Below are 72089 nucleotides of genomic sequence, written 5' to 3'. Positions count from 1 at the left end.
GTGTACAACATAAGCACATAATCTACATAAAAATATAAACACATTATTCATACAAGGTATTAAATATACAATATGCATAATATAGAACCACATATAATATGTTGTTATATCATCACATTATTAATATTATTTATGAACATTTTAATACAAACTAATACATGTTAAATATTATTGATATTATATTAATATATAATAATATAAAATTTAGGACAACTATTTCTTCTACACAAAAGAAATGCTTAATACACACAAAAGGCTCACAAGTGTGTTGCCACAACACTTAAACAAGCAGTACCAATACTTTAACTATTTTTATACTGTCCAAGGAGGTTGATATTTAAAACAGCAAGACCTGATACATAATGTGAGATAACTGAATAGACATTTTATATATTTCACCTTAACTCTTCTCTGTCCAAACTATTCCCTCTGGGGCCATGTCTTCTGGAAAGTAAGGTCATTGTTTAGACTTATCTTTCCATCATAGGTCAAGAAGTGTTTTGATAACTCTAATCATGTGTATTTGATATTATCATTATGCTGAGATGGGGTCCATTGACTTTTCTAGATGGTTAAAGGGGTCCATGATGCAAAAAAGGTTGAGAACTTCCTGTTCAATGGCCCCTAAAGAGCCCTCCCCACAAAGAGGCTATAGGCTTCAACTTCTGCTACATCACCATCACCATCACCATCACCATCACCATCACCATCACCATCACCATCACCATCACCATCACCATCACCATCACCATCACCACCACCACCACCATCACCATCACCACCACCATCACCATCACCATCACCATCACCATCACCATCACCATCACCACCACCACCACCACCACCACCACCACCACCACCACCACCACCACCACCACCACCACCACCATCCCCACCACCATCATCCCCACCACCATCATCCCCACCACCACCATCCCCACCACCACCATCCCCACCACCACCACCACCACCACCACCACCATCCCCACCACCACCATCCCCACCACCACCATCCCCACCACCACCATCCCCACCACCACCATCCCCACCACCACCATCCCCACCACCACCATCCCCACCACCACCACCACCACCACCATCCCCACCACCACCATCCCCACCACCACCATCCCCACCACCACCATCCCCACCATCACCATCATCACCATCATCATCCAGTAGAGGCTAGCACTGGAAATGATGGTGAAACTATGATAAAAATGAGGATAGGTGCTGTATCCTTTCTCTTTGGGGAATCAATTCATTCATACTTTGTAAAATATCTTTTCAATTTTGATTTGTTTTATCCAGATGCTTGTTGTAAGTTGTCTGTTGTGTGGATCCTCGAGGGTACCTATAACATCTGAGCATTTTTTAATTTGGTTGAGGGCACAGTGTGAAATCTTGAGGGATTGCTAAGCTAAAACTTTTATTTTTTCCCCAGAGATCTATAAGCCCCATGTAGGAAACATTTATATTGGAAAGATGTTCTGTGACAGCTGGTGAGCAGAAGTAGCCCCTATAGAGCAAGTTGAAATGGAATGACTTTCAACAGAAATACCTAAAGACACTGAAGCTCAGTTGCAGAACAATTTTGAAGGTCTGTGGACAGCTGGGAAACAACAGAAGCAGCCAGTCCAATTTGGCACTCAGCAGAGCAAAGCTGACCTTCTCATTTTGATTTTTTTGAGGGGAATAGGAAAAAAAATTCTTAAGGAACTAAGGCAAAAAAACTACCCCCAATACCATGAATAAGAGCAGCTCTGAAAAATAGACTTCATAAAAGAATAGCCTTTCACAGATTTCAGTGTAAAAGGGGTAGCTAATTGGTCATACTTTAATATTTCAATCACAACCATGGATCACACCATTGGGAGAATGTTTTTTTAGGCAGGGCAATGAGGATTAAGTGACTTGCCCAAGGTCACACAGCTAGTAAGTGTCAAGTGTCAGATGCCATATTTGAACTCAGATCCTCCTGAATTCAGGGCTGATGCTTTATCCACTGCACCACTTAGCTGCCCCCTAAACATTTATTCTTTCTATTTTTTTTCAGAGCAATGAGGGTTAAGTGACTTGCCCAGGGTCACACAGCTAGTAAATGTCAAGTGTCTGAGGTTGGATTTGAACTCAGGTCCTCCTGAATCCAAGGCCAGTACTTTATCCACTGTGCCACCTAGCTGCCCCTAAACATTTATTCTTAAATAACTTTCTCAACAACTTAGATTTTTATAAAACCAACATTTCTAAATAGTGCTCTCTTCTCAGCAAACCCTTTCTTGGAGCCAATTCTTAGTTTGATTATTTGTGACTATAAATCATTTAACCTCTCTATTCCTTAGCATCATCAGAGGAAATGAGTTTAGATGTATTCTTTTTATTTTAAATCTAAGTTCTATTGTTTCTTTCTGTTTTTTACATCACAGTCATTTCCAGATATCTCCCTACCCATTCAATGAGTAACAAAGAGTAACAGTTAAGGAGATCCTAACATGGTGCTGTGTGCGATGGTATGTTCAGCATTCTACATCATGCTCTTTCCCTTCTCCAAAGAATTGAAAGGGGGGGGGACAACATTGGAAATCTATTTTTTACTTTTGTAAATGAAGGTTGAAATAATTCTAATTGTTTTTCTCTATGTGTCATTAAAAATGGAGTTATTCTATACTATACCCATCAATAAGACAGACATCTACAGAGAGGTACCACCTGTCTACTGGGTATGTAGTTCCTGTGTCCTTTCTATCAGTATTTTCCATCTTTCATTTAGTGTTAGGTTCTAGATCTCAGGGCTTCAGTCATAACACTCTAATAAGTCTTATCCTTATAGCTTTTTTGTTTGACAGGAAACACAATAAAGTATTTATCACCATTAATCTTTGGATCCTTCTTCTAACAGCCCACTTCAAAGCCTCCTCATAACATAGAGGTGATCCTGGCTTCTTAAAGGCTGTTCCAATGGAGGAACAGATCTGATAGGTCCTACAAAGGTGTCAAGGACAAGCTGGAAAATGAGTGATACATTTTTAAAATCTCCAGGTCAGGCCATTAAATTCAGAGACTGATCACCAAGAGACTATCTGTGAGGTGATTAGTTTTTCAGCTACAACAATTCTTGAAGTCAATCTAATATGCTAGAGGGACTATAAAATGGACATGGGGAAAGGGTACCTACTTTGATGAAATCAGTCATCTTTGACATATTGAAGTAAGTCATCCTTGGATTAAATGAAGAGTAGAACACAACAGTTTATACATAAAACATCAACATGTAAAACTCAAAGTTGAAGAAAAACGGAAATTTTTGCCAATAATAAGAAAGGCAGCATGGCACAGTTGGTATAAGTTTAGTCATTTTGTATAAGAATACTTGAATAAAAGAAAAGGAAGAAAGAAAGCAAAAAATACATGTTTCAATATCTATTCATTCAATATCAGTTCTTTCTCTGGAGGCAGAGAGTGTTTCATCATAAGTCCTTTGGGATTGTCTTGGATCATTGTACTGCTGAGAATTGCTAACTCATTTATAGTTCTTCATCAAACATTATTGCCATTACCATGCACAAAATTCTCCTGGTTCTGTTCACTTCACTCAGCATCAGTTCATCTAAGTTTTTCTGAAATCATCCTGCTTACCATTTCTTATAGCACAATAATATTTCATTCTAATCAGATACTATAGCTTGTTTAGCCATTCCCCAATTGATGAACATCCCTTTAATTTTCAATTTTTAGCTACCACAAAAGAGCTGTTATATGCATTTTTATACAAATAGGTATTTTTCCCTTTTTTTGTATGTCTTTGGGATATAGGTCTATCAGTGGTATTGCTAGATCAAAGGATATACACAATTTTATAGTCCTTTGGGCAGAGTTAGGACATTATCATTAAATCTCCTTTTATCATTGTATTTCTTGCTTGTGTTTCTTCTATTACTTACTCTTTTCACTATGTAAAGGATGTATAGTATTCATACTCTTTTACATTTTACATTTGTTTATAATTTCTTGGTGCCCAGACAACTTTCTAAGATTAAATTTCAGATGTGTTGTGGATTTGTGGAGGAAGTTCCTGTATGTCAGTAGTATTATTCTGAGGAAATCACAGATATGGACACCACTCCACTTCCTCCCAGCAAAACAAACACAAAGATTTTTGTGAGTTCTGGACTGAGCTTGTCAAGAAGCCATTCTTCGTTTCTTCCAATAATTCCCCTTATTAAAATAATGTATTCCTTACAAAAACCCCAAACCCAGTCATATTCTTGATAGTGATATAGAAAGAACGCTGGACTTCAAAGTTAGAAAGAGATGTCTCTGGGTTGGGATCCCATCTCTGACTATTAGTGACTTTGGGTAACTCATTTTTGCCTCTCTGAATCTCAATCACCTCCTCTGGAAAACAGGAATGATAATATCTGTAGCACCTAAATCACAGGGTAGTTGTGAGACACAAATAAGATAATCTGCTTTGTAAACTTGAAAGCTCAATATCTAAGGCTTCTGGGCACCCTGTATAAGTATCAGCTGTTGCTATTATTGCTGTCCTACCTTTCAAGACTCTTCTTTTCAGCAATACTATTTGATCCCACTGTACTTAAGTCATTATGTTTTCAAAGGAGCAATATAACCATTCTTCATTACCACCTAAACCAATTAGTGTGAAGCCAAGCTCGATTATTGTTTGAAACATTCCTTTAGACATATCACAAATTACTGTTTAACAGCCCCCAACCAATCCACAAGTTAAGCTTATATTGAGCTCAACAGATGCCTCAGAACAGTAATTGCAAAATCACTAAGGCTAGATTTCGAACTCTGCCAGATGTGCATTCCAAGACCTTTTACCTCTTCTTTAAGAGAGACACTAAAACAATGATACGTTTATCTAACCACTTCCCCTGATTATTACCTAACAGAGACAAGGGCACAATGATAAGACTTCAGAAGGTCTCTTACTAACTTATCTTAATGGGGGGGGGGAGGGAAACCCCAAACCATCCCCCCAAACCTCAAATCTTCCATTCTTGGTTAGTCTGGAAGAAGGAAAGAACACACCTTTTTCTTTATGTTCATACACACACCTGTCTCCCAGGGCTCTTTGTTAATTGTAGGCTATGCCTCTTCAAATATACTCCCAATTGAAGAGGTCACATATTGTTAACTCTGTTTCCTAATTAGGGCCAATTTATCCATGGAAAGAGAGGACAGGGGGAGACACACACACACACACACACGGAGACATAGAGAGATGGAGAGTTGGAGGGAGACAGAGACACAGAGAGACATGCAGACAAAAAGACAAAAGCATACACACACACATACACACAGGTAAATGACAGAGATTTTTGGAAAAGATTAGTCTCAGATAAGTCTGAAAAAAGTTGACTTGGCTCCATTATCCCCATTTTTTGAATTCAGGAAATTGAGTTGTTTAGACTTCTTCCCTGGGGGTTTCACTTTGTCAGCACTTCCAATTCTGAGTAGCATTAAAAAAAATGCAAGGTTTTTGCAGGTATATAACAGGATGGAAAAACTGGCCCTAGGTTCCCATTTTAATTTTGTCTCAAGAGGTCTTTTCTGCCTCTAAGGACAGAAGCAATATGATTGCTTTGGCTCTAGCAGTTATTTCACATCTGCTTTCTATAGAATACTATCAGAAATAGTATATGGTTACTAGTAATTTCAGCACTGAATTCAGTATATCTTGGGGCTGATATTCAAGCAGGTTCTGGGCTATTGACCAATATAGTTGTTGACAGGTCAATTACCTCCAGTCTGAGTGATGGTGGTGATGCCCTGCTGACTGTTGTAATAGATTCTCTCTCCAATCTTAAGTATTCAGGAGCCTGGAATCAAGTCTCCTTCTCCCCTGCCCCCTCCCCTTTTCACTTTTTTGCATTGATTCTCCTTAAACAGAAATTGTTCCAAACTGAGACCATTTAGTCTATAAGACAATCATACTTTTGTTATGCATTCAGAGAAAAACTAGCTCTTGGTTTACCTGGGAAGGCAGCATGATATCGTAGAAAAACCATTATCTCTGCTGTCAGAGGACCTGGGTTCAAATCTCACCTTTGACCTTCCCTTTTCATTCCCTCAGTCAGATTATGTAACTTCTCTGGGCCTCAATGTTATCATCTGTGAGATGGACTAGATGTCCTCTAAGGGCTCTCCCTTCTCTAGATCTAGAATTGTATGACCTTATTTATCACCTAACCTGGTCTGTATTGGGTTGACATTTTCCCAAATGTGGAAACTCTTCACACTTGTGATAGACTACTTCAGTCACCCAAAGTTACATAGATAAAACAGGAGAGGTGGAATTTGAATCTAGGTCCTAGTTTGAATCCAGTACTAGTATTCTTTCCTCTACAGCATGCTGCTTATAACATGAGAATAAGGCTAGGGATCAGACCTTCGATTTCATTGCTTTAAGGAAAAACCTCGAGAGCCAACTTCTAACCATGCAGGTTAGCACCTTCTTGGTGTCATACTCAAGTGGGGCCATTAAACTAACTAAGGATATCTGCAGCAAACATATTGACTTAGTTTTAAAATGTAATTATCTATGTTTTATTGTATTTTTATTTATTTTGTTAATTATTTCCCATTTATATTTTTATCCGCTGGATTTGGGAGGTTGTGGGCCGATAGTGTTTGATACCTTCTGGCCTAAAGGCCTGGGAATTAAGTGAATTTCTAAGGGTCACACAGCTACATGTGTAAGAAGTGGAACTTGAATCCAAATATTCCTGCTTCCAGGGCCATCTCTCCATCGACCATGCCAGGAATGGCCTTTTTCAAATAGAAAGGAGGATCACTACCCCATATCTAAGGATACCTGCTGGCTACATATAGACTTAGTTTTTTTTTTTTTAGTGAGGCAATTGGGGTTAAGTGACTTGCCCAGAATCACACAGCTAGTAAGTGTTAAGTGTCTGAGGCCGGATTTGAACCCAGGTACTCCTGACTCCAGGGCCGGTGCTCTATCCACTGCACCACCTAGCTGCCCCCTTGACTTAGTTTTAAAATGAAATGTTATCTATGTTTTATTGTAAATGTATTAATTTTGTTAAATATTTCTCAGTTACACTTAAATCTGGTTTGGCTAATGCATTGGGAGTTCTTTGGGCTGACTTGCAGAGTTGGAAGCTATACATGTATGTGTGTGTGCATGTGTGTACTGGCCTCTCATTGTGATTTTAACAAGCAATAGCAAATTTAAAACAAAACAAAATAGAGAATCAAATGTTGCAACTAGAAAATAGTTTTAAAAAAATATATATTGAGTTGTCATTAAACACTTAAAATGTTAATCTTGGGTACTAGACTAAAAATGTTAAAGACAATATTGAAGAATCAAAATTCAGTTTTGTAAAATAAAGATGTTTAAAAAGGGAGGAAGGAAGGGAAGGAATGGTTTAATTATGTGTTTCCTTTCATGAGCTAGCATGTACTCACTGTGGATATATTATGAGCTCAAATATCCAAAATAGAGAATATTGTTTTGCACACCCAGAAGATAGACTATATATGATTTTTAAAAAAAGGATGAGACAAAAGGAACATTTTCTTAACACTTGATTATTTGGGTCATAAACATTATTTAGGTGGTAGAAGACCTTATTTTCATTATGGGCTACAAATAAAGATAAAAGGGACACAAATGAGGTTTTCATTCATTGTATTAGGGTAGAAAGAACACTAATTTCCAGTTGGAAAGCATTGGTTTCCCATTCTACTTCTGCCACTAACTTCCTGAATGCTCTTTGCAAGCCATTTTAACTTTTCTGGTCTAGTTTTTTCCTTGAACTCTTCCTTCCTCCTCTCTCTCTCTCTCTCTCTCTCTCTCTCTCTCTCTCTCTCTCTCTCTCCTTCTTTTATTATTTTTTTTGGTGGGGCAATGAGGGTTAAGTGACTTACCCAGGGTCACACAGCTGCTGTCAAGTATCTGAGGTCGGATTTGAACTCATGTCTTCCAGAATCCAGGGCTGGTACTTTATCCACTGCCCCACTTCTGTCTTTAGTTTTCTCAACATGCACTCCTGGGGTTCCCCAAGACCCTTTCCTGGGGTCTGTAAAGTCAGAATTATTTTCCTACTAATACCAAGATGCTACTTAACTATTAAATAATCCTTCCCTTTCCAACTACATATCTGTTTGAGGCCAGATTTTCTTTTTTATACTTTAACCAAAACAACATATCACAAGAGATTAAATGAAGAGGCAGATAGGAGAAACCAGATGTTTTCTATTAAGCCAGACATTAAAGAAATTTGCAAAAATATGTAAAGCAATGCTATTCTCACTAAATTTTTTTTGTTTAAAAAACTATAGTTATTTTTCATAAAGACATTATTTATGTTAACAAAAGTTTATTATGCTATTTTCAAATGAATTAATAAATATTTAAAATTTTTAGTTTTAATTTCTAATGTGGTAAATATCAATAGATACACCCCCACATAAACAAAAGCTCTTTGGGAGGTCCTCAATAATTTTTTAGCATGTAAAGGGGTCCTGAGACCAAAAAGTTTGAGAACTGCTTGACTAGATGACCTTGAAGGAGCTGGAATTCTAAGTCAGAATGACCCGGATCTAATAATCATTTTGTACATGCTAGCTAGCTATTTGACCCTTGGTGCTTTATTTCTCTGAGCCTCTGTTTACTCATCTGTTAAAAGAGGTTAATAGGGACAGCTAGGTGGCATAGTGGATAAAGCACCGACCCTGGAGTCAGGCGTACCAGAGTTCAAATCCAGCCTCAGACACTTAACACTTACTAGCAGTGTGACCCTAGGCAAGTCATTTAACCCCAATTGCCTCACCCCCCCCCCCCCCAAAAAAAAGGGGTTAATAATAACCACCTATCTCCCAGGTCATTAGGATCAAATGAGATAGCATTGAAATACCTTTACAAACCTTAGAGCTATATAATCCTATTGTTGTTGTTGTTGTTATTATTATTATCAGTCCTTTCTAGAAATCTAGGACTGTGTTCCTAAGCTCTTTTGTTGTGTGGGCCCCTCTTGCTGAATCCTTTGGAAGCCTCATTTAAAAGCTGAGATCAGCCATCATGTCTTTACATACGGTTCCTAGACTGATCTTTCTGGGAAGGTAAGTACTCTAAAACATTTTCTCTGGCACATTTGTGTGTGATGTGAATATAAACTGGCCATGAGCCCTGGGAGATTGTCCGATAGTATAGCTGTTGTTCCTTTGCATTGGTATGTTAGGAAGCTCATTAATGTTGATCTTAACTATTTTGTAGGAAGTCTTGGTAGTGCTCAGGTGCTTCCCTGACATCACTAGGCTATAACCCATGCTAGATTAAATGGTTTAAAATTTTGAGTTTAAGTGTGGGTGCAGCCATTTAAAATTTTTTGAATGAATTTTAAAAACATCAGTTAAACCACTATAAGCAGTAAACTGACTTTTGACAATGGGTACTTAAGCAGATATCTATTTTTTCATTCATTTAATTCATACAGTTTACAGTTCTCCCTTCCACATCTGGAGGGTGGGGGTTAGGGACTTGGCGCCCCTGATCTGGGTAATGCACATAAAATTTTTTGGCCCTCCTTTCCTAGCAGAAAAGTTTGATTTTTTTCCTTTTCTTACAGTATCTTATTGTAAAAAGGATTCGGTCATAGGCTCTGTGTCATCTGCAGGCCTTGGTGTGGCTTCTGCAAAGCTCCCCTAAAATTCCCATTCAATTTCTTATGCCTCCTCATGATATAACAAAACCACAAAGGGGAAAGTTACATAGGATGTGTAAGGGATAACTGTAATTTATTTAATTAATACAAAGTTTCAGGGTGATTTCAGTTCAACAAACTTTTTATGCAGATGTAAGGCAGTTCTAGGTGGGTGGGTGATATAAAAATATCTAAGACACTCCTTGCCCTCAAGTAGTTGTTAGAGTTACTATTTATGGAAGAGACTTAATCCTTTAATTGAGCTGAGCCATCAGGGAAAATAATGCCAATCTATCCACTGTTCCAGGCTTCCTCATAAAAATAGAAACAAATAAATACAAAGATACTTGGGTTAATGCATTAATCTTTCTGATCAATCCAAGAGTGTTCCTCATGACCCCAAATAAGGAATAGCACCTCCTGCAGGAGACAGTGAAAACAGAAGATAGATTTGGATCTGTGATTTCCTAGGGGTAGGGAAGCTCTCATTAGGAAATCCATTGCAATGTAGCAAATGGCCAAATGCTTTGCAATTTCTAGTTTGAGATAGTTATCTGAGACACCAGGAGGGTTGGACCAGTCTGTGGTCACACAGGCAGTGTGTGTTTGAGGCTAGGCTGGAACTTAGTCTTCCTGACTCTAAGACATGTCATCCATCTACTAGGTCTCAAAACATGCTCAAGCAGAGAGAGATGAAGGGTTGGAGGTGGGTAGGGGAGGGAGGTAGGGTGATGGTTGAAGAATATTGAGTATGTAACTATTCTTTAACCTATATATTTTTTGTTTTACCATTTATACCATTTTCTATATTCAACCATCAGGCATTACTACTATTACCAAGTGACCTGACTCTTTTTTATTGATGAGAGTTCAGGTCTGGTAGACCTATGCTTGCTCCAGAGATGATGTGAGTCAACTGTGATAGAGAGAGAATGCCACGGTCTCTTCGGTTCTCGGAGAGGTGGCTTTTCCCATATTAATATTTTTTTAAATTCCACCCTCTTCTAAATGGTATCCCAAAAGGCTTAGTGCAGTTTAAGGCTATTTGCCAAATAGCCTTAAATAGAAACTTAAATAGTAGTGCTCCTCATTTTAGCTGAGTGGAATGGGCTGTGAAAACTTATCAGATCAAATTCTTGGCTTATCTCCTATCAACTGAACACTCAGTCTTCTTCTCTTTCTACTTCATTAGTATTCATTCTAATCAGGATGTATTGGAGTCCAAGATAGAAACTTGGTTTAAATGAATATTTAACCTTTTTTTCATGACCTGGAAGCAAAAGGCATAAACCACATATTTTGGAGCAACTACTACCTGAAATTCATGTCTGTAGATCCTTTCATACCCAAGTAGTCCCAAACTAGTTTAAAGGCCTGTGTGGTCGCAGATACAGTTCATGCTTCCATGTCAGCTCCTCCCATCAGGAGCTAGCAAGAATCTCCCATCTACTTTTCTCTCATGGCTTAAGCATCCTCCTCCTCCTCCTCCTCTTCTTCTTCCTCCTCCTCTTCCTCCATTTATTGATACTCTTCTTTTTTTTAAAACATCTTTTTCACTTTATTTAATTTCTCCTCCTAAATGTAACAAATACTGAAAATGGGAATATTTCCATATACAAGCTAAAACAGAAAATAGGATTATATGTGATATTATGTATCTTTCTATATAGTTTGCTTTTTAAAAAGTATATAATAAATTCGGTATGTTATTCTCAAAGCTGTCCCATTTGTGTTTTCTTCTGAACTTCCTTATGTTTTATTTTGTTCATTAAAACGTTGCTTCAGTGATTTTTTTTCCTTTTTGCAGTATTATCAGCTCTGCTTTGTCTCATCCATCCAATAATAATAATAATAAAAAACCTTGTAACAATAAACAGTCAAGTAAAACAAATCTGTATATTTTCCATATAATTGCTACTTTCTAATGAACTAATCCCTTCTGCCTTTGAACTGGCCCTTGTTACATGTAAATATGGTCAAAAAAGAAAATTCAATGTATTGATTATAATTGAAAATAGATGACTTATTCTGTACTTGACATATAAGGCCCTGGGGGCAGCTAGGTGGCACAGTGGATAAAGTACTGGTTCTGGATTCAGGAGGACCTGAGTTCAAATCTGACCTCAGACATTTGACACTTACAAGCTGTGTGACCCTGGGCAAGTCACTTAACCCTCATTGCTCCTCCCCCCTCCAAAAAAAAAGAAAAGAAATATAAGGTCCCTTAGAGGCAGGAAGTATGCTTTTTTTTTTTTTTGGTGGGGCAGTGAGGGTTAAGTGACTTGCCCAGGGTCACACAGCTGCTGTCAAGTGTCTGAGGTCGGATTTGAACTCGGGTCTTCCTGAATCCAGAGCTAGTGCTTTATCTACTGCACCACCTAGCTGTCCCAGGAAATATGCTTTTTAATCAGTTTTCTGAAATTATGATTGGATACTTCATGAATCAATTTTAAAAAATCTTCTGATATAATTTTCCTTTACATGATTTTGGTCATCATGCAAATAGTTCCCCTGGTTCTGCTTATTCCATTTTGCATCAGTTTATATGTCTTATTCAGTTTCTCTGAATTTGTCTTAGTCTATTTCTTAAGACAGAGATGTCAAGTTCCCCTTCTATGGCATCAAGCCCCTTGCAAAACTCCTGAGAGCAACCTGAACCAGATTTAAATGTAATTGGGAAATGTTTTTCAAAATAAATAAATATAACATAGATAATGTTAATTCGTGGTTTTCTAGGCTAGTAGGGCTATAGGGATCTGTTTCTATTTGAGTTTGACACCACTGTCTTAAGGCACCATAGTATTTTATTATATTCACATATCACAATTTACCCCACCCATTGCTCAACCCATGAGCACTTTGTTTCCAGTTCCATGTTACCACAAAATGTATGCTTTAAATATTTTTGAACATAAGGGAACTCTATCTTTGTCTTTGACTGTCCTGGCCTAGTAGTGGCATCAGCAAGGTCTAGGAAATGTACAGTCGAGTGACTTTTCCTGTATAAATTCTACATGTCTTCTTGGAAAGGTTGAAATCATTCATAGTTCTACCAACAGTGTAGGAGTGTCCTTGTGTTCCAGTAGCCCCTACAATATTTGCAATTTTCATATTTATTTTTTTCCTAATAGGAAAAAACGGTAAAACCTCAGAGTTGTTTTGAGTTACTTTTCTTTTAAGAGTAGTGTTTTGCAACATTCTTTCATATGGCTCTTGATAACTTGCCTTTCATCTTTTGAAAACTTCCCGTTCATCCTTTTCTATATAACTTAAAACTTACCTATGGGGGCCTGTCAGATTTTTCACTCAGAGCCTCCCATAGGGTCCAAGTCTAATGTGTTGGAGAACTTGAGAGCATGGGTCAGATTTCCATGCTCCTGTTTTTGTCATGGCTATTCTATCACTGACTGCGACTGTCCATTTTGCCCCCATAGCTTCTCAGTGTAGCTACTCATGGGGGAGCTTGGTGAAATGGAATCAGGATCAGATATAGAAGACAGACTTCCCTAGCAGATGTTTCTCTTAGGCCCAACACTTGAATGTTCACCTGGCCTCATCGCATGTAATTTCTGTGTAGACACAGTATTCTCCTTGCATATTGACTGTGCTCTGTGGGTAGGGCTGATCTAAAACCCAGGGTCTACATAGCTCATAAATTCACAAGGAAGCCCTTTTTTTTCCTGATTGGTGACTCTTTCCCTGGGACCACCATTTTAGGAAGGACCCCAACCATATTTTATGGTACTCATTCCTGGACTCACTCTTAGTATTCCATCATTTCCTTCTCTTCACCTTCCTTACTTCTAGGGGTACCTTTCCCCTCCCAATCTGGCCCAATTCCCACCTCATTTCTAGCTCCCTTTCATGTCTTCCCCTATTAAAATATAAACTCCTTGAGGATAGGGACAGTTTTGTTGCTTGTATTTGGATCCTTTGTGTCTGGTGCATAGTAAGTATTTGATAAATGTCTTGCTTATTATATGTAACTGGGCCATAGATATGATCTCTGTAACTTGTCTATTGTAAAGAAAACAAGGGCTCTAGAATAGCTTCAAAGAAGAACACTTCTTTCTGTTAGGCTTCCCGGAACAAGAGTCTCTCATTTGCTCCACAGCTTTCAACAGTCTTTTGTTTTATTCCCTATGAACAATGCTGATAGTAAATTAGCCCTGTGGAAGCAGGTCAAATAGGAACCTTTAATGGAAATACCTTCTTTAATCACTCAGCATTTAAATGCATACTTTGGATGCATTTACTTAATATAGAATTGGCATTTTTAAAAGCCTTAGCAACTCCATTATCCCTTGCCAATGTGGGCTGTACACTTGATTTTCTGTGAGCTTTGTGAAATGTCAGTTGTTAACTGGTAAATGTGTATGTGGTTTTGTCATCTCTGGGGAAAAATGCATTATTCAACTCAAAAACGAAGTTTAGTTTGTAGGAAAGCAAAGAGGTGTGGAAGAGCCACAGATCAGGAAAGACTACAATTTCAACTCTGAAACATGAATGAATTGACAAGTCAGGGAGACTGAAGATTGTGCTCTTCTTCCAGTAGTGGCCCCTGTGGGAAGGATGGAAACACAAGGAGAAGGTATCCAGGGGCCAGCCAGTTTACTGACCTGATTATTCTTGTTCACAGTTGAAATCCTACCCAAAGTTTTCTGTCCTTTTCTTCTGCATTGTTCCTCTAGTTTTGAAGGAAGCAGAAATTGCTCAGCTAATATTGTGTCATTCATTTGGGGTGCTGGAACAGTAATAATACCTGATGTTCCTTTACCCTTCTCCTTCCTTTAGGCTATCATTGCTCCTATCAAATTTTAGTTGTGGGAACATCACTTAATGGATGGCTTTAGTACTGGGGAAACCTACATTCAAGTGCCTACCTGTGATGTCTGTCGGTGTGACCCTGTGCAAGGTAACTTCTTGGCACCCCAGGCAATTCCCTAAGATGATAAATTACAGATGAATTGCTGATCTTTATTGAGAGAGGGAGTTTCTGCTCCTGGTAGTTCCTCACACCTATGAAAACATGTCTAGACCTGAGGTTCATAACTTGGGGTCCACAGCCCCTCAAAGGATCATGAATAGGTTTCAGGTCTGTGAACCTGGATGGGAAAAAGATTACATCTTTATTTTCACTAACCTCAAACTGAAATTGAGCATTTCCTTCAATTATTCTAAAACATTCTGAGACGGGGTTCATTGGCTTGATCAGACTGACAAAGGGGTCCACATGATGCAAAAAAGATTGAGAAGTTGCTGAGGCTTTTTGGTTCAGACCATAAAGAAAAAAAAAATTTACAGATGAGGAAACAGGCCCAGAGAGGGTAAGTGATTTGCCTGAGAACACACAGATGACAGCATACTAATACATACATAGCTGATCTTACAGGATGGTTGTGAAGATCAAATGAGGATCAGATATGAAGGAAGATAATTTGTATATGCAATCATTAGGCATGTGAAGAGGATATCATTTTTTTTTCTATTTTTATTAAGCTTTCTATGTGGGTAAAGTGATCAAAAGCAGACCTAGAATGACTTTGCAAGTCAAACAGAAAATAGAACTAGGGAAATCAGAATTAGAGGAAAATGTCATTAAACAGGAAGGAAATAGTAGAAGGGCTGTACTAATGTATGATAAAGGTCTATAAAAGAAGGATAGAGAAGATTTTTGCAGCATTTTATAATATCTTAGTTACCTTTTCCCCCTCCCTTAAATAAATGAAAAAACAAACTTACTTGTGTTAGTCTCCTTGAGAGACTACCTCTTGGACATAATTACACATTTTACATTTTGAGGAGGTCCATAAGACCTTGGTTTTTGGTTTATTCAACACACATTTATTAGGTACTTAATACTCTATGCAAAGCATCTATGGGTGAAGCCATATTATAATTGGTCCCCCTGTTCACCTCCCTGGGAACCGCATCAGCTTCTTTGGCTTCAGAAGAAAAGAATCTTTTCCTTCTTTTGTTGTATCTTTAACAGTGGAGGACATTGGTGAAAGAAGGGGAAACTCAAAGTAGATAATTAGGCTACTTATTAGTTCTGATGAAAAAAGCTAGGCTGGGGGGAGAAGGTCAAAACAACTGTATAAAAGGAAGGTTTGAAATAGTGAATTTCAATTATTCCTTCTTATTTCCAGGTTCAGGCCCTCAAAAAGGTTATTGCTGTTTTTTTGTTTTTTTTTTTGTGGGGCAATGAGGGTTAAGTGCCCAGGGTCACATAGCTAGTAAGTGTCAGGTGTTTGTGACCAGATTTGGACTCAGGTCCTCCTGAATCCAGGGCCAGTGCTTTATCCACTGTGCCACCTAGCTTCCCCCCTCATTAAGGCTATGATATCATAAATTTTGAACTGGAAAGGGTCTCAGAGGCCATCAAGTTCACTCCCCCCCCTTTCATATTACAGACGAGGAAACTGAGGCATACAGCAGTTACATAGGGATTAAGTATCTGAGAGAGAATTTAAATTTGGGTCTTCCCGACTCTGGGTGGTGCAGTGGATAGACCCTTGGCCTGAAGTCAAGAGGACCTGAATTCAAATGTGGGCCTCAGATACTTACTAGTTATGTGACCCTGGGAAAGTCACTTAAGCCTGTTTGCCTCGGTTTCTTTATATGTAAAATGAGCTGGAGAAGGAAATGGCAAACTGCTCCAGTATCTTTGCCAAGTAAACCCCAAATGTGGTTACAGAGAGATGAACATGACTGAAACAACTCAACAACAACTTCCTGACTGTAAGTCTAGTGTCCCATCCATAGTTTTAAGCTGTTGCCTAGTGTTGGCCTGGAGGAGAACCTGGAAGATTATGTTAGCAGAAGGAAGACAAGCTTTGGTAGGTCTGATGGAGCTGGAAAGGCTTCTAATACTGTCCCTGTAAATTACTGTATTTCTATTGTCTGACTACCAGCCTGGCTAGGTTTGGAGGAGCTCATTCCCAGAGTGTAAGTCAAGAAGAGATTAATTTCTTCAGACAGAGGAACTCATGAATTAACAGGAACATATCTGAACATATACATCTAAACATATGTAAAATGAATCTCAGGGACTTTGAAAGGCATGCTATTAGCAGCTGGAGGGATCAAGAAAGGCTTAATATTGAACTCTGTCTGGAAGGAAACCAGAGATTCCAAGAGCAGAGGTGAGGGAATGTTCAGACAGCCAAGGAGTGAAGAAATGAATAGGGGAAAAATATTAGTTGGGTATATGGAATGATTAGTAAGTAGTCCAGTACAGTGGGATTAAAAGAGTGTGTGTAGGGGAGGAATAGGAAAGAAGGCTGGAAAGGTAGGAGGAGGATAGGTTGTGAAGAGATTTTGTAAGGCAAAGACAGTTTTGCATCCTGTGTTGGTGGACAGTATATTCACACCAACTAATCCATGGATCTTTGGCATGGAATTGAGGCAGCTGAGTGTATTGTCAGGAACTCTGGATTGGAATAAGGGGAATTGGGTTTGAATGGTGGCTCTGCTTCCTATTCCCAATGTAACCTCTTGGTCATTTCAGCTTTTGGGGTCTTAAATTCTTTATGTGTAAAATGAGGAGATTATAGTAGATCAGGGTTTCTTTCTTTTAAAACATTTTTAAAAAATTAAAAATTTTAATTTTAATTTTTTGGGGTGGGGCAATGACAGCTAAGTGACTTGCCCAAGGTCCCACAGCTAGTAAGTGTCAGGTATCTGAGGCCAAATTTGGACTCAGGTCCTCCTGAATTTAGGGCCAGTGCTTTATCCACTGTGCCACCTAGCTGCCCCCTAGATCAGGGTTTCTCAACCTTTTCAATGTCATGGGTTGCTTTGGAGGTCTGGTGGTACCTATTGACTCCCTGGATTAATGCCTTTATTTGTATACAACAAAATGCATAGGTTTACAAAAGAAACCCATTATTTTGAAATAGTCATTAAAGTAAGAAAAAAAAATTCATGGACCCCAGGTAGGTAATTTCTATAATTCCTGTTAGATCACGAACCAACAAGTATTCCCAGGCAATATAGATAATGATTTTTGCTCTTTATTTTCCCCAACCATTTGATTTATTCTTCCTTTCAGTCCTTTAGGCAAGAATCATCCCACTTGGGTGGATGAATTGTAGAGTAGCATCTTGAACCCAGCTGCTCACCTCATCTCCAGCCATAACCCTTCTAAGCAGAAAGGTTTTTATTAGGAAGAGTGACCTCAGATTCCTCTCTTTGGCCTTTCTTCCTAGTCAGACCAAAAGGAAAATAACGTACTTCAGACTTTAATCAGTGAGCTGATAGTTGGAAAAATAACAAACAGTGAATTCCTTCCTTGCCCATTGTGAAGCAAAGGAAGATGTTTACCTGTTGGGAATACTATACCTTTGAGACTCTCCCCCTTCTCTTCTATCTTCCCTTCTTATTTTCCTTGATGGAATCCTTGTCTTATCTGAGCAAACATTGTTCTTTGTTTGAATCCCATCCTCTGAGTGGACATAAAGGGAGCCCCTTAACCTCATCATGAGCACTGACAGCTAGAGGAGAAATTCTCATCCATTGTATGTTTCCAGGTCCCATCTCTCCTCTTTTTTGTCTTTCCTAAATGGAAGACCTGTTTCAACTCAAGAGGAAAAAGAGGACGATATTTAATGCATTGAAAACAGAAAGCCTAAAAGGAATGGCAGCCATCCCTCTTTAAAAAAATAGAGATGTGGCTATCACATTATCGTCAGCTCTGATCAGTGCTCAAAGAAAATGTCCCATTTCTAACACTCCTGTAAGGGCAAATGCACAAAGTACATATATATTTAGCAACTCTCAGAATACAAACATGTGTTTAAACCTGTATTAATTATACACATCAAAGACAGACAGGATGTATTAGTGATGGGTGAACTTCAAAAGGTCTAGTGGTTGGAACAGACTCTCTAAACTTCAGATACTTATCCAAACATCCTTGATCAAGAAATTTGGATGGGAATCTCATGAGAACAGGGTTTCTTGGGCAGCTTCCAATACCTCCCAGTCTCAGGCTACAGAGAAAACCCTCTCATTTCTCTCATGCTTATATGGGTTCAAATCAGAAATGACAGAAGCCACTAGGAAAGATGAGTTATGATAAAGTTCCTTGGAATATTGAAAAACAATTTCATGCTTGATGTTGACAAGGAGTCAGACCTGACATTTGTCTGAGCATGTTTTTCTATTCCAAATTTGTACCTATGATTTCATTGCTATAGAGAACCTCCCAGTGAAAAACTCCCTCTCCCATTTCAGGTTTGCTCTTTCTCTGCATCTTTTAGTCTTAGTGAGTTCCTTGGGGGAATTGAAGGGTTAAGTGATTTGCCAAAGGTCAAAGAGGCAGAGCAGCCATTGAACCCAGGTCTTCCTGACTCGAAAGCCAACTCCCAATCTACTACCTCTTATTTCTGATCTCATAGATAAGAAATTGAGATCAATAGTCCATATTATGTTAATTTGGTATAAGACAGGAAACTCCAGTGACATAGACATTTGAAAGGACCTCTTGATAATCCAGTAGCCTGATAGCTGACTACTTCATGAGTACATTAGAGGCAGGCGTGGTGTGGTAGATAAAGAACTGAAATAGCTAAAACATATATATATAGGAATTTAGGGTTTTCAGAGGCTTTATAGATCTCATATCTCTTTTTCTCAATAACCCTGTGATGTACAGGTACTTTCATACCCATTTCTAGATAAGGAGACTCAGTCTGAGAGAAGTAAAGTGACTTGCCTGGGGTCACTCAGCTAGGAAGAGTCCAAGGAGGATTCAAACTCAGGTCTTCATGACTCCAAGTCCAGCACCCTTGACTATGCCTCTGAACTTCCTCCTTGAAAGGAAGTCTGTTTTCACAAGTTCTGAATCTGTTACTTGCTAAAATATTGAAAAATAATTTTTTTTTGATGAAGAGTAAGGCTCGATATCTGTCTATATGACACAAGTAAGTCACCAAACATCTTAGGACTGGTAGTTCTTGCCTCCTTTACCTTCCCATAAAGATGTTTGGAGGTTCAAATGAGGTAACTGATGCAAAACACTTTGTAATGCTAAAGTTCTGTACTAAAAATCCAAGTTATTATTGTTAGATGTCTATTCTATTTTTATTCTATTCTGTTCTAAAGTAAGGATTCTTAACCTGGAAGAGGCTTCAGGGAATCTCTGAACCTGTAAGGTGAAAATTTGTATTCTCATATTATATTATATTCTTTAATTTTGTTTTTATTTATAATTTCCTGGGTTTATTTTATGCATTTAAAATATTATTTTCAGAAGAGGACCATAGGCTTCATTCACCTGACCACCATAGGGGTCCACGACTTACAAAGGGTTAAGTCGAAAATCTCTGCTGCTTTGAGGAGATTCCTTTTCTTGAGGATTTATGGGAGGATACACATGAGAATCACTCTGGATAAGAAAGTGTAGATGGTGATATCCAAGAGGAAATGGAGCAGATGCTCATCAATTGGAAGGTGGCTAAACAAACTGTGGTACATAAATGTAATGGAATATTATCGAAATGATGTGTGTATGTGATGAATATAGGATGGAAGGATCTACATGAACTGATACAGAGTGAAGTAAGCAGAGCCAAGAAAATAATATATGCAATGACTACAACAATGTCAATGGAAAGCACAATACACCAAAAATAAAAATAAACATCACAATTTATAAACATTAATCAGCTTGAATGAAGATATGAGAAGACACCCCCAACTTACTTTACTTACTTTACTGGAGTTCAATGGTCTACAGGTGTTACACATCACACATGTTTTTGGACTTTTTCAAAGTATCAACTAGTTGTGCTGGCTTTTTTTTCCTCTTTAAAAATAATACTCTAGGGGGCAGCTAGGTGGCACAGTGGATAGAACACCGGCCCTGGAGTCAGGAGGACCTGAGTTCAAATCCGGCCTCAGACACTTAACACTTACTGGCTGTGTGACCCTCGGCAAGTCACTTAACCTCAATTGCCTCACTAAAAAAAAAAATGCCACATGGATGACTTTCTGCGGGGAGAAGATGGTTGAATGGGATAACTATTGTGATGTAAGGAACAGAAAATATCAATTAAAAAGATTTAAAAAGTGAAAAATAGAAGGCATAGATAGGTTGTGATACTTATATATGGATCTATGATCTTACTGATGTCAATTCAAGTAGTGAAATATTTTCTTCTTCCTTCTAGGCTGGTAATACCTTTAATCCATTTCAGAATGTCTCCCAGTCATGAAGGGAGACCAATGGAGTGGTTGGTCTGGGGAACATACTAATGATTTAGCATTGGTTTCTCTCCTTACCTCAAGAGCATTTTATGAATCTAAAAATCTGGAAGCCAATTCAATTCAACCAGCATTTACCAAGACCCTACTGTGTACTTTACCAAGCAAGCATCCTTTCTAGATTTTAAAGATTCCTAGCTGGAACCTGAGGTACCTCATAATGTCTTTTCAAACAATTTAAACAGTCTTTTGATACTTTGTAAGGTTAAGGGAATGGGTAATGTGACTATAACTGATTTGTATTTTTTGATAAAAGGATGACCAGGAGTAGGCTGGGTCAATTTAATAAGGCCAAAGGATGAGACCATCATTCAATCATTCAATTCTTGGAGTATACCTTCTTGATAGGTATGACTATTACCATTACCATTATTAAGTTAGGTTGTTATAGAACTGAATTGCATATTGGAACTTGGGTCTGTAAAAGGAGGCAAGCAGACTTGACAGAGAATGAGAGAGAGAGAGAGAGAATGTGTGTGTGTGTGTGTGTGTGTGTGTGTGTGTGTGTGTGTGTGTGAGAGAGAGAGAGAGAGAGAGAGAGAGAGAGAGAGAGAGAGAGAGAGAGAGAGAGGAGAGAAGAGAGAGATGAGCAGAAACCAGTGATTCTGGTTTCAGAGGGTGATTGTTACACATCAGCATAGCCTTAAAAGGACTTTTCTTTGAGCCCCAGAGGTAGCAGTCATGGAGAGGAAGTGGAAGAAACTTTTGGCATGAAAGATGGCAGGAGCTACAGTTTATGGTCAAGGGGTGAGAACTGCTTGATCCAGTGTTGTGGGGAACATTTGGCCCTAGAGTTGGAGTCCATGGTTAAGTGGTAAGACATGCTTGATCTAACCTTCTGGAGAGAAAAGGAACAAACATGATCCCAGGGCTGGAGGAGCACCAAAGGACTGAGCCACTATGAGGGACAGCCAACTTCGCCCTCCTACTAGTATGAATTATTTGGATGGTATAGGTCCACTGGGGAAGTGTAGACTAACACAGGCTCAAGTGCAAGCACAAAAGTTTTAGGATATCCCATACACCTGGGGATAACCATAGAGGAGATCGACATGGTGCTCCCAAGAAGTTGAAGAATTGACTCTCTAGTAAGTCCAAGTTTGCTTCCCTTTTGTTGGAAATCCAAACCACAGAGTGGCACTGTGAGTGTAGGTTACTAGAGAGGTCCTTGGGCAGGAAGGTGATACATCTTGGATAGGGAAGAATGAATAATTTGATTGTTGGTGAGCCTCTGTGAATCCTTTGTGTTTGTTTCATTTCTTTTTGTGAAGTGAAATAAAGACTATTCTCTATCTAATATTGTTAGCTCTAATGCTTGCAGGGGAATTGAAACTACTTTGCCCCTCTGTTATCTGTGTTACCCTATTCATCAGTTGTACCTTAGGCATGAGCTATCTTCTGATACTCCCAAAGGAAACAGATGGAATATGAGTTACAGAGGAATTTTTGATGAAGTCCCACTTGAAGTTCAAGGCTAAACAATGGAAAGGGGCATGCTTGAGTGTAAAGAACCCTGGATTCTAAGTTGAAGGACCTGGGTTTGAATTCTAGCTCTGCTACTTAGTACTTTTGTGACCTCAGGCCCTGAACTTCTGTGCCTCACTTTTCTTATCTATAAAATGAGTGCTAGGTAACATGTAAGGTCTAAATCTATCATTCTATGATTAATGGTTGATCCCTTCAGAGTGACATGATGTTGGGAGTATTTACACCCCTCAGTGAAACAAAATCAAGGAAGCACAATCATTGTCTAAAGTAATGTTCTTTTTCTTTGTATTTTAAATTGCTCAAGCTTTTACTTGGTCGCCTCTTTACACAAATATGTTTATACACATATGTCTGTAGGTAAAGGGGTTTGATTGGGAAATCCCAAATAAGTTTTGTTAGTTTCTCTAATAAAACTGTTGGAGCATGGTCTCTAGGAAACATCTGAAGGACATTTTGCTGTGGTATGAGGGTGCTTTCTGAGAAGACACAGGTTCCTTGGTTGGTTAGTTGACTGAGATTCCAGGTATATAGTCTTTTGTCAGAGACCCCCTCTTTGGGATTTATAAAAATGAGTTGATAAACCATCATGCTTTCTCTTAGACATTGAGAAGAGCACACAGAATAGAGTACTTGCATTTGGTGGAGAGAGGACAGGTGGGAAACCTTTGTCTCTGTGCATTTTTCTCCACCAGTCAGCTGGAATGGCTTTAGGGGTTGGAGTAGATGGAAGTTAGATTTATTCCTCAGAGTTTCTGATTTCAGGTCAAAAGCCAGAATCCCTGAAAGTGTCATTTCCTAGCTTTTGAGGCAACAGCCTCCCAGTTCAAGAGATGGTAGCAACCAAGACATTGAGAAATTTCCTATAGAAGTCCATAGCAAAGATTGATTTCTATGTGTCCATTTTCCTTGGAAGGGAAGGCACTAATAGTTGTGAGGTGGGAAAAAACTTTCTTCAGAAAATAGCATATGAACTGAGTCTGAGAGAAAGCCTGACATTTTAAGGAGCAGAGGTGAGGTGGGAGTCCATCCCAGGCAAGGGTGACAGTCAGTGCAAAGATGTGATAAGAGAGACAGAGATGTAAGAGAAACAAGTAGGTCAGTACTTCTGGATGGTAGAATGCTTGGAAAGGGAGTGAGGAGGGGGAAAGGAATAAACATTTATATAGCACCATATATTTATATATGCCAGGCACTATACTCTCATTTGATCCTCAGGGACATTTGATCCTTTCAACAACCCTGTGAGGTTTTGTTATTCAGTCATTTCAGTTGTGTCTAGCTCTTCACACCTCCCTTGGGGGGTTTCTTGGCAAAGATACTGGAGTGGTTTGCCACTTCCTCCTCTAGCTCATTTTACAAACGAGAAAGCTGAGGCAAAGAGGCTTAAGTGACTTGTCCAGGGTCACACTGCTAGTAAGTGGCAGAGACTGAATTTGAAGTTGGGAAGATGAGGCTTTCTGGGTCCAGGCTGGGCACTCTATCCATTGAGTTACTTCCTCTTCTGGGTAAAGTGTAAGAAGAATTAAAAGGGTCAGGTAAAGAAGAAATCTATTATTTATTTATTTATACTATGTTGATCAGTGTATTTCAACACAATTTGTTTCCTCTTTGATCCTTTGCATTTTAATTTATGGTTTTTTTTTTTGGGGCAATGAGGGTTAAGTGACTTGCCCAGGGTCACACAGATAGTAAGTGTCAGGTGTCTGAGGCTGGATTTGAACTCAGGTCCTCTTGAACCCAGGGTTGGTGCTTTATCCACTGTGCCACCTAGATACCCCCAGAAATTTATTATTTTTTTTGTTCGAATAATATGACTTATTTTGCATAGAATAAAGTGAAAAGTAAAATAGGCCAAATCTTCTTGCATGGAAACAGTCATGTCTATCTCCTCTTGGTATGCCTCTCTCTTTTCAGTCCTTTCCCAAATCGCCAGAAAGGGAAATCCTTAAACTCTCAGACTCATGAAAGAATGGAATGGGGGGTGGAGTGGGCTATTCACACTCCTGTCTCAAGCTTGTGAATAAAGGAATGGAGTGAGATGAGGTGTATCCTTAGTTCATCATTTGTTCCTGAGGGAGGATTGAAAGTAGATCAGGGTCCCCATTAGATTCTTTAAGGCCCTGATTATGGCCTACTATTTATCTTTAAAAAATGAAATGTGAATCAATATATATCCACCTTCTCTTCCTTCTACTCCCTTGAGAAAGACAGAAATGCAAAATTCCTGTTACAAACATGTATTGTCAGGCAAACAAACACCCACATTGGATGTGTTCCAAAAAAGTGTCTCATTCTGTACTCCACGTCCACCAACTCTCTATCAGAAGGGAAGTAACATGTTTTATCATGAGTCTTTTGGAATCATGTATGGTCATTACATTTACCAGAATTCCTACATCTTTCAAAGTTGTCTGTCTTCAAAGCATTTTTGTCATTGCATAGATTGTCTTCCTGGTTCTGCATCAGTTCATACAACTTTTGCAAGTTTCTCTGAAACCATCCCCTTCATCATTTCTTACTGCACAATGGTATTCCAACACATTAATATTCATAGCTTATTTAGCCATTTCTAAATGATAAGCATACCCTTAGTTTCAATTTCTTTACCCCTATAAAAAGATACTATAATAATTTTTTACATCATTAGAGTTTGTTTTGCTTAGAATTAATTCCTACTTCATTCCACCTCTCATTCCTATCTCCCTCTCTCCCTTTTGTTCCCTAATTATTGAAGTATTTGTTGATACCTAACTTTGTGTTAGGTATAGCACTTTAAATGCCATATAGATTACTTAATTTTTTGATCCTGGAGGCAATAGGGAGCCACTAGAATTTATTGAGTAGGGGAATGACACAGTCAGACCTACACTTTAGGAAACTCACTTTGACAGCTAAATAGAGGATGGAAAAGAATTAGGAAAGTCTTGAGGTGGGGAGACCTATAATAATTATCCAGACAAGAATTGATAGGAGCCTAAACTAGCAAAGTAACTGTGGGAATGGAGAGGAGATGTGCAAGAAATGTGATGATAGAACAATAAAGATTTGGCAACTGATATATGTGGTGAGAATGAGAAGTCATGTGTGACACTTAGGTGATGAGTCTGGGTGACTCAGAGGTCGGTGTTTCCTTTGGAAGCAATAGGGAAGTTTGAAAGCAGAGAGAGTTTTTTTGGGAAAGATAATGAGGTTTATTTTGGACATATTGAGTTTGAGATGTCACTGGGATATCCAGGTTTTTTTTTTTAATTTCTGAAAGACAGTCGGTGATGCTGGACAGGAGCTCAGGAGAGAAACTGTGTGAGTCCAGATTCTCAGGTGGCTCTGCACCATGGACCACATCTTTATTGTATTAGAACCACCTTCCTTAAATTTGGATTGACTCTTTTTGTGGTGGCAAAGAATTGGAAATTGAGGGGATGCCCGTCAATTAGGGAATGGATAAACATGTTTTGGTATATGAATATAATGGAATACTATTGTGCTATAAGAAATGATGAGAAGGTGGATTTCAGAAAAAACCTGGACTTACATGCACTGATGCAAAGTAAATTGAGCAGAACAAGGAGAATATTGTACACAGAAATGGCAACATTGTAGGATGATCAACTATGACTGACTTAACTCTTCTCAGCAATACAGTGATCCAAGACAAGTCCAAAAAGACTTGTGATAGAAAATGTTCTCCACATCCACAGAAAGAACTAATGGAGTATGAATGCAGATCAATGCATACTTTCACTTTCTTTATCTTTTTTTTTTTTTGGTGTTTTTTCCTTTTGTTGTATTGCTTCTTTCAAAGCATGACTAATATGAAAATATGTTTTACATGATTGCAAATTTATAACCTATAGCAAATTGCTTGCTGTCTTAGGGAGCCATGGGGGGGGGAGAAGGAGGGAGAAATTTGGAACTCAAAATTTTATATAAAAATGAATGCTAAAATTGTCTTTGCATGTAATTAGAAAAAATAAAATACTATTAAAAAGAAAAAAAATTGACTTGTTGGTTAAGTAAGTTTACAGTGTGGGCAATAAAACACGTATTTTATTTGCACTCAGTGGATTGATCTTTCCCTGTTCCTCATCTTACTAGTTAGGCACTTTGGGTCACTTATAGACATAGATAGACAAATAACATTTCACTGTGTAACTAAATCCATTGGGTGTAATTTTGATCTCTTCAATTAACTGGCTTCAGAGTGGGAAGTACAAATTCCCCACCCCACTCAGGTAGAATACTGACACAATATTGTGACTTCTGAGTACAATGGTACATTCATGTAATCCCAGTTACTGGGGGAGGCTGAGGTTAGCGGATCACCTTGAGTGAAGAAGTTCTAAGTTGTAGTAGGGCTATAGCTGATCAGGTGTTCACACAGAGTCCAGTAGCAATATGATGAACCCCATCTTTCTTCCCTGCCCCCAGCAAGGAGTTACCAGCCCCTCTAAGGAGGGGCAAACCAGTGCCCAGAATGTAATTAGAACAAGTCAAGGCTTCTGTGCCAATCTTAGTAGTGGAATCAAGCCCATGAGTAGCCCATGAATTTTCATGTCTGGACAAGATGGATGGACAATCTATTTTTTTAAAAGAAAAATTACGATTTAATGACTAAATTTCTTCCAAGTTTCTTTTAATAAAATTATAAAATTCCACTAAATAAATTGAACCATGTCCATTTCAGATATCAAATAAATAAACCATCATTTCCTTTGATTCTTAATGAAATTCATTAGGAAAATCAAATTTTAAAAAGGGAATGAACAATCTCCCTTTTCCATTCTTTGCAAATGGAAATTCATGTGACTCTGGTCACAATCTTATTACAATGAGTACTCCCATTCTCCAGATTATGAAATGGGGTTATTATAAAAAAGGTGCCAAGATCACTTCCCATGATGTATTTTCTAAATAGTTATTACAGTTATGTCTAGATTCAGTCTCATCAGTGAATAGCTTCTTCCATCCTCTTGGGCATCCCTTCATCTTACTGCCTCCAGATGGAAGCTTTGGCATCCATCCTCTCCAAAGTGGAGAATATTTTCAGTTTTGTGGTCTTAAAAGAGGAAGTTTTTAACTCTAAATTTCTTCAGTTAATCTCTGACCCTCTGTACTATCTTTCTTCTTCTTGGACTTCTTTTTTCTTCTTTTTTCCTCCCATTGACATTCTTTCTCTGCAACAAAGTTGAAGAGGGAACAGAAATTAGCAATAAGAAAAAGTAAATACCAATTTTGGCTATAAATGGGGAATGGGCCCTGCAGCAGTTCTTCCTGTTTGGAAAGCTTTTATGGCTTAATAAAGGAATGATATGCATGGAAAGAAGGCAGGGTAAAGAGAAGCAGAGAGCTAAGCTCTGCGGACATAAAGTGGTTGAAAGTTTACTGCTTCCAAGGTAATGTTTTTATTCGATGCCACAAAGGCTAATGACATCCTTTATAACGGATCAGCTTCTTCTGAACTTTACAAGCTCTTAGCTTGATGTTAAAATTAACTATGTGTGAGAAACATGTCATCTCTGAAGGTAAAAGGAAAGCAGCTGTAGGGGGCTGAATGCGTAGAGGGAGAGGTAATAATAGATCTCTGACAATGGCACTGAGATGGCTCTGGGTCAATAGTAACAAAATCATTAGTGTTGCTTGGAAGCCTGAGAGAGGCGGCGAGGGGGTCTACAGGTTGCAGTGTATAGACCTACAAAGAACTTATCACTTTAGGCACAAATAGGTGCTTCTTGGGGAAGGGTCAGCTATGTGGTTAATGACTACTAAGTCAGTTAGATGTGATAGAGAGATATTATGGTATAGTGGACAGAGAGCTGACCTTGAAGCCAGGAAAACATATGTCCAGGTCCTACTTTTTACACATATACTGGCTTTGTAACAAAGACATTTTTTTTTCAGATCTCCAAGCAATTTTCTAAGTTGCAGAGAAGACGTCAACCTTAATTTTTAGATGGAGTTTCCCTGCCTGGTATTTCTTTATATGAATGAAATTACAAGTCCCTCTCACTCTGATGTACTCTTCATCACTAGAGTCTGATGTTGAGATGGAAGTATTGTTAGTTAGAACAAGGGATGCAACTTGGCATAGTGTTGGTGCAGTTGTTGTTGTTTGTCCTTCATTCTCGAATAGGACCATGACATCAGAGTGATGTCATGACTTGCAACTTGGACTTAAGTGAGGGAGGGCTGTGCAAGGTCACCAACCTCACTCTCTTCTCCAGAGCCATTTGGGTTCAGTGGCAAGTTATACATGGGGATGACTGGAGATGGCCTAAGATGCTTTAAGGCAATTGGTATTAAGTGATTTGCCCAGGGTCACATAGCTAGTAAGTGTCTGAGGTGAGATTTGAATTCAGGTCCTGCCAACTTCAGGGCCAGTGCTCTATCCATTTTGCCGCCTAACTGTCCCAGTACAGTAGTAAAAGGAGTGTTGAATTGTGAGGTAGAAGATCCCAGTTTTTGTTTTGTTTCTGCTACTTACCAGTTGTGTGACCATTGGTAAATCACTTTCTCTTGGCCTATATTTCTTAAACATAATATCATGGGGTTGGGCTAGATGACTCCTAGACTCCCTTTCTAGTCTTAACTTTCAATAATCATATGGAATTTATTAATTATACATGTTGGTGATAGGGACTGGACCTGTGATTGTATTAGTGTAGGAAGCTTCTTGTGTGGAATTTCCTCTACCAAATATAGGTCATTCATTACTTTCTCTGCAACTTTGGTCCCTAGAAATTTTCCTGGAGCATGGATAATAAGTTAAATCATCTCACTTGGCATCAGGGAGCCAGTATGTGTCAAAGGCAGAACTTGAGTCCAGGTCTAACTTGTTCTGAGGTCAACTCTCTATCCCCTCTACGTCATTTGTTGTTTTGTCCTTGAATAAAATATCACTAATGTCAATCATTAAAATTTATTTAAGATTTTATGCTAGGTGCCAGCAAGTTCAAAGTAAAAAAAAAAAATGATGCGGTCCCCCTCTGCTCAAGAAGCAGTCAATATGATGAAGGAGATATAACAGCTCTATAGACATAATACAAAGTAGAATCTGATAAGGGGAAAGGAAAATATAGATGAAGTACTATAGGAAAGTATGCAGAGGGACAGGTCATTTTTATCTTGGAAGATTAAACTTCATAAAAGAGGTGGCACCTGAGCAAGGAATTGAAGGAAGGGACAGCGATCCTTTGGCAAGGATGTGGAGGGGAATGCAGTCTAGGTATTCTGACAAGAGATAAAGCAGAGCAGAAGAAGGCAACTGAAGAACAGTGAGTAGACCACTTGGGTTAGGACATAGAGTGGGTGAAAAGAAGTAAATTGTAGCCAGATTAGGAAGTGTCTTAAATGGATTTGCTAAGGAATTTGCATCTTATCTTCTAGGCAATAGGAGACCACTGAAGGTATTGAAACAGAGGAATGCCATAATCAAGCATAGTTAATTGTTGTTGTTCAGTCATTTGCAGTCATATCCAACTCTTTGTGACCCCATTTTGGCTTTTCTTGACAAAGGTACTGGAATGGTTTGTCATTTTCTTCTCCAGCTCATTTGATAGATGAGGAAACCTGAGGCAAACAGGGTTAAGTGACTTGCCCAGGGTCACACAGCTAGTAAGCGTCTAGGACTGGAGTTGAACTAGTTTATATGAGCCTTTCTGATTCTAAGCCCAGTGCTCTATCCACTGCTCCACCTAGCTGTTCATTGTAGCAGGGAGAATTGTTAGGAAGCTAATATGATAGTCAAAGTGAGAGGTGGGGTTTATACTAGGGATGAAAATAGTGTGTTGGCTACAAACATCAGCCTTGTAGAACTGTGTGTTTCTCTCAAGAGTTTGGTAATATTTGTCCATATTCATGGCTTTTATGAGTTAGTAGGCCACTTCTTTGTAGCAGTTCAGTAAGACGATTCTCTTCACCAAATTAATAGTGCTTCAGAGTTATGAATAGATTTCAGTATGTTGATTCCACTATGGTATTCAGAACTCTTATGTTGTCTTGATTTATTTTGTTTTTTTTCAGGTGACTTTGCTTTTTCTCTCTAATTAGACTATAAGTACTTTGAAGGTAAGGACCAAATTTTATACTCAATGGCCCACCTATTGAGTGCTAAGGATATATATTGTGCACATTGTCCCCATCCTAGAAATTCACCATTAAGCTTGGTCTCCTTTATAATAAGCACTTTGCTCTGTGCCTTGCTTGTACATAGTAGGTCCTTAGTAAATATAAGGTTCTCCCCTTCTGTGAGCCCTTAGAAACTTTTTATATTGTTGATTGGTTGTTGAAAAATAGAACTATGACTTGAGATACAGACAAAAATGAGACCAAGAACTGACACTAGCTAAATGGAAATTATTAACATTGTTTCCTTCTCTCTTAGATGAAAAGGGCTCCAAAACTTTCACCTGAACCTTCACTCTCCTCTCTCCCCTTATCCTGCTTTCCACATACTCCATATTTTCTAGTTTAGCTATATCCATCTCAATGTTTAAGGGTTCAAACTGAATATAGTACTTCAGGTGTGGTCTGACTAGGAAAGAAACTGATAGACTATCACCTTCTTTATTTTAGACAGTATAATAAAAAAAAAATGAGGAAGCTAAGTGGTGCAGTGGATAGAGCTCTGGGCCTAGAGTTAGGAAGACCTGAGTTTAAATCTAACTTCAGAAACTTACTAGTTGTGTGGCCCTGGGAAAGTCAATTAACCCTATTTGCCTCAGTTTCCTTATCTATAAAATGAGCTAGAGAAGGAAATGGCCAACCACTCCAGTATCTTTGCCAAGAAAACCCCAAATGGGGTCACAAAGAATTGGGCATGATTAAAAACAACTGAACAACAACAATCATAATAATAACTAATATTTCTATAGAGCTTTAAGATTGATGAAGCACTTTACAAATATTATCTCATTTGATCCTCACAACAACCCTGTGAGGTAGGTTCTCTTAGTATCCTCATTTTGTAGATGAGGAAACTGAAATTGAGAGATTAAAGGTCACATAATTTGTCAGTATTCGAGGCTGGATTCAAAACTTTTCTTCCTGATTCCAGGCACTGCATTCCACCCACTGTGCAATTTCACTGCCTTTATAAATACAGTCCAACATCATATCAGTTTTTGGGGCAGCTTTATCATATCCCTGTCTTCTGCAGAACTTTTAATCACATGAATGACCAGCAATGTCATTCTTTTTCCATACTTGCAAAACTGATTTTTTCAAAAGTATAGGAATTCACATTGACCCCTATTAAATTTTACCTTTTTTGGATTTAACTCTTCTGATGATCCAGCGATGTTGTATCACTTGAATTTGTGAATCAGTCAAAAAAAGTTTTATTTTTGTCAGCTCATTTTATAGGTGAGGAAATTGAGGCAAATTGGGTTAAGTGACTTGTCCAGGGTCACACAGCTAGTGTGGACTAGCTTGAGGCCATTTGGACCCAAGAGGATGCATCTTCCTGATTCCAAGCCAGTGCTCTGTTCACTGTGCTGCCTAGCTATCCCCTATGAAACTTTATTAAACATCTATTATGAAAGAGGTACTACGCTAGATACTAGGGTTATAAAGATAAAAATGAACCAGTCCTTGCCCTCATGAAATTGACATTTTATGAGCATCTTTTAAGATATTCTTTCTGTGTCCAGTATGTTAGCTGACCCTCCTAGGTTTGTATCAGAAGTGCTTCACCTAAGTAAGTAATAAAGATGTTAAATGGAATTGACTTGAGGACAGAGACATGGGACCCCACTAATTGTCATTAATAAGTACTATTTGAGTATAGTTGTTCAGTCACTTGTGAATCCTCCTGACTAAATTATCATCCCATCCACCTCTCTCTATTTTGTCCATAAAGATGTCATAAGTGACTTTATTGGAATCAGACATGCCATGTGTTGATAAATTGAAGAATGATAATTCTGATTTTTGGACCTATAATTTCATCAGTTTAGGGACCTTCTTGGCATAAAATATACCAGTGAAGATTGTCAGTTTTGCATCCTGGACTCTTTTTTTTTTTTTTTTTTTTTTTAGTGAGGCAATTGGGGTTAAGTGACTTGCCCAGGGTCACACAGCTAGTAAGTGTTAAGTGTCTGAGGCCGGATTTGAACCCAGGTACTCCTGACTCCAGGGCCGGTGTTCTATCCACTGTGCCACCTAGCTGCCCCCTGCATCCTGGACTCTTAAGAGTGTTGCCTGAAACACTGATAATACCTTGCCTAGGAAGATACAGTCTGTATGTGTCAGAGGTAGAATTTGACTCTGAAGCCAGTTCTCCATATTGAGTCCTCTATACTTTCCTTGACTGATTTAGTTACCTTGACAGAATGGAATAAACTATCACTGGTTATTTAGTTTATTAGACTAAATTACACACACACACACACACACATATAACATATATAATAAACATTATATTATGGCTTATATCAGCCATCATTGTATATATTATACATATACATATTACAATATAACACACATATTCTATATATACATATGTAACCTACATGTACACATATTACAATATAACATGCATACATATTTATTTTTCTGGTCCTATGATTTAATTATTAAGGGGAAGTCCTAGTGAGGAACTTTTCTACCAGTGCCAATCAGAACCTTCCTATTTGCACTTGAACTGGTTTGTCTGTGGCTCTGAGAGATTAAGGGACTCGTCCTGTGTCCCATGGCCAGCATGTGTTGGAGCTGGAACTTGACCCCAGGTCTTCCTGTCTTTAACACTAACTGTCTCTTCCCTACGCCTTGCTTCTTCTCTGTGGCCCAAGCACTGAGGTAATAATTTACCCCAACACAATAAATAAATAATTAATTCTCAGCGATTGGAATGATGGATTCTTTTTTTCCTTATAAATTGTGTGTGTGTGTGTGTGTGTGTGTGTGTGTGTGTGTGTGTGTATGTATGTGTGTGTGGCAATTGGGATTAAGTGACTTGCCCAGAGTCACACAGCTAGTAAGTGTCAAGTGTCTGAGGCCAGATTTGAACTCAGGTCCTCCTGAATCCAGGGCTGGTACTCTATCCACTGTGCCACCTAACTGCCCTGTTTCTTTACAAATTAGTAACTTGATATTTAACATCATTAAACATTTTAATGTCACATAAAGTGTTAATCCATTTAATATAATGGAATGGTTTGGAAGTAGGGTGAACAGTAGAAGTCAATATGAAAAGTCAAAATGTATAAATCAGATATGGGAGGGGACACATGATTAAGATAATAATATATGGAGTTTATGGTATTTACTTGTTTTATAAGATCATGTGTTGATGTGACTGTCTTCCTTTGGCTCATTATGGTGCTTTGTGGGTTTCTGGGAGCTTATGTTTTATCTCCCAGAAGTCAAACTGACAATATTTTTCCCCCCACAGTAAAATGTAAAGGAATGAAATCTTTTTGGATTAAAAACAACTTAAAGCTCACCTAATCTTAATTAATTCTTCTCTCTCACAGTAAAATTTGGGAGTAAGAGTAGCCCAGAGATATGTAAGGCTTAAAAAAAAAAAGAACCCTTTCTAAAGTGAAAACATGTGTTACTTGACTTAATTGGCTTAAAATTTCAAACAAAAATATTCTAAGTGTTTGGGAAAGGAGTGGGGATAAAGATGTTTAAAAGGGGGTCAATGTGAGAAGGGATAAGAAAAACAGATAACCAAGAGGCAAAATTGAGGGTGGAACAAAAGGAGGATTTACCCTGGAAAATAGGTCTATCATTCATAAGTCCTAGCACCTACCACACACTGCCTGGCTTATAAAAAGAATTTTATAAATGTTTGTTGGTTGGGTATTATTTTGTCTTGAGGCCTTTCAGAATCTAGTCTCCCTCTATCTTCCCACCATCATCTCCCATCACACCCTTCCATCTGATGTATCAGTTTAGCAAGGCTCCTGATCTTAGTCTTGCTAGTCACTGGTACCTTTTTGCCAGCCCCCCAAACTTTTATCATCAGATGTCTTCATTTCTTAAAGCTTTATTATTAGCTTATTTTAGTCCGGATTTGTGACTTCACTTAGCGTAGAAGATTCCAGGCATGGACACCTCCTCCACTGATGCAGATGGCAGCTCATTGTGGTTCATAGTCTTAGAAAACTACCTGGAAGCGTGAGAAGTTTAATGATATTCCCTGGCCACATAGGTCCCTTGTGTCAGAGGCAGGATGAGACTCTGGTTCCAAGATCATTCCTCTTTCCACTTTGCCAAAACCATAAAGAACCAACTTTTTGTTTTGTTTTGTTTTTTTTTTTTTGTTTTTGCGGGGCAATGGGGGTTAAGTGACTTGCCCAGGGTCACACAGCTAGTAAGTGTTAAGTGTCTGAGGCCGGATTTGAACTCAGGTACTCCTGAATCCAGGGCCGGTGCTTTATCCACTGTGCCACCTAGATGCCCCCTAAGAACCAACTTTTGATAAATAGGTCAATGACACTCTTAACTAAATGTGATGAATGTGAACAGACCCTAAGTCTCATTTTCCTGGGAGGATGTAGGGTTGAGAAGGAACTTAGAGGCCATTAAATCCAATCTCCTCATTTTACAGATGAGAAAACTGAGGCACAGAGAAGTTAACTGACTGAGCCCAATGTCACACAGTTTGATTTGACCCAACATCTTCATGACTCCAGCTCTAGTGCTCTCTCATTATAACATTCTGCTTTTCCCAGGAAAGACTATTGTTACCACACATGTGAGTGGGTGATGTGGCACATTATGTCGGTGCATGCATTTATCATGGACCACCCTTCATAGCCTATCTATCTGTTCCATTTGTCTGTTACTGGTCCATGGGAGAGAATTGAAGTAATTTACCAGTCTGCAGTGGGAAATAGTGTAGCTCAGTGGATAGAGAGCTGACCTTGGAGTCATACAGACTTAGGTTCAAGGACATCAATGTTTCAGTGCCCAAGGCAACTCTACAAGATTACAAATTACAAATGAGTGGATGGTCGGTGTCAGTGGAAGACATTTCTATTCTTGGAGTTCCCTACACTCATAAAATTGGGGGTTCAGACCAGAAGAATCTGTAATATATTTTGAGTTGTTAAACATTGCTCTTTCCTCCATGAAAACTGGACTTGCTTGCCTCGTTATACAGTTGGGTTCCTCTCTGCCCCCCCCCCCCCCCAACTCTGTGCAGGTTATTTATGCAGTCACTTCTTACCTCATTCCTTATGCTTGGAATGTTTTGCTTCTCCATTCTCTTTTGGCCTGTTGAAATCTACCACAGTAGACACCATTTCTTCCATGAAATCTTCCTTATTCCTCCCTCAAGTTAGGAATGATCCCTTTCCTTCTCTGGACCTCATATACTAATCATATTATATTTTCATTATAATTATTTTTGTGCTTTATCTTTCTACTAGATTGTAAGCTCCATGAGGCCAGGTACCATGCCTTTTTTAATGGCCTGAATAATTTTATGGTTGATAAGAAAACTTCTGGATATGATAAAAAAGTTCAATAGATAATAATAATATCAAAATAATAACCACAAGGATGAGAAATAGATGAGAGCTGACATGTATTTTAAAGTTTGCAAACCACTGTGCCTTAGAATAACCTATCTGAGCCAGGTACTATAGATATCACGATCCTTGTTTTACGGATAAGAAAATTGAGGTTCAGCATAGTTGAAATACATGACCATGGTCCCTAAATTAATAAGTATCAGAGGTGGTATTACAACCCATGATCATGCCTTATTCATACTTTCATTCTTTTTCTTTTTATGTTCAGATCCAGTACTTAATTGGTATAGAAACTCTGGGTAAATAAATACCCCCTGCAATGTAGATCAATAACTTAACTGTTACTTAAAGTCTTTGAGAAAAGCTTGTGGCACTAAAGAAGATTAAATTATTTGCCTCAGGTCTCACAGTCAGTATGTCTCCTCTCCCTCTCCCTCTCCCTCTCCCTCTCCCTCTCCCTCTCCCTCTCCCTCTCCCTCTCCCTCTCCCTCTCCCTCTCCCTCTCCCTCTCCCTCTCCCTCTCCCTCTCCCTCTCCCTCTCCCTCTCCCTCTCCCTCTCCCTCTCCCTCTCCCTCTCCCTCTCCCTCTCCCTCTCCCTCTCCCTCTCCCTCTCCCTCTCCCTTCCTTCCGTCCTTCTTTCTTTCCTTCCATATTTTATTCTGAATTTAACAAACTCCAACTAGAAAAGGGATTTCCATAGATATACATATATGTATAAATACATACATACACACATAGTAGAACAGAAAAAGATTTTTCACAGAACTGCAGATCTTTATTATGTACAGCTTGCTTTTCTTAAGTATATAGTTAAGTTCAGTCTGTAGCTTTCAGAGGTGTCCCTCTTGTCTAGGTTTCTTTCTGGCCTTCCCTCTGTTCTCTTCTCTGCTTTAAAAGAAAAAAAAAAGATGCCCTGATGACTCTCTTTACTTTCTTTTATTCTTGCTACCCCATCTCTAGTTTTCATTGCGGGAAAGAAAACAAAGCCCTTGTAATGAATATTCATAGTTAAGTAAAGGGAAAACCTGCATTGGCCAATCCAAACAGGCATTTTACATCTCGAGTACCTCACACCTCTGTCAGAGAGGAGGTAATGTGCTTTATCATCACTGTTCTGGAATTGTGCTTGGTAGTTACATTTATCAGCTTTCTCAAGTGTTTTAAAGTATTTTTATTTATAATTTTCTTTATAATGTCATGTAAATGATTCTCCTGGTTCTGTTCACTTCACTCAATACTAATTCACACAAGTCTTTCCAAATTTCTTTCACACCGTCTCATCAATTCTTATAGCATAGCAATATGCCAGTATGTTGTTATGCCATAATTTGTCGAGGTATTCTTCAATGAACCAGGATTTTCCTGAATCCAAGGCTAGCCCTTTCTTTACCAGCTCATACTGCCTCACCTGTACCTTTTAGGTACTCAGGAAATGTTGACAGAAATGAATGATGCAATTCATGCTACCTAGAAGGCTGTGCTATTTCAAACAAGAAGAATCTCATGTGTATTTGTAAGAGCTTATATGTGTGCTTTGATATCATTTAAAGTGCAACGCTTATGTGCTGGAATTTATTGCAGCTCAGTACTGGGAATTTTGCCTGTTCTTTGTAACAGGCAAAGGATTCATTAGGTGGAGAGTGTGCCAAAAGTTTGGAAGTTTCACAGTTTATTTATTGTAATGACCATTCTGCATAACAGGCAAAAGATTCAGTTTGTAGAGAAGGTGTCAATGCTTTGGGAAAGTTTCCTTCTATTTGAAAAGGACTCTTTGATAGGTCTCTCAGAAGAGTGAGTGACTCTGTGTGGGAGTCAATGTTTCCAGGTTTATTTATCCAATTCCACTTCAAGTACTTTGTATGGTTGTTAGGCCTGAGTTGATAGCTTAAGTAGAGAATTCTATTTTGTCCTGAGATTAACAGCAAGACTAAAGCTTGTTTCATTCTCTTGCCATTGTTAGGGAGAGTTATTTGGTACTGGGAGAGCTTGTATATGATCCATGAGCTTGTGTGCTAGTGGTTTAGATTGCAGTGATTGTTAGGGTCTTAACTCAGCAACCATGAAGCTGACTTAGAACGATTTGTGTTAATTTTTAAAAGTACTTTTCTTGCTTAGCAGGGTGTTGTTAAGAGCCTCTCTGTTATATGTAGGATGTAGAGACTCTAGGGAACAGCATTTGACAGAACGCTTTTTGTTGTAATAGTTACACCTTCATGACTTCTTCAGCCTTGGAATAACATTAATGAAGAGAGCCTGTACTTAGACTCTGGATGACTCAATCCTCAGGCCTGTCAGTCAAGTCCTCTTCTCTGGCTGGGGCTAAGTTTTCCTAGAAGGCCTGTCCCTGTTCCCGGTGACATCTCCATGCTATGTTGCTTATTTCCCCACCTTTGACTCTGTCTGGAATTGTAGGTCCTGATGATGTGACCTTGGTCTCTGGAGAGCATTGCCCTGATCTTGCTTGGTCTCAGGCCTGCCACTCTACTGCCAAGCCATATTCTTTTTTTTAAAGAGCTTTTTTATTTTTAAAAAAATTTCTATTTATTTATATATTTATTTTTGCAAGGCAATGAGGGTCGTGACTTGCCCAGGGTCACACAGATAGTAAGTGTCAAGTGTCTGAGGTCGGATTTGAACTCAGGTCCTCCTGAATCCAGGGCCAGTGCTTTATCCACTGCACCACCTAGCTGCACTGCCATATTCCTTTTACCCTCATTGTCCAGCTCTAGCTTTCTGGCTCTGAAAACAGTGATCCAATCAACACTATTATTCCCCATAAAGGCAGCGAATCAGAAATTGTCTCATGACTTCCATCCTTGTTTTCTCTGACTTCAGTGTCTGAAGCAATCCTTTTTGGTTAACACATGCACACACACAGAGACACACACACACACACACACACATTCTCTTATTAGAATGTAAGCTCCTTGAGGGTAGGGACCATTTTGCTAGTTTGTATTTCTATCCCCAGAGCTTAGTGTTCTTCCTGACATTTACTATGTACTTAATGTTTTCTTTTTTTTCATTCATTTGTTCATTTCACTGAGGGGAGTTGGGACAGTCAAACTAACCTTGGGGGAACTGGGAAGAAAGGAAAGAAAATGCAGCCCTTTCAGATCTTAGAAGAGAAGGGGGAACAATGAAAGAGGAATCCTAAGGAAAAAACCAGAATGGTGCTGGCTGCTTTATCTCTGGCTCTGTCTGTTAAGTTGCAGAGGTGCTTAGTTTTGGCTCAAAGTGAAGAAGATGAGGTGTAGTTGGACATTCATTCTCTGGGAGAGCCAGTGGAGTAAAGTGTTCCTCTACTTTCATTCATTGAAATTTAGTATTTCCAAGTATGTGTGTGTGTGTGTGTGTGTGTGTGTGTGTGTGAGTGAATGTATATAAGCGTGTATTTACATACATGCAGATGTGTGGCTTCTGCTGATATTCGGAACACTTCCACAACTGATGATGAGAGCCCAGGATGAATGTGAGTGTGTGAAATGAACCTGTTAAGTCACCCGACTTTCACGTGATTTCTCAACTTTTAAGCAACATTCCAACCATTAACCTGATCTCCATCATAACTGCTTTATTAAGTGCTATTAAAAGCAGGGCAGGCACATGTTTAGTTATAAACAAGCCTTGGTTCCACTTTCATTACTCATTGTGACGTAGAGCCATGATCCCCAGGAAAGAAAAAAGTAGGGCAGCTCTTCTTAGAGAGGACCAGATGTGAAGCCAGAAAATCTATATTTGAGCTCTGTCTTTTCCATTCACTAGCTAGCTAGTCTGACATGGGGGTGGGAAGAAGGGGGAGGGAGATATGAAAAATCCATCCAGCTCTTATGGTGTTTGGTTCTGGTGCTTTGTTCATAGTTTATCTATTTTTTGTGTGTGATTAAAAGATATTTATACAAGCATTTTTCATCTCTACCTTTCACTGCCTCCCATATTGAACAACTGAAAAAAAAGAGAAAAGGAAAACAAAACCCTTATAAAAATATGCATAGTCTAGTAAAACAAATTCCACAAATTTGCCGTGCCCAAAAATATGTTTCATTCTGCATTTGAAACCTTTTACTTTTCCGGCAGAAGGTAGATTATGTATTTCATAAGTTGTCTGGACTTGTGGCTGAATTCAAATTAAGCTTCTAACATTTACTAGCTGTGTGACCAAAGGCAAGTCACTTAACCCCTGTTTGCCTCAGTTTCCTCAAATGTAAAATGGGGATAATAATGGTACCTATCTATGTCCTAGGATTGTTAGGAAGATAAAATGAGATAACATTTGTAAATGACAGAGCACACTTCCTAGCTTGTTTTTCTTTACTTCTTTGATAGACAGTTTTAATGTGTATATTAGAAAAGTCCATAAATATTGTTCTCTGAGATTTATCACAGCATTGATGTAAGTTCTAAAGTGTTTCAAGGTTGTTTTTCTAGATAATGGTCTTGTCATGGTATAAATTATTCTCATAGTTATGCTCACTTTGCATTTATTCATAGATGTCTTCCTAGATTTCTCTATCATTTTGTAATTTCTTATCATGCAGTAATATTTGATTATATTCATATACCATAATTTTTAGCCGTCTTCCTAATAGGTGGTTATTCCTTCAGTTTCCAGTTTTGGGTTAAACAAAAAGAGCTGCTACAAATATTTTTGTACATAGAGGTTCTTTTCCTTTTTTTTCTTTGATCTCTTTGGGGTGTAGGCACAGCCCATCTAGTATTACCTTTTATTCAAGCTAGCACCTCACTTGAACTTTGGGATAGCTATGTTTATGGGATGCCCATTTAGTTATGAGGTGAAGACACCAAGGTTATTCTGAATGCCTTAAATGAGTAATTGCATTTATTTCCCCATCCTTCTTCCTTCTTTCTCAAGGCTGATTGAATTGAGCAGCTTAGTATCTGTAATTCTAAATGTTTGACTCTCTTGTCTTTGGTACCTGAAAAAACATTTTGAGAAGAGACACCAGCTAATTAGAAGACTTCTTACAATCCCTTTGTTTTTCTCTGATGGGGCAAGGACAGGGGCTGGGTCTGTAATTTCACTGGTCCAGGGAACTTCCAGATGAGGTAATTGTTTCTACTAGTGCAGGTCAGTATCTTATTTGTAACTTACAGTTTTAGAGAATTGCATGGAGCAGGAGAGGTGACTCACCTTGGGTAACGCTGCCAGTATGTGTCAGAAGTAAGATTAAACCCAATTCTTCCTGGCTTCAAGGTTAGCTTTTGATCCATTATTCCATGTTGTGTGTGTGCGTGTTTCCATTTTTTAAAGCTATGTAGCACAGTGTTGGGTCTGAAGTCAGAAAGACCTGAATTCAAATTCAGCTTCAAACACTTACTAGCTGTGTGGCCAAAGGCAAGTCACTTAATCCCTGTCTGCCTCAGTTTCCTCAAATGTAAAATAGGGATAATAATGGTACCTACTTCCTAGGATTGTTAGGAGGATCAAATGAGATAATATTTGTAAGTGACATAGCACACTTCCTAGCAATAGTAGGTGCTTAATAAATGCTTGTTTTTCCTTACTTCCTTGATAGTATTAATGTTTTTTGTTTTGTTTTGTTTTTTTGGTGAGGCAATTGGGGTTAAGTGACTTGCCCAGGGTCACACAGCTAGTAAGTGTCAAGTGTCTGAGGTAGGATTTGAACTCAGGTCCTCCTGAATCCAGGGCTGGTGCTCTATCCCCTGCACCACCTAGCTGCCACTCAATAGTATTAATGTTTATGTTAGAAACATCCATAAATATTGTCCTCTGAGATTTATATTTTAAATTTTATGGGCTTTTATCATTATATTCTGTTGTTGTATTGTTGTTTTAGTTGGGTTCAACTCTTTTTGACCCCATTTGGGGTTTTCTTGGCAAATATACTGGAGTGGTTTGCCATTTCCTTCTCTAGCTCATTTAACAGATGAGGAAACTGAGGTAAATGGGGCTAAGTGATTTTCCCAGGGTCACATAGCTAGTAAGTGTCTGAAGCCAGCTCTGAACTCATCAAGATATGTTATCTTGATTCCAATCTCAGTGCTCTGACTACTGGGCCACCCCATTGTCCTAATTACATTTAAACTGTTGCAAAAATATTTTTTCTTTATTTTATGTTCTTTTCTCTGTTACTGGTATCAGTCAATCAATAAACCTTTATTAAGGGCTTCTTATGTCCCAGACACTATGCTAAGTATGGGGGATTCCAAAAAAGGTAAAAGACCGTCCCTGTCCTGAAGGAGGAGCTCACAATTTAATGGGACTGGGGCGGCTAGGTGGCAAAGTGGATAGAGCACCAGCCCTGGAGTCAGGAGTACCTGAGTTCAAATCCGGCCTCAGACACTTAACACTTACTAGCTGTGTGGCCCTGGGCAAGTCACTTAACCCCAATTGCCCCACTCAGAAAACAAAAAAACCCAATTTAATGGGACTTCTTGGCTCTCATTAAGGATTCAGAACATTAACCTTCCTGATGGAATATAAGGCCTTCGGTCACCTTTCACTAAGTTCTAATGGTTTCTGAACTGGCACATTACATGGTGATATTGTAGGGCTTTGAAAAATGTTTGCAAAGTGGTTGGAGAAATTTAGATGGAAAGTGACAAATGAAAGAGTGTATTGTTTTCATCAATCCATTTCAGAAAAAACAATCCGTATTAATAGTGAAAAGAGGCATAGTAATTAGAATTAAATGCAGCTGGGTGGTGCAGTACATAGAGCGCCAGGCCTGGAGTCAGGAAGACTCATCTTCCTGAGTTCAAATCTGGCCTCAAACATGTACTAGCTGTGTGACCTTGGGCAAGTCACTTAACTGTGTTTGCCTCAGTTTTCTCACCTGTCAAATGAGTTGGAGAAGGAAATGGCAAACCACTCTAATATCTTTGCTGAGAAAATCTCAAATGGGGTGACAGAGAGAAATTATTGAAATGACTGAACAACAAACAACAATTAGAATTGAGGGTGGACAAAAAAGAGAAAAAGGCCTATTTGTGCAAAAATATTTATAGCAGCTCTTTTTGTGGTGGTTAAGAACTGGAAGTCAAAGGAATGCCCATCAATTAGGGAATGGCTGAACAAGCTGTGGTATATGATCGTGATGGAATATTATTATGCTATAAGAAATGACAAGCAGGATGATTTCAGAAAGGCTTGGAAAGACTGATGTATAGTGAAGTGAGTAGAACAAGGAAAATATTGTGCATAGTGACAACAATATTGTTCAATGAAGAACTATGAATGACTTAACTATTCTCAGCAATACAATGATCCAAGACAATCCCAAAGGACTTTCGATAAAGCATACTATCTACATCCAAAGAAAGAATTGATATTGATTGAACACAGACTGAAGCATGCTATTTTTCACTTTTTCTTTCATTTTTTCTTTCATTTAAGTTTTCTTGTACAAAATGACTAACATGGTAATATTTTACGTAATTGCACATGTATAACCTATATCTGATTGCTTACTGCCTCAGAGAGGGGAGAGGGGAAGGAGGGAAAGATAGAATTTAGAACTCAGAACTTTAAATAAAAATGTTTGTTATTCCCCCCGCCAAAAAAAAAATAATTGACTAAAGTAATTTTTCTAGGAATTAAAGTTCTTGGGAATTACCAGTGTAAGAATTGATGGTGAGTTTGGGGACCCCATCTTTGACTAAAATTAGAAAGCCTCAGGCGGGCCCTGCATGGCTCCCTCCGCCTCCTGGCAACAAGCCTCAGGCATACCCCACATGACTTCCTCTGTCCAGCCGGGGTATACACGGAAAGCCCAGCAGGGATATGCATGGAAAACCCTGTGCCCCAGCTGGCCTTAGGCGCCGCCCCTAGGGGTGCCAGTGAATTGGCTTGGGGTGTGTGGGTGGTCACCTAGGTTTTCTGTGAGATAAGGGTTTTTTATTCTCAGGGGTAGAGAAGGAGGAGGAGGAGACGAGAAGAGAGAAAGAGAGAGCAGAGTTCATGGTTGCAGGCAAGAGGTGGATAGAGAGTCCAGTGGGCAAGTTTACAGGTCGTATGTCCTACTTTTCTTTGTCCTTATTTCTAAATTTATTCTCATCAATAAACCCTGGTTTTTTTGTTTATTTGAAAAGAGGTTTTAAAAATCTCATTTCTTATTAGTATGGGAGGAACACTGTGGGAGGGGGCAGGCCCTTACAGATTGGTGGCCCGTACGAGGCTTAACTAACCTGGGACATCTTTTAAAACCCCCCTTATACCAGCAATGTAATGGAGAGGTGTATAGTGAATAGGAAGAGGTGGAAACATGTTATGAATTAAGAGGTATAAGGGATGGACAACTTGTGCAATCCATTAATATACTTGCTGAAATAAAGGAAAAGTGAAGAAAGTCATTAGCACATTGTGCTTTCTCTAAAAAAAATCAAGTGGATAATATGGATAAGAAGCATATGGGATGGCTTGGTTGAGTTGCTAGCTGCCTCACCAGAAGGAATACTGACCCCAGTGAGACTTTGGCTCCATTGGAATATTTTCCCAAGATGATTATTGCAAAATGGCCACTTTCTGTGGTTTTACTTTTGTAGTATGGATATTCCAGTAAGATTTATGGCTTACCCAGCTCTAAGAGTGCTTTAGGATATTTGGTGAAAGTTTTTACATGATCATAAAACATTTTAAAAGAAAAGGAATCATTTTCAGTGGACACAAAGAAAGCCCCAAAGTGAATAATCATGATAAGACCTCAGATGGCTTGTAGCAAGTTTAAATGACTTATAGAAACTGAGAAATCTGCCAGTCGAGTCCACTATGGGAATTGGTTATGGTTGTATTTCTTCCCAAAAGAAAAAAAAAACAACTAGTCAGGGAACTGAACAGATGGAGGCTCTCCCTTTCGAATGTGTTTCTGTAATCGTAGGTAGTTCAAACAACTTCAGAGTGTGGCTGATGTGCCGAGATTCTTTGAAGAAGCTGGAGCTGAGCAACTGAAGGCAGTAAGATACTTAGAACAGTACTGGCACGGAAACTGCAGAGGACTGGAAAACTGACATTAATATATGCCCTGAGGTAGTTTCACTGAAGTTGTCTAAGTGTATTGCTACAGTTTTTACAGCAAGTCTATGTCTCAGCCAGAGAACTTGGTGTTAGGTTCAAAGACTTCATTTTAAAAGGCTGCCTTCGTACCTGGCAAGATGGTCTCTGACTACCACAGACAGGATAAAGAACAGACTTACATCCTTCTGATAGTGTGCATATGTTTATATACAATAGGGTTTCTAAAGGTATAGGGATTTGGAGGTCATTTGGAGTAGCAGGATTAAGAGATCTGGAATTTCTATTTTCTAAATGTGGTGATTTTTGTTCAGTGACTTTAGAGATATCATTGTCAAGGGAAAAAATAGTTCAGGGAATTCTGAGGGCAAATATCAGAGTGACCCCATTCAGCAGTCATAGCTGGAAGGAGTCCAGAACTCATTTTTCTCCATGTAATTAACAAACAAACAAAAATGGAACTCAGAGTCATGTCTGTAAAATATTATGTACATTCTCTAAAAATATACAAATCCTGCTTTAAAAACCTTTTTTAGGTATGCAAGAAAATTTTGGAACAACATTCAAACCGTGTTTTGTCATTGATCAATTCATTATTATTTTTATAGTGAAAAAAAGGAACTTATTAAACTCACTGTGTTCCAAACTCTTCCTGAAGAACTTTGGAATTGATTGCATGACATGGGAGATGTTGGCAAAGGACCACCCAGCATGGCGTGCCCACATCAAAGATGATGCTGTGCTTTATGGGCAAAGCAGAATTGCAGTAGCTCAAAAAAAAATAGGAGGTGCACAAATTTAGAGATATCTCCACTCCAAAAGTTCACATGGACTATCTGTGGCTGATCTGTGGTAGAGCCTTCTGAGTTTATATTGGTCTGATCAGCCACAGTTGGACAGACTGTAACTTGACTCATACATAGTGATGCTATTTGAAGTCCTCTTTAACAATGAAGGATGACCCCTGGGCAAGTCACTTAACCCTCACTGCCCTGCAAAAAAACAAAACCAAACAAACAAAAAAAGGGGCAGTTAGGTGGCGCAGTGGATAAAGCACCAGCCCTGGATTCAGGAGGACCTGAGTTCAAATGTGACCTCAGACACTTGACACTTACTAGCTGTATGACCCTGGGCAAGTCACTTGACCCTCATTGCCCTGCAAAAAACAAAAACAAAAACAAACAATGAAGGACGACAACCAATATGGCTTTATATAGAAAAAGGAGACAATTCCTGTTGTCAGGAGCCCTCATTCTATTTAGGAGAGACAATACGAAAGTTCTGGTCCAAGGCTGATGGAAAGGCCTGGCTGACCAAGAAACTGTTAATGTTAATCTTCTGCTAAGGTAGCCTTTCCCTTATTCTATAACTTTTGATTTCTATGCCATCAAAATTCACAGCCCGTGACAGCTCATACAGACACATGCCTAGAAGGGTTGTGAGGTGGGATGGTAGAGGTTGAACCCACAATGAAGGCAAAGATCCTTTAAGTAGGAAAAGTAATAATTATATGAATATACAACATTAGTGATCTGATTTTAGCCAAACATGGGTTTTCAAGTCAGCAATGACCACACATATTGATTATTGATAGTTTGTTTTTGAAATTGCTTAAAAAGCTAAATTTGGAAAGGATCACAGAGTAATTTAAAAGTGATACCCTAGAGGATCTGCTTAAAAAATGCTTTGTAGTTTTTACCTCCCCTGGTAGGCTTTCCTTAGTAGGACAAAAGTAGTCTCTTTTTGCATCCCTGCTCAGTTCTCAGCACTTTTTAGTCTCCCTCCTTCTCTCTCTCCCTCCTCCATCTTTATTTTTTTTTGTAGTACTTGTGATTTCTTTGGTGAAGAGAACTCCTGGTATGGAGAGTTGTCCAAAGACCTAATAGAGTTGCCTAGGACAGGGAAAGGTTAAACACTTTCCTTGACCATGGTCACCTTGGCCAAGTCAATGCTTGAATCCAGTTCTTCCTCACTTTAAGGTCTACTCTTTCTTTTCCTCCTTCTCCTCCTCCTCCTTTTTTTTTAGGGCAATGAGGGTTAAGTGACTTGCCCAGGGTCACACAGCTAGTAAGTGTCAAGTGACTGAGGCCTGGTTTGAACTTGGGCCCTTCTGAATCCAGGGCCGGTTCCTTATCCACTGTGTCACCTAGCTGCCCCCCCTGCCCCAAGGTCTACTCCTTATCTAGTCTGCTATGTTACCTTGCTAAGATTCCTCATGCTTTGCCATGACTCAGGAAGCATTCACTTATTCATTCACAAATAAGTAGTAGCATATACTATGTAGAAGGCAATGTGCTGTGGCTGTGGGCGAGGGGATGTGCTCCCTCCAAGGTCAGATATGAGATACTAAGAGACATCTTTGAATAATTTCCAGGAAACTGACCTTGGGATCAGGAATTCCTGCACCTGTGACACGTCCTATCTGTGGCCATGGCCAAATCACGTACCCTCCCAGCGCTCCATCCTAACCAGCCCCTGCAGTTGTCAACCTAGCTTGTATTTGAACAGAAGAAGAGATTGGCCATGGTCCATTTACTTAGTGCTTTAAGGTTTGCAAAGTACTTTACATATAATAACTCTTTTTATCCTCACAATAACTCCAGGATGCAGGTACTATTATTATCCTTATTATACAGATGAGGAAATTGAGGCAGACAGAGGTTAAATAACCTGCCCAGGATCAGTTAGCTCATACGTGTCTGAGGGTGGATTTGAACTCGGGCCATTCTGACTCCAAATCCAGTGTTCTATCTACTAAGCCACCTCCTGGCCTATGAACAACATGTTTACTTAGATGAGAATGATGCCATAGAGTGGATTTCATTTTTACATGATTTTGAGATTATAGTAAACATTATTTACTTGCTCTATCCTGATTGCTTTTGTCTTTATAAAAGGGATTTTAAGGCAATTTTCTGAATATCCATAATTTTCCCAGGTTCAAACTTCTAAGAAGAGACTGTGACATTACCAGTGGGCCCACATACTCTTTCATTAACATTCATCTAGGGATGGCAGCTAGGCAGCCCAGTAGACAGAGTGTCTGGACTGACATTGGGAAGACCTGAATTCAAATCATGCTTCAGACACTTATTAGCTGTGTAGTCATTTAACCCTGTCTGCCTCAGTTTCCTCATCTGTAAAATGAGCTAGAGAAGGAAATGGGAAACCACTCCAGCATCTCTGCCAAGGAAACTCCCAAAAATGGGTCACAGAGAGTTGGGCATGACTGAAAAATGACAAAACAACAAAAAATATGTTAGGCCTCGTATCAGAAAGCAAGGGAGCTCATTTGAAGCCAATGTTTTCTTTAAGACCAGAAGGTCCAAGCATGTCAGTTGACATAAAAATATTATATTTTACTTGGAAATAAAACATTTCATCCTACTATCTCTATTTTCTTTGCCTTAGGGATGAAAATTAAAATGCATTGTATCAATTGTCACAACTCATTCCTTTGAAGTATTCTTAAATTTCAGTCTTAATATTAAGACTGTTACACATTCAAAGAAGTCAAGACAAAGCTATGTTAATTCATACAGTTAAGGAAGAAATGAGATGTAAATGTATGAAAACTTCAATGATGGAACCTCTGAGAGCTACACCTTTCTTTTATCTCTAGACAAAGGCCAGTCGTCAACATTTTTGGAAATATATTTCAGTTTGAACTTTTTTTTTTTTAAAGCACACTGAAAGCCTGGAGATTGTGCCAGGGACATGAAGAACTGGAATATTACTTAGAAGATGATAAGGAATTATTTTGGGCTGTGGGATGATTGTTGTTTGTCCTTCATTCTCAAAGGGGACCCTGACATCAGGGTGATGTCATAAGATGTCATAACTTGAACTGAATTGAAACATTACAGAAGAAGTGAAGAATAAGAAGCTTTCTAAAAGGTAGAGGTATAAGGTAGAAGCTGAGAAAAGAGTATGCTTTACTTATTATAATAATAATACTATTTATGTAACACATTAAGGTTTACAAAGTACTTTATAAATGCTATCTCATTTTATCCTCATAAGAGCTCTGGGAAGCCAGTGCTATTATTATCTGGTTCTACAGATGAGTAAACTGAGATAGACAGAAGTTAAATGACTTGCCCAGGGTTACACAGCTAGTAAGTGCGTGAATCTGGATTTGAACTCAGGTCTTTCTGATTTCAGGTCTGGCATGAGCCAAGACACAGAATGAGGAAAAGGGCAAGATGAGTCTTGGCAATGGTAAATTAGTTCAGTTAAACCAGAGCACAGACTGTTTGGAGAGCAATAGCAGGGGATAAGGCTCGAAAAGTTGGGTTGGAAGAATCTTTCTTCCTCCCTCCCTCCCTCCCTCCCTCCCTCCCTCCCTCCCTCCCTCCCTCCCTTCCTCCTTCCCTCCCTCCCTTCCTCCCTCCCTCCCTTCCTCCCTTCCTTCTTTCCTTCCTCTCTTGGGGCAATGAGGGTTATGTGACTTGCCCAGGATCACATAGCTCGTAAGTGTCAAGTGTTTGAGGTTGGATTTGAATTCAGGTACTCCTGAATCCAGGGCCAGTGCTTTATCCACTATGCCACCTAGCTACCCCCCTGAGTTGGAAGAATTTCAGTGGCAGATTAAGTAGTTTGGATGTGTTTCTGAAAGAACTGGTGAACCACAATGATGTGCCTCTTACAAAATTGGCACTTAATACTGTTTGTTGAACTGATAAATGATATTACCTGAGCAGTTTATAAGGAAAATTACTTTGGCAGCACTGTGAAAGATTAAGGTTGTGGAAAAAAAAAAGTTATGTATTTTCCCTAGGTCTATAGGTTAGTAAGTAGTGAAGCAGGTCTTTTCAATTCTAGTCAAGGGCTTTGGGGATAAAGAGAAGTATTAACTAATTGGGTGACAAGTCCGATTATTTGGCTACAGTGTACCTCATTTTCCTCATCTGCAAAATAAGACAATTTAAAATAAGGGAGTAAATTAAATATAATAACCCATTTTTATATATCACTTTAAAATAAGAGTCAGTTTGGCATAATGGATAGTCAGTCTTAGAACCAGGAAGTTATTGTTTGTTCAGTTGTTTCAGTCAAGTCTGGCTCTTTGTGACCCCATTTGGGGTTTTCTTGGCAGAGATGCTGGAGTGGTTTGCTATTTCCTTCGCCAGCTCATTTTACTGGATTGGTTTTTCATTTCCTTCTGCAGTTCATTTTACAGATGAGGAAAATGAGGCAATCAGGGTTAAGTGACTTGCCTAGGGTCATACAACTAGTAAGTGTTTGAGGCTGGATTTGAATTCAGGTATTCCCAACTCCAGGTCTGGCATCACCTAGCTGGAACCAGGAATACCTGAGTTTAAATTTTGCCTCTGACATAAATAGCATTGGTTGTTTGACCCTAGATGAATTACCTAACCTCTCAGTGCTTTAGTTATTATTTATTTAAAAGGAATAGCACGTTGTACATAATAGATTTGCAGTTTCATGTGCAATCATCTTTTTTTTTTTTAAATACGATGTTATGGAAATGCTTGTTTTATTCCATAAATAAAAAAAAATAAAGATATAAGACTAGGGATGAGCCCCCGGACTATTGTGTGACTGACAAACAACAGATACCTGGTGAAACTCATCTTTATTAGAAGGCTCTTGGGTTTAGATTTCTATCTTTAGGTAACTCTTAAAACTGTAAGTTGCCAGCATGGTGCTTCCCAGCATTGGTAGAAAGGGTTTTCTCTTCTGGGAGTTCTCTGTATCATGAAATCACAGGTTGAATTCCCATCCCTTTCAGGTATACAAAATGCTTTCTTTACAGTCAACCTGGGAGGGAGATAGTACAAATATTATTATCCTCATTCAACATGAGGAAGCATATTAAGAGAAATGTAGTGGTGTGGTCATGATCACTGAATTCATGTGGTTATTGTAGCCAGTACCAGATCCTAACCCAAACCTCCTAAGTTCTGAATCTCAGGAGCTTTTCCCCATACCATCCTGGTTAGAGGGCCTCTGAACTCCAAAAATCCTCTCTTCCCAGGCCCAGAAAGTCTCCAGGGTCACTTCCAGCTCTCTTCTTCCACATTAAAAACTTCTTTAAAAAATTCCTTGCGAGTTATTTTAACTAATGCTATTTCCAGGAAATGTTGCTTTCCTCATTGAGACCTAGGGAGCATATGGACTTCAGGTAATGTCCTAGGGATGCTGGGGATGAACAAGAAGCATGAGATTTTGTGTCATCAACATCTTCCCCTTGTGCAAACCAACAACTAGAATGAATGGTTCACATATAACTACTGAACTCCCCCTCACACTCCATTCCCCTCTCCCTGCCATCATCAACCTATGAATGCCTAACTCAAATGCATCCACTTTAGCTGCTACCCTCCATCTGCTTGGGATGACTCCCAGCTCCATAAAGAGGATCCTTTGAGACTGAAAGAGCCGTTCTTAATATCCTTCAGATTTCAAGGAAGTGAATTTTGGTATCACTCACTCTTTCCAACTTTTTCCCCCTTTCCTATAATTTAACAACACAAAGAGCCAAAAGAACTTGGGGGCAGTGAAATAGCATAATGGATGGCATGCTGGGCATGGAGTCAGAAAGATATGAATCCAAATATCACCTCTGACATTTATTAGCTGAGTGACCCTGGGAAAGTCATGTAACTTCTCTCAGTCTCAATTTCCTCATGTGCAAAATGGGGATAATAATAGCACCTACCACAAAAGTGTTGTTGTAAGGATTGGAGACAACATATGGAAAACATTTTGTAAATCTTAAAGTATCTTATATACAATAGCTATGAAAAAAATCATGCTTTGATTTAGTTGATTATTGCTGCGTTTTCATTTATATGAATCCTTTAAGTAGAATAAAATCCTTCTTTGGGCGAATGTTTTATAATTCAAAGAGAATCCTCTCTCATTTATGCTTTCTGAACTTAAAAAACAATCTAGAAAAACTATATTCCCAATAAATGAACAAAAAAGTTGTGCATTGAGAAATCTCTCATTTACCAAGTACAAACTCTTAAACTGTTCTTTGCTACTGGGTTCAAGAAGGGAGGCATCCAGGCTTGGGTTATTAGCCTATAATTCAAATAGTCCTGAGAGCGCAGTTTGGAATGCCTTTTGTCCTCTGCTCATATATTTTAGATCTCTCTAGGGGGTGGTGAGAAAATCTTGATTCTCAGTTATAACTCCCACACTGTTAGCCTCATCTCCCAGCTGAATCTTCCTATTGCATGTTACCCCTTCCACAAACCCTCCACTGTATTCATAGATGGTTGTACTTTTTAAAGGACGCTCATCTTTACTTTGGTTGTCACTGAAAGGAGTGAGCAAGGGAGCTTGAAATGAACCATTGAGAAGGAATGATGGCTGGAAGCTTAGTGGTTTCTTGGATTATGAAACTAGAGGTTTTGATATCTATTTTTCCCTCCTTTTTCTGAAGTACTGTGTACTGGAGAGGCAATGAAGTAGATAGAGGGCTGGTCTTGGAGTCAGGAAGACTGACATAGCAAAGAATTGCTTCATAATGTAAAGTTGCTATCTAACTATACTGTCTAAAAATCTAATGAGTGGTTGCCAATAAATTCGAAGCTTTAGCAAGAGTTTAGACTTTTAAGTATTTATTAAAGAGCATTAGGATCTAATGATCAGAGAGAAAGGTAAAAATCTAACTATTTTTTATTTTTTTAATTAAAAAAATTTTTTTTTGGTGAGGCAATTGGGGTTAAGTGACTTGCCCAGGGTCACACAGCTAGTAAGTGTCAAGTGTCCGAGGCCAGATTTGAACTCAGGTACTCCTGAATCCAGGGCTGGTGCTTTATCCACTATGCCACCTAGCTGCCCAGGGACTGTTTTTGTTCAAGATGCTAATGATCTAATGGTAGAGACCAAATAAAAACAACTATGTACAACTACGTACACATATATAATATATGTGTGCATGTGGGTGTATATATAATGTGTGTGTATTTTCACATAATATGTATACACACAGTGTCCAGTGTCTGAAGCTGGATTTGAACTCAGGTCCTCCTGACTCCAGAGCCACTGCTCTATCCCCTGCGTTACCTAGCTGCCCCTAGTCTAACTATTTGAAAGAGACCCCATCATATGACCTGCCATAGCAAGGTCAGGAACAAAAAGGACCCAATACTTCCTTTCTCTTCCTTTGGTTGATGGCCCTCTGGTTATTAATATTAGGTAACGCATCAGACAAGCAGAATATAGGTTTCCTAAAGTCACTGACCCGGAGTACTCAAGCCCTGAGTCCAAAAGGAAGACATGCTTGGATGATTGTCTTTGACGTATTCCTTTTGTGGATGACATTGTGCTAATTGCATTGAACTCATGAACCCTCTGAAATCAAGTCTATGTTCACTATATTCACCCATTACATACAGGAAAAATTAATTGGCAAAGAATTCCTCTTGTCCAGATTGTGTTGTATTGTTAGGGCAGGCCAAAAAGCTGATCCATCTCTGTCTAGGTGTATGAGGTTTTCAGGGAGGGCTAGCCCCTCTGATTGGAGGTTTGCCAAGCCTTTTCAGGGCTGTTCATTCATCTTTGGTGTCCACCCGCCACCCAACTTTCACCTGTGGCTCCAAGCTGTAGCATGCCCTGTGCCCACACCCTGGTAAACCATCTTGGCAGAGGGTCTAAGCCAGGTTAAGGAAACTGACAGGCTTCATATCTACTGGTGAGTTAGGGGGATGTCTACCCCAAGCATGAGAAGACTTTCCCTGGCAGAATAGGCAGATGAGAACAACTTGTTCCAATGGCCATGAAGGCGGCTGAAGCAGGCACTGTGGAGGGCTTAGAGCTTGGGCAGACATCGAAGACACCAAGGCCTCCACTACATCCCAGGCAACTGCCAGTCATCCTGACTTTCTTCCTGCCACTGGACTTTGATGACTCAGAAAGAGTAAACTTACGATTTTGTGCAACTCTGCCTCATTAAATCCTATTCACGTGCAAGTCAAGATATCACCCCATGGTGCCATTTGTCTTCTTCAAAAATGAAGGATGAGGGGCAGCTAGGTGGTGCAGTGGATAGAGCATTGGCCCTGGATTCAGGAGGACCTGAGTTCAAATCCGGCCTCAGACACTTTACACACTTAGTAGCTGTGTGACCCTGGGCAAGTCACTTAACCCCAATTGCCTTACCAAAAAAAATGAAGGATGAACGACCTCTCTGTCTGTCTGTCTGTCTGTCTGTCTATGTTTTGTACTGATACTATAGGTGAATAATGAATTGATCCCAGAATTGAATAGGAGATCACCGCTGGTCTGGGCCCTTATCACCTCATGTCAGGACTATCACGGTAGCATTCTGGTTGGTCTTCCTGCCTAAAATCTCTTCTTACTCCAGTCCAACCTCCACTCAGCTGTCAAACTCATCTTCCTAAAGTGCAAGTCTGATTGTGTGACCTTCTATTTAACAAGCTCCAGTGTCTCCCTTTTGCCTCTAGTTAAAAATATAAAATCCTCTGGCATTCGAAGGGTTTTACAACTTGGCCCTCTCCTTTTCAGTCTTCTTACACCTTATTCCTCGTCACATAAGCTTTGATCCAATGACACAGGCCACCTTTCTCTTTCTCCCGCTAGGCAGTCCTTCTGTAGACTCTGGGCAACTTCACTGGTTGTTCCCTGTGCCTGGCATCCTGGCCCTCCTCATCTCCACTTCCTGACTTCTCTGGATTCCTTCAAGTTCCAGCAAAAAGTCACCTGTGTAAGAAACCTTTTCCAGTCTCCTCACAATGCTAGTGCCTTCCCTCTGAGGTTATCTCCAAGTTGAATCCTATATATGGTTTTGGTACATAGATCCTTGAGAACAGGGACTGTTTTTGTTTGTTTGTTTGTTTTTGGTTTTGCGGGGCAATGGGGGTTAAGTGACTTGCCCAGGGTCACACAGCTAGTAAGTGTCAAGTGTCCGAGGCCAGATTTGAACTCAGGTACTCCTGAATCCAGGGCTGGTGCTTTATCCACTATGCCACCTAGCTGCCCAGGGACTGTTTTTGTTCAAGATGCTAATGATCTAATGGTAGAGACCAAATAAAAACAACTATGTACAACTACGTACACATATATAATATATGTGTGCATGTGGGTGTATATATAATGTGTGTGTATTTTCACATAATATGTATACACACGGGCATCACGCACACACATATGTGCACACACATGTGTGAATATATAAATATATGTATACATACACATATATGTATAGGTGTGTATATATGTATACACACACACACACACACACATATATATATATATGATAATTTGGAGATAAACAACACAGAGAAGACACTGGCATTAATGCAGATCAGGAAATGTTTTTCATGGAAGATGGAATTTTAACTCATCTACACTGGTCTTGAACCCATGGTCTTCAGCCTATGAGTTGCCTCTGTTGGTACCACTGAAGTAAGACACATCATCATTTGGCTCTGTTTTACTATTATGGAAGCTGTTGCCATTGTGAGGGGTTGTGTATATAATTAATTGTGCATGTGTATGTTTTTGTGTATACAAAGGCATAGGAATTAGTCATGAAAAAAACTGTGCAACCCGAAAGTAGTACATGGGGCCAAGGGCAGGCATCCAGTGTCTATTGTCCTAGGGGGTGTTTTTGTCAACTTCATCCTGCCAGTGGGTTGCAAGCAGAGGCCATCTGTCAGCATGTGTGGAATCAGAATAGGAAAAAAAGAAGAGTGCATTCTGGGAGCCAACCCCGTGGTGGGAACAACATGAGAGTCCTAAACTTAAAGGAGGGTGAATGGAGACTTCTCTCCATGGTCCCTTGTCATTGAGTTGCCAGAGAGGAATTTATGCAGATGTCTGTCTAGCACAGTAGGTATAAGAGACAGTGTTACCATCAGAGGAAGACTCATCATAGGCCTGAAGCCTTAGAAACACTCTACTGGCTCCCGGCCAGACTCTGGGCTTCCATACTGAAGCTACAGTTAGAGAAAGAAGCAAATTCTTAAGATACTTAATGGCTTCCTTGAACTTAGCCCATCAGAAAGAAGTCTAGAAGTGATCTATCAACTAGTCCAGAGAAAAATAAGCCCGAAGACGCCAGACAGAGTTTGGGAAAAACATCAGAAAGAAAGGACAAGGGAGCTTTAAAAAAATAAAAGCTAAACTCTGTTGCATTGGGTTGCACAATGGACTGAGATAAGTTAACAAGATGTTTGTACACTTGAATTTTGTTTAAGCTAGGTAATAGGAACCCTATGTAGAGAAGGGAAGTTGGTAACAATAAGAAACCAGGAGGGGGCACTAGCAAACTCTTTTTCCAGTCTTGCTGGTAACAGAAAATAGGATTTACTGAAAACTGTATTACACTTAATTTTTAGATTTGAAGAAGTTCAATGTTGTTTTTCACTAGTGTTCACTAAAGGACAAACTAATGTTTTTTTGTTCATAGTTGTGGTACCAATCAAATCATAGGCAATGATTCCAAATAATTTATTATACAGTTTGAGGAAACAGAGTAATGTAAAGGTGGTGCAGCTAATAAACAGCAGAACTAGACTAAAATCTACATTCAGCATTTTCCTCTGTTTCACGTAACTTTTTACAGTGGTATCAGTGTTTTCTTTTAAATAGTAAAAAATAAAAATAGTTCAGCTTGCTATTGAAAGGTTAGAAAACAAAAGTAAAATTTTGGTTCTTTAGTATTTTAAATGCAGCATAGCACAGTGGAAAGAATGCCTGACTTAGAGTTAGAAGTTCAAATCCTAGCTCTGCTACTTCCTCTCTTGGGTAACCCCTGGTAAGCCATTGATCTTATTTTGACCTCCTTGGTAAAATGACGGAATTGGACTAGATTATCTCTGAGCTCTTTTCTTTTTTAGAAATCTTTTTAATATAGGTAAACATTCTGTTTTTATTTTTCTTTTAGAATTTTCATATTTTTTGAAATACCAAAAGTAGTGATTTTACTTAACTATTTTAAAAGAGACTAGAAGAAATTTAAGAAACTTTAGGTGTCTCAGAACATGAGTATTTTGTCCCATAGCTCCTAAACCTTTTAGGGAAGTATTAACCTAAATGTTCTCCCCATGTCATTTATTTAGTCCAGGCCCCTTGACTAAAATTTTGGACTTGAAATTAAAAAAAAAAAAAAGTCATGTTCTAAATTAAGCCATGTATTTTGTTAAAGTAATTTGTATTTATAGGTAAGTATCTATGTAAATTCTGTGATGTATCAAATTGATTGTTCATTGGGATTTGGTTTTACTCAGTTATGATTTGTAGGCTTCCCTGGTACTTCTCTGCGTGTGAAGCATTGCCCTCTACTGGATGGCTTTGGTAATCAACAAGACTTGGAAGGAAAAGTCTCCTTTGTTTAATGTGCTTTTATTTTATACAATTTCAATAAATTTGTTAAGAAAGGACTAGTTGCAGGCTGATGTGCTAAGTTCTGGGGACACAAAGACAGTTATGATACAGTCCTTCTTTTCAAGGGTCTTAGAGGATCATCTACTTTGAAATGGAACAGATCTTAGAGATCTTTGAGTCCATCTCCTTCATTTTATCCACAGGAATAAACCGAGGCCCATAGTAGTTAAGGGGTTTGCTCAGGGTCACAGCAGTGGGATTCAAACCTTTCTCTTCTGGACTGCAAGCCCACAGCTCTGTATTTTATACCCCAGAGCTTCTTAAGGCCTTCCTTATGAACCGTATAAACATTTCTATGTCCCTGAAATTCTTTCTTTCCTTTTTTCTTCATTTCAGGTGTATATGTTTATATGTGACAGTAAATGTTCCCTATTCCATTTATTCTCCCACTTTCTCTAAAGAAGTTCTATGCATGAGAAGTGTTGTTGAAGTTGGGGTGAAGAGCATGTCTTTACTTCTAATTAGGAAAGTGTCACTACAAAGAATTCTGCTTTGTCAGTGGTATGCTTGGTTCACAAGAGCCAATGGTTACATTTTTATTGCAAGCATTTACATGAATTTACCTGGAAATGGCAAATACTACAAATCAGGGTTTGGCTTACTGTTTGTCTACTCTCTTAAGAAAGTGATGGAGGGGCAGCTAGGTGGCGCAGGGGACAGAGCACCAGCCCTGGATTCAGGAGGACCTGAGTTCAAATCTGACCTCAGACACTTGACACTTACTAGCTGTGTGACCCTGGGCAAGTCACTTAACCCCTAAATGCCTTGCCAAAAACGAAACCAAAACAAAACAAAATTAAAAAAAGTGATGGAGATGTTCATAATGCAAATCAGACTTAAATATGTGTCCTATATATGGAAAGCTGTTTGTTAAACATTTACTAGATCACCCCCTGATAGTCTTTGGGCACATTGACTAATCTGAAACAGTAAGATATTGGCTGTATTCCCCTTCCCCTCACTAGTTGTGGGTGTGTAGCCTTTTCCCTTGTATACTGGGAATTAACCTGAGTTCCTTTGATCTTAAGATCATAGACTTAGAGATGGAAGGTATTTTAGAAGTCATTGAGTCTAACCTCTTCATTTTACATAGAAGGAAACTGAGGCCTGAGAGGTAAAGTTATTTGCCTTTGGTCTCATGGCTAATGAATGGTAGAACCAGGGTTTAAACCTAGATCTTAGGACTCCAAATTCATTGTCTTTTCTAATATATGGTTTTCCTTTCAGGGGAAAGCTTGTCTACAAATGAATAATTGCTTTATGAAGAAAAACAGTTTTTTTCCTTTAAAGAGGAACTATCAGGAATGATGGGAAAACTAAATGGAAACTGGGCCCCCAAAATGGAAAAACCACAAATAATGTATGAGTGGTAACCTACAGAATAGTCTGCAGGCCTTATATCATTGCAGAGTAATAGGGAATTTCCCTTCTCTTAGTTGGGGCCTCTGCTTTGGGACTTAGGGGTTTTGGCACTTTATTTCCACCAGTATTGCTGGGAACTTTGGTGCTTGTGGCCTTTGGGTACCCACATGACTGTGAGGCTTAATATCAGTTCACTCTGACCATGAACCAACCCACGCAGCAGAGAAATATCTTATTATACCCTTAAATGAAATTTAAGATTTACTGGAGAATTGGAAATGAATGCCAGTGTTCTTTATATGGCTTATGGCCACGTTAGATTTATCATGGACATTCCAACACTGTATTCCTTTAAAAAAAAAAGAAGTATATGTTTAACTTATATTCCAAGTGGAATCACTAAAGTATGATTTGGAAGACAGTTCAAGGAGTCCGTTTAAGAAAAATGAGGCTTTGGGCCCACAGACTTTGCCTTACATAGCCATTCTCATCATTGTCCACTTTGAGTTTTCTCTAGGGTAGGGAACCAACTCCTGCTCCCATGATATTCACTGATATTAATTATATGTAACCATTTATCCTCCAGGGAGTTTTCAACAGGATAAGTTATGTTTTTCTCAAAGGTGACTAGATTTAGATCTTGGGAATTGGAGTTGAAGGTGGTTGGGATGGATTGGGCATGAGAATCAGTGTAAATGAACTCTCTCTGAATTATTTTTCTATTTTCTTATTTAATAAACATATTCATTTTATTTTTTATACTATCTCAACTCCTCCCTCTCCTTAACCTGCTAGAAGAAGTTTCAATGCTTTTCAAAGCAGTCTATCTTCTTCCAACAAATCCATGGTCTTTTACTGATCTTGTACTAAGAGGTAGATGGTATAACAGATAGCTAGCTAGCTTTGATGAATCCGAGTTCGAGACCTATCTCTGACACATCTTGGCTGTGTGATCCTGGGCAAGTAGCTTAATCTCTTAGATTGTTAGTTGTTGACAAGGTGCCCATCAGTTTTGGTAGAGGGAATTTTTTTTATTGGCTTCTTCTTACTTCTCTCTCTTTTTTTTTTTGGTGAAGCAATTGGGGTTAAGTGACTTGCCCAGGGTCACACAGCTAGTAAGTGTCAAGTGTCTGAGGTCAGATTTGAACTCAGGTACTCCTGAATCCAGGGCCAGTGCTTTATCCACTGCGCCACCTAGCTGCCCCAATTGGCTTCTTCTTACATCGGTGAAATCATAGGTCAGGTCCACGATATAAAATATTGAAGTTGACCTCCATTTTGTTCTCAAATAAGAAACAAGTCAAAATCTTTGCAGCCTCCTAAGGATACCCGAAATATGGGTATTCTGGGATCTTTGAATGATCACTGGTATCTGAACATGACTCTCATTTACTCTGGAGAGGAATTAAGTGGGATAATGGATTGGCAGTTCTGATTGAGTGCTGTTGAACTTTCATAGGACTGGGTTAGGTATGTTCCAATTAAATGCTTTTCTTGGATCTATTTTGATTCCAGGGCTGAAATAGACATTTTTTTTTTACATGGGGAATTTTTTTTGGGGGGGTGGGGCTATCAGGTTTAAGTGACTTGCCCAGAGTCACACAGCTAGTAAGTGTCAAGTGTCTGAGGCTGAATTTGAACTCGGGTCCTCCTGAATACAGGGCTGGTGCTTTATCCACTGTGCCACCTAGCTGCCCCCCCATGGGGAAAACTTTTTTTAGGAGTATGTGTCATGGATACAGTCATGCCAAGAATGTGGTAGGTCAGCTGTTGCCACTTTGGGGATTGGTAGAGGTGGGAGGAAAGAACACCAAAAAGCACTATGGCCATGGGACACTGAGTGAGTATATGTAGCTTGGGTGATAGGACTGTGGGTATCAGTGGTTGTCAGCCCATGATCAAATAATGAGTAAATATAAAAGTAGGGATTTGAATTCACTTCTGCTCATTTTCAAATTCAGGGCTCTTTCTACCACACTACACTATCCTTTTTTAAAAACAAACAAACAAAAACATTGCTCAGTACAGTAACTGATATTCTGATAAATAGACTGGGGCAGCTAAGTGGCTCAGTGTATAGAGCACTGGCCCTGAAGTTGGGAGGACCTGAGTTCAAATGTCACCTCAGACACTTACTAACTGTGTGACCCTGGGCTTAACCCCAATTACTTTAAACATCCAGGGCCATATCCAGTTTTCCTGATATATATCTTGATACTGGACCCAGATGGCTCTGGAGAAGAGAGTGAGGTTGGTGACCTTGCACAGCCCTTCCTCACTTAAATCCAATTCATTGCAAGTCATGACATCACCCTAATGTCATGGTGCTCTTTGAGAATGAAGGACAAACAACAACAGAAAAACAGACATGGAATATTACAACAAAATTTTTGACCATTCTTCTAGGATAAGTGAATATATTAAAAATGATAATACTATATAAACCACAGAAATTGGGATAAGGAAACCTTATTTGATAAAAGCTTCTGGGAAAATTTCCCAGTAGCAGTATAGAAGAAATTAGATTTAGACCAACAGCTCCCACCATAAACCAAGATAAGTTCTAAATAGAATATAACCTAGGTATTAAAGGTCACATTAGTAAACAAATTAGAGAAACATGTAAAAATATATCTTTCATATCTGTGGGTAGAAGGAAAGAACATGACCAAGCAAGGGATAGAGAGGATCACATAATTAAATGGATAATTTTAGTTATATAAAATTAAAAAGGTTTTGCAAACAAACAAAATCCATTAAAAAAGATTAAATGGGAAATGATTGGGAAATACAATCTCTGCTGCAAGTTTTTCTGATAAGGGTTTTATTTCCAAGACAAAAGGAACTGATTTAAATTTATAAGAATAAGAGCCATTCCCCAATTGAATAAATGGTCTAAGAATATGAACAAGCTAGTTCTCACCTGAAGAAACCCAGGTTATGTATAACTATATAAAAAATGCTCGAAATCAATACTATTTAGAGAAATGCAAATTAAAGCAATTCCGAGATTCTTCTTTGGACCCATCAGATTGGCAAATCTGCCCCCCCCCAAAAAAAACCCCCACACAACTGATGACAAATATTTTAGGGGCTTTGGGAAAACAGGCACATTGATGCATTATTGGTGGAGCTGAGAATTAGTCCAGCCATTATAAAAAACGATTTGGAATGATGCCCTAAAAATACTAAACTATGTATAACCTTTGAACCAGGGATACCACTACTAGACCCATATCCAAAGGAGATCAAAGAGAGCAAAAATCTTATACATACAAAATTATTTTTAGCAATTCTTTTCTCTGTTGGTGAAAAACTAGAACCTAAGGGGATACTCATTGATTGGGAAATGGCTGAACAAATTGTGGCATATGAATGTGAAGAAATATTATTGTGCTGTAAAAAAAGAAAAAAATTATTTTGAAGAGACATGGACTTATATGACGTGATGCACAGTGAAGTGAGCAGAACCAGAAGAATAATTCATACTATAGCCTGAATATATTTAAAATGAAAAATTTACAGAATTTTGTAAACTGATGAAGAATGAAATGAGCAGAAGTAGGAGAACAGCAACACTGTAGGGACAAATAGCTGTAAAAGTTGTAAGAGCCATGAGTATAGCACCCATCCACCTCCTGAGAGAGATGTGATGGATTCAAGGGGCAGAATGAGAAATGGATTTTCTGAAAGTCATGTCATTGAGGGATTGCATTTTACTTGACTATGATATTATTGCAAAGAATTTCTTTTTTGTTGTTGTTTTTGGTGTTTGTTTGTTTTCTTCTTCTCCAGTGTGGTGGGTGTAGGAGGGAGAGAAAATAGATTTCTGTTAATTTGAAAAAGAAAACTTTAATAAAAACAATACAAAAAAGAAGGTCAAGGGCGTTAGTTCTGATCTTCCTCCTCCTCCTCCCCACCCCAAACTACCTCTGCTTCATTTGTCTTTTTCATTCCAGTTTTAGAAGAAGATGTGAAATAGGTAAATCCTTCTATTTTGCCATTTATTCTATCCTTTTTAGTGTCTTTCCATTACTTATCCTAATCTTTCTCTGTTTTGGATCTTTCCTCTTTGCCTATGAAGTTGCTCATATTTCACCTATCCTGAGAAAACCTTCTTTTGACCCTATTACCCCCCCTTAAGCTATCATAAGATATAGTTTCTCCCCTTTACTATTTAACTTCTAGGAAGACTATTGTGAGATTTTCCCCATCGCTTAAATATAAGAGATTTAATTGTGATATTTATCAGTATAATAGACTACAAATGGTGATTTACTCTAGTTGGTTTCTTAATAATACTATAGCATAGGGCATAGATATTATGTAACTATTCTTCATGTACTCTAATGTAATCCTTAGTGGCTTAAGCTCATGCAGTAAAGTGTTTTCAGGTATCAATGAATTGTTCTCGTTCTGAATGACTAAGTCCTTTTTTACTGTATTCATTGTGTTACGTTGTGGTTAACCAAGTCCCTAAAGACAGTATCTTCTAACCTGAAGGGACCAATCAGCATTAGAGATCATGACTGACTAGGATACCTTGTCATGTATATGGACACTTATTCAAGCTGATGTCCGAGATGGTCAATCAATCAGCTAAAAGGACATGACCTTTGCATCTAGAGATGATGCTCTCCCTGTTCATTAACAGTTAAAGGAACATCTGTAAGAATCTCAGAACTTCTATTGAATTCTTGAAGTGTACCATTTGACTTTGTAATGTAGATGAAATGGGAGGAGTTATGTCTTAAGATAGTAAAGTATATAAACATTTAAGCCTCATAGGGTTATAAGTCTGAGACCGGTATTGCTCAGGGTCTTTTAGGTACTACCCCTGATTGACTGGCTTTATTGTGAGACAGGGTCCCTCTCTCAATAAACCTATTTTCTATGGCTTGGAGACTTTGCTGTTTCTTTTCCTTCATCAGACTTAGAAATTTTCACAGAAATATTTTACACTTAGTTCCTCTACTAGAGACAACTAGGTGGCATAGTGGATAGAGTGCTGGCCTAGAGTCAGGAAGGCCCAAGTTCAATCCAGACTCAGATACTTACTAGTTATGTGACCCTGGGCAAATAAATAACTTCGTCTCTGTCTTCCTTAGTTTCCTTAACTGTAAAATGGGGATCTTGGTAGCATCCAGTTCACAAGGGTTGTGAAGATCAAATAAGACATTATAGGTGCTTAATAAATTCTTGTTCCCTTCCTCTCCCATTTTCCCCCATGACAGAATCACAGAAAACTTTCTAGAATTCAGCCAGATCTGCCACTTCTAATAGAGTAGAAATGATGCCTACTTCAGTATGATTCTGCTAGATTTTGGTAAGGACAAACACAACAAGGCTGCTGCTTAGTGCTAAGCTACAAGAATATGATGCTTTAAGCAGGATGTACAGAAGAAATGACACAAAGACTCAATCTTGATAGTAGAAGATGGAGTAAGAAGCTATTGTAATGGGGGAAATGGGATACGGGGTATGGGGTTGGGGTTCTTAGGAATTCCTCTTTAAAGAATTACACCCTCTTGCACACAAAAGTAGTTAGAATAAGGTGGTAGTTTATTTAGGGGCAAGGGAAGGGAAAGGGGGAGGGAAGGGAAACCATGAAAAAAATCCTTGGACTTCTCATGGGGAGATAGGCACAAAGCACGTGGCTCAGAGGTACCAATCTCCTCGAGCAGGAGACTGGCAGGTACTTTTATAGAGGACTGATGGGGATAGGGGTGACCATTTGACTGTGGAAAGTTCTTTTAGTGAGGGAGGACCATCCCCCACTGGTAGTGACTGGAGGATTGGGTAAGGGGTGGCTACAGATCTCTCTTCAGGACACAAATGCCACAGCCACACCCAAACTTATCTCCCCAGGGGTAAGGGACACCAGAATGAAGGGTGGAGGTCCCAAAGCCAGCTCACTCCAAACTGGTTCCGCTTATTTCTCTAGGTGTATCTGTCCTCTGGTTTAGTTTCTCAAGGGGAAGATTCCTCGATGTGCCCCAGAGAACTTCTGGGGTTCTCTGCACCCCATGACACTGTGCAGTTAGGGTGACTTTGAGACAATAGATAAAAGTCTTTGAGGCCAAGTCAGTGAACCACAAACTGACAGTCTTGACAGCCAGTAGGCTCCAGACACAAAGCAAAAGACTGTCCTCACTGGAGGTGGGGTGCAAAGATTATTGATTGCCCACAGATATTAGTGTTTTCATTCACACTCACAGAGATGAATGATGACAATATCACCAGAGTCATCTTTCAACACAAATAAAACAATATAATTGAGATTGAAAATATGTTTTCAGCAAATACAGTGTTTAGGGAGCTCAAAAAAACAGATTTTAGTGTAAACTTCTTAAACTGAAATTAATACACACCCTAAAATCAATTGTGTATTTGTGAGTCCAGGTTTGATTTCTGTTAATAGGTTCACTTCCTGTGTATCCTGGGCCAGACTTCAGTGATTCCTGCAATTAATTACAAGCAACTAACCCCAAACACAGTGATTCTTGAAGAGCTAATGTCTGTAAGGAGGTCTGAGATACCTTTGATGAAAGGCTTACCAACATCCTTACTATCTACTGATGAGTCACTTATATTTTATCACTTCCTACTAAGGTTAGACAGCTTTTAGAGATATGGTCTAGTGCCTAGCTCTACATTACATGACAGAGGGTAGAAATCACTGCTCCCTCAGCATCACAGTGTGCCAGGCCCCAAGAAACAAAAGAAACCCTTATCCTGCTCAGTAAGCTTATCAGCTGGTACTTCAGCTTTGAGAGAAAACACAACACAACCACCACCTCTCCTTCCCCCTAAAACTCTCACACAATGAGATGAAAGTTGATTAATTTTCTCTAAGCCTTACTAATTGAAGGCAGCATTGTTTCTATGGGGAAACCTGGGTGGGAAAGGTGTGAGGGGCAGGGAGAGAAAATAAATACTTGTGAATCAAAAAAACCACCTTTAATTAAAATAATAGAAAAAAGAGCTTCCCCATCCCACCTCCTCAAGGCAGCAGTTGTTTTGAATAATTCAAAACAGTGGAAAATCACAAAATCATCCACATTGTTTGATTTACATTAAATAATTATGCTCTTCCCACCCCAACAAGTAAAACTTCCAGGTTGTGTTTAGGTTAATATTAAAGTGAATGTTCCTGTCTTGACATGTTTACTGATGGTAGAGAAGACTAGAGAACATAATGGTAGATAGATAGCAGAAAGTGCCTCTGTATTTTGTGGAATACTTGGTTATACTGCGGGTCATCTCCTTTCTTCTCCAGTACACAGTGTTTTCTCTCTCTTCCTGTCTCCCTCAAGTAAAACAGATTTTAGTATTGTCTCTCATACAAGTGTTAAACAGTGGTGCTCTTTTATACTTGTTGACAAATGCAAAAAAGTCCTTTAACAGGAATTATCTTATGGGATTTCAGATATAGTGGGTTTTTTTGTTTTTTGTTTTTTAGAGTTTTAGTGAATAGGTTGAACTAGGAAATGAGGGAGTAGAGTTTCTTCTTATTTCTATTAATAAAATGAGGAGATAATTTTGTCTAACTCTAGGAGAAATTAGGAAAGCAAGGTTTATTTAGTTATTTGTTTGAAGATTTGGAAGAGGTAACAGATTTGTGATTTTGTAATTTTGTAATATTTGTGATATCTCATTTGATTTTCACAACTCTTCTGAGGTGCAGGGAACTCTTGTCAAGGAAATTTCCTTTAATTATGTAGATCAGCATCTCTTCTGCAGTCTGAGAGTCAGGGTTACTGAAGTTAAATGACTTATTGAAGGTCACACAGTAAGTATGTTGCAGAATAGGATTTGAAACCAGGTCTTGTTGACTTTGAGGCCCACTTTCTATTACTAGAGTAATCCAGGGATATGCTTGGATATTTGACTATTAATTAATAAAATTTTAGTATAGCTCTCAATTCACTGAGCTCAGAGAACTCAGTTAATTAGAATTTTCCTTTCCTAATAGTAGTTACTCATATTTCTTTCCATATTAAGTATAATAGATACTGTACTTAGATGAACTATTAGTTCCTGAATATGTAATTTATTAACAATGAAATCAATAATAGGACAAAGATGTAGCTAATTATTTATGATATTTTAGTTGTGAGAAAGATCACAGCTAAAGTCACTACTAATGATCAAGGAAATGGAAGATGACTTCTTATTTCTGAAAACACAATTGTACCATTGATTTCACTCAAATTATCAAGCAGTCTTTTCTTAAGAATTCTCTTCATCCTCTTGCCAAAGTATAGCTTAAAACAGTGTTGTCAAGAAAAAAGCCGTCTTCATATTTCTCTCTGTCTTTTCTTGCTACAACAGGAGAACAATATATTTAACTTATCTCAAGTCATCTGTCTTTCCTAACTGACTCCTCATGGAATTAGAGTTAAGACCCCTCAAACTGCCAACCAAACTGCAATTTCAACAACATTTCATTTGGGTCTTAAAGATACATTAACAGCATTTATAGTCTCTGAGGATGAACCTTATGAAACAGGTATTATAAGTATATTTTTACATGTTTTCTTCCTCAGAAGAATATGAACTTGAAAGCAGGCATTGATCATCTTTAGCTTTATATTTCTAGTACTTAAGCACATAATAGGTGCTTAATAAATCTTTGCTGATTTAATGAATGAACATAACTTTTTTTTTTTTGGCAGGGCAATGAGGGTTAAGTGACTTGCCCAGGGTCACACAGCTAGTAAGTGTTAAGTGTCTGAGGCTGGATTTGAACTCGAGTCCTCCTGAATCCAGGGCTAGTGTTTTATCTACTGTGCCACCTAGCTGCTCCCATGAACATAACTTAAGATGATAAGTGTGATATAGTGAGTAGAGTCAAGAAGCCCTGAGTTCAGTTACTACCTCTGACACATATTAACAGTTTGACTCTAGGCAAGTCACTTTTTCTTCTATTGCCCTCTCAGGCAACTCTTTAAGAATAAAACATGCATAGACGTGTTGTTCTGGACTGGTAGAGCTAGTTTTTTCACTAAGTGATTCCTATATGGAAATCACAAGTCTAGGGAAAGAGGAACAACAGAAAAGATGACATTAGCTTTTTTGGCTTTCATTTTACAACACCCACTCATCTAAACTTGCCTCTAAGCTTTTAATTTTTTAATTAATTTTTTTTTTTGGGTGGGGCAATGAGGGTTAAGTGACTTGCCCAGGGTCACACACTAGTAAATGTCAAGTGTCTGAGGCCGGATTTGAACTCAGGTCCTCCTGAATCCAGGGCTAGTGCTTTATCTACTGTGCCACCTAGCTACCCCCTACCTCTAAGCTTTTTAAAGAATTGTTGTTGTTGTTGTTTGTCTTTTGTTCTCTAAGAGGACCATGACATTGGGGTGATGTCATAACTTATAATGAATTGGATTTAAGTGAGGGAGGACTGTGCAAGGTCACTAACTTCATTCTCTCCTCCAGAACCATGTGGGTCAGTGGCAAGATATATATTAGAATGAATGGAGATGACCCTGGATGTTTAAGGTAATTGGGGTTAAATGACTTGCCCAGGGTCACACAGCTAGTAAGTGTCTGAGGTGATATTTGAACTCAGGTCCTCCCAACTTCAGGGCCAGTGCTCTACACACTGTGCCACCTAGCTTCTCTCCTCTAAGCTTATATACATGGCAATGATAAAGAAATTTTCCCCTGTGATATATCATACAGTAGATGGGAAAAGGATGACATTTCTTTCTCAGTTCCACTGTTGAGATGCTATGGACTTTTTATGTTTTATTCCCTTAAAGTTATATGCATATGAATGAATGAATAAAGGATTGATTTTGATCTTTCCTGTTACCATAGTAACTTTTCATGGTCAGGTCTTTTTTTTTTTTTCTCATTTTCCCAACGTATTTCTTGACTTTGAACTTTATGTTAAGGTTGGGCTCTCTTCCTAAGGTGTGGGGTATTGTCCTATGCTTTAGACTTTTCTGCACTCCTGTTTTCAGAGCTACTTCTGGGGGTTTGGGAATTTTTACTGCTTCTAAGGTGGTACTGGGGACAGTTAATGTCATTGCTCTCCTGGTCTGTGCTCTGGTCCTAACCAAGAAGGGCCTCTGATCTCTTGGTATCATGATTGAGAATGATCTGTGGGATCCCTGCTCTTTTGGGACTGAAAGTGATACTGCTTAGCGACCTGCTTCCTTGGGATTGCAGTTGAGAAGTCTCTTCATAGTCCCTTGCTCCTTTGGACAGAAAGTGATATAGCTTCTCAGGTCACCTAATCCCTCATGACTGAAAGTGCTCTTCTAAACCCTTGAACTATGACCTGGAAGTGGGCATAGGCTATGGAGTTGCCAAAGAGGGTCTGTTCTTGCACCTAGTACTAGCATAGGGGTCCCCTGTAATCTTATTCTGACCAGTTGATGGATCTCTTTATTATTTCTGGCTCCCAAAGAGGCAGTGGCTGCCACTGCTGCCATCACCAAGTCCCATTACTGCTGCTGCATCCACATGGGCTTCTACCTCAGGGTCACAGATCTCTCCATCCAATCTCTTATCTCTTCCTGACCTTTTGTTGTCTCTGCTACTCTAAAATTTGATTTGAAGTGTTATTTTAAAGATGTCTGGAGGACATCTTTAAAGTAGGCTAGGTGCCTCTTTACTTCACCATTGTGGTTCTGCCTCCAGAATTCCCTCAAAAGGCCTTAATCTGAGGTTGTGAACTTGATTATTTTTTGAATAAAGTGTTTATTATTATTATTATTTTTTTTTTGGTGAGACAGTTGGGGTTAAGTAACTTGCCCAGGTCCACACAGCAATTAAGTGTTAAGTGTCTGAGGCCAGATTTGAACTCAGGTACTTCTGACTCCAGGGCCGGTGCTCTATCCACTGTGCCACCTAGCTGCCTCGAATAAAGCATTTATTAAGTGCTCACTATGTACAAAGCTCTGTGCTTTGGAAATAACACCTATGGAAGGTAACAGTAAAGCAGATGTTAATGACTTTTCTTTAATGTAATTTCTACTGATAAACTTATACTAGTTTTTGATGTTGAACCATTTGACAGTGACAAGAACTTTGGTAACAAGAAATGTTTTCTTGGTCTTCTAAGAAACCACCCACGGGAGCACTTGCCAAGTTATAGTTCCACAGGGAGTGCTTTGTAGGATAATGGTTGCTGACACTGAGCCAGGAGTATCACTCTTTTGGGTTCTTGGGTTCAGGGGGTCCTGGGCTATCTCTATCTGGGTCTGAAGCAAGATAGTGGTGGCAACGAGGGTGGTGGTTTGACATGCCTGGCATGTGTTGTCTCCTGTCTCTTCCTCTGGATGCCTTGCTGCTTTATCTGGACTGTCTTGCTTGCCCTGCAAGTGACATTTGTTTAGCACTTGGTGAGGATGTCTGACCCTGTTTCTAAATGAGGCATTTCCTCATAGGATGGCTATGAGACCTGAGCTGAAAGTAGGACCAATGATTGGGGCTGTGTTGCCACTTCCAGAGCTCTTATCCCTATATGCCTGTTGGTGACTCTTGTCATTGGTGGTAAGGACAAAAGAGGACCTCTTCTCTGCCATGCGTTCTTCACTTGGTGATGCCTTTGGGGGCTGGGCTGGAAGCAGCTCTGGTGCTTTATTTCTATTTGGGTTCAAGTTCTTGGGCTGTCTCCACAAGGGTCTGAGAGGAGATCGTTGTTGCCAAGGTGATGGTGGCAGTTTGAGTTGCCTGGTGTATCTTGCCACGTGTCTTCTTCCTGTTATGGTATCCTGCTGCTTCAGCTAGGCTGACTTGCCTAACCCATGTGTAAATATATGAATAAATGAAATTACTATCCCTCTCTTTCCTCACTGGCATGCATCTAGATTATTAGGACCTTGTCTGAAAAGGTGCCATCTAATTTAATCAGCCAAATCACCCATCTGTGTATGCTGCTGAGCTGGATTGTATGTTAAATAGATTAAAAGGTTATGGTTCAAGTCCACCAGGAATACAAACAACAATGAAGTAGGTAAACACATGTCCCAGAGGGAAACAGTGTTGTTCCATTGATTAATTTTAGGTAATTGTGCAAAGTCACAATTTATTTATCTAATTCTGATGTTGTACCAAAAAGAGGGTGGATAAGTTTTTACTGTGGTAATAAGTATTGGGTCTAGAGGCAACATTTTTTTTTTTTTTTGGTGAGACGATTATAGGTTAAGTGACTTACCCAGGGTCACACAGCTAGTAGGTGTCAAGTGTCTGAGGCCAGATTTGAACTCAGTTCCCCCTGAATCCAGGGTCAGTGCTCTATCCACTTAGAGGCAACATTTTTAGAAGTTGGCATTAAGGCCCCTGTGGTCATATATTCTTTTTTTAATACAGGGGTCAAGGTTGGTCTGTAGTTGTCCCTTCAATTTCTTTATAAGAAATAGACTTCAGTTCTTAACTGGTACTTTTACAACATGGTTTATGATAGAGAACAAATCAAAGGAACGGCTTGGAAGGTTTGTGCTGATTAGGCGATACCTTCTACCGTGATAGCATCTAGTGCCTTGATAGTGAGAGGACTCCCTCCAGTGGGAGACTTACATTATATGAGCTCCTTTGGGAAAGGCATCTTCTTCAGCATTTCCTTATGTGGAAATGAGCAAAAATGGTCATTGTGGGTCACTTTCTGAATTGATTAATTATCTTTGTGCCAGCTTCCTGGGCTTTTCTCTTTGTAACCTCTTTCTTCCCATAAGAAATGAGACATTTGTTTTGGCCTTATCCCAAATATAAGATCGAGGCCTTGGAAAAAAATGTTCTTTGGAAATGAGCTAATAGTCATGTTAGGTTATGGATTCTAGAGCGATTATAAACCCTTTAACTTTCTTATTTCAAAAATAAGGAAAACAGTAATGTGTGGTGGAATGGACCCTGGACTAGCTGTCAGAAGATTTCTTGGTTTATAGTCCCAGTTTTGTTACTGAATGTGAAGATCTGGACAAGTTAAGTAACTTCATGTCTCTGGGTCTCAAGTCTCTTGAGCTAGGTGATCTCTAAGGTACTTTATATGTCTAAACTCTATGAAATTGTCCTAAAATGACTGATATGGTGAAAGCTCTGTCCTGTGAGGTTATGTATTTTATCTTCTGCTTATAAAGACGTCTCTGTGAGTTGGTGGTGAGTGGAGTGGAACCCTGTTGTGAGCCTGGCATGGGAGATGATGCTAACATCTGTGTCCCCAACTGTTATTGAGAGATAAAGAGAAAGAGACAGAGAGAGAATCTGGCAACCAGTCAGAGAGATAGAGACAGAGATAGAGAGGTAGTAGACAATGCTATATATTTCTTAAAGTATTTCAAAATTGATTGATCTCTTTTCTTCTTCCTTGGTCTCTGGAATGAGATGTATGAGAGTGGCATTCAGAGCAAGGGATAATTCTTCCTGGGTTTCTGTATATTTCAAAATTATAGCTGC

This window comes from Dromiciops gliroides, chromosome 6, assembly GCF_019393635.1.
Source record: "Dromiciops gliroides isolate mDroGli1 chromosome 6, mDroGli1.pri, whole genome shotgun sequence".
Lineage (NCBI taxonomy): Eukaryota > Metazoa > Chordata > Mammalia > Microbiotheria > Microbiotheriidae > Dromiciops > Dromiciops gliroides.
Note: the sequence above shows the minus strand (reverse complement) of the source record.